Source organism: Mobula hypostoma, chromosome 7 (assembly GCF_963921235.1).
Source record: "Mobula hypostoma chromosome 7, sMobHyp1.1, whole genome shotgun sequence".
In the NCBI taxonomy this organism is placed as follows: domain Eukaryota; kingdom Metazoa; phylum Chordata; class Chondrichthyes; order Myliobatiformes; family Myliobatidae; genus Mobula; species Mobula hypostoma.
The window spans coordinates 20149919-20216864 of NC_086103.1; positions in this window are offsets into that span (position 1 = coordinate 20149919).

The window sequence follows — 66946 nt, forward strand, 5'->3', positions numbered from 1 at the left end:
AGGCGAGGCTGGAGGGTGGAGGTTGGAGACGAAGTGAGGCTGGAGGCTGGAGACTTGAGGTGAGGCTGAAGGCTGGAGACGAGGTGAGGCTGGGGGCTGGAGGCTGGAGACGAGGCAAGGCGAGGCTGGAGGCTGGAGGCTGGAGACCTGAGGCGAGGCTGGAGGCTGGAGACTTGAGGCAAGGTGAGGCTGGAGGGTGGAGGCTGGAGATTTGAGGCGAGGCTGGAGGCTGGCGGCTGGAGGCGAGGCTAGAGGCTGGAGACTTGAGACGAGGCTGGAGGTTGGAGACTTGAAGCGAGGCTGGAGGCTGGAGACTTGAGGTGAGGCTGGAGGCTGGAGACTTGAGGTGAGGCTGGAGGTTGGAGACTTAAGGTGATGCTGGGGGCTGGAGACTTGAGGTGAAGCCGGGGACTGGAGACTGGAGATGAGGCGAGGCAAGGCTGGAGGATGGAGGCTGGGGTCTTGAGGAGAGGCTGGAGTGTGGAGGCTGGAGACTTGAGGCAAGGCTGGAGGCTGGAGACTTGAAGCGAGGCTGGAGGCTGGAGACATGAGGTGAGACTTGAGGTGAGGTTGGAGGCTGGATGCTGGAGACGAGGCTGGAGGCTGGAGACTTGAAGTGAGGCTGGATGCTGGAGACTTGAGGCGAGGCGAGGCTGGAGGCAGGAGACTTGAGGCAAGGCGAGGCTGTAGGCAGGAGACTTGAGGCGAGGCGAGGCTGGAGGCAGGAGACAGGGCGAGGCGAGTCTGGAGGCAGGAGGCTTGAGGCTGGAGGCTGGAGGCCAGAGACTTGAGGCGAGGCTGGAGGCTGGAGATGAGGCGAGGCGAGGCTGGAGGGTGGAGGTTGGAGACGAAGTGAGGCTGGAGGCTGGAGACTTGAGGTGAGGCTGAAGGCTGGAGACGAGGTGAGGCTGGGGGCTGGAGGCTGGAGACGAGGCAAGGCGAGGCTGGAGGCTGGAGGCTGGAGACCTGAGGCGAGGCTGGAGGCTGGAGACTTGAGGCAAGGTGAGGCTGGAGGGTGGAGGCTGGAGATTTGAGGCGAGGCTGGAGGCTGGCGGCTGGAGGCGAGGCGAGGCTGGAGGCTGGAGGCTGGAGACTTGAGACGAGGCTGGAGGTTGGAGACTTGAAGCGAGGCTGGAGGCTGGAGACTTGAGGTGAGGCTGGAGGCTGGAGACTTGAGGTGAGGCTGGAGGTTGGAGACTTAAGGTGATGCTGGGGGCTGGAGACTTGAGGTGAGGCCGGGGGCTGGAGACTGGAGATGAGGCAAGGCGAGGCTGGAGGATGGAGGCTGGAGTCTTGAGGAGAGGCTGGAGTGTGGAGGCTGGAGACTTGAGGCGAGGCTGGAGGCTGGAGACTTGAAGCGAGGCTGGAGGCTGGAGACATGAGGTGAGACTTGAGGTGAGGCTGGAGGCTGGATGCTGGAGACGAGGCTGGAGGCTGGAGACTTGAAGTGAGGCTGGATGCTGGAGACTTGAGGTGAGGCTGGAGGCTGGAGACTTCAGGTGAGGCTGGAGGCTGGAGGCTGGAGACGAGGCGAGGCGAGGCTGGAGGCTGGAGACTTGTGAGGCTAGAGGCTGGAGGCTGGAGACGAGGCAAGGCGAGGCTGGAACTGGAGACTTGAGGCAAAATGAGGCTGGAGGCAGGAGACTTTAGGCGAGGCTGGAGGCTGGAGGGTGGAGGCTGGAAACTTGAGGTGAGGTGAGGCTGGAGGGTGGAGGCTGGAAACTTGAGTCGAGGCTGGAGGCTGGTGGCTGCAGACTTGAAGCGAGGCTGGAGGCTGGAGACTTGAGGCAAGGTGAGGCTGGAGGGTGGAGGCTGGAGATTTGAGGCGAGGCTGGAGGCTGGCGGCTGGAGGCGAGGCGAGGCTGGAGGCTGGAGGTTGGAGACTTGAGACAAGGCTGGAAGTTGGAGACTTGAAGCGAGGCTGGAGGCTGGAGACTTGAGGTGAGGCTGGAGGCTGGAGACTTGAGGTGAGGCTGGAGGTTGGAGACTTAAGGTGATGCTGGGGGCTGGAGACTTGATGTGAGGCCGGGGACTGGAGACTGGAGATGAGGCGAGGCAAGGCTGGAGGATGGAGGCTGGAGTCTTGAGGAGAGGCTGGAGTGTGGAGGCTGGAGACTTGAGGCAAGGCTGGAGGCTGGAGACTTGAAGCGAGGCTGGAGGCTGGAGACATGAGGTGAGACTTGAGGTGAGGCTGGAGGCTGGATGCTGGAGACGAGGCTGGAGGCTGGAGACTTGAAGTGAGGCTGGATGCTGGAGACTTGAGGTGAGGCTGGAGGCTGGAGGCTGGAGACGAGGCGAGGCGAGGCTGGAGGCTGGAGACTTGTGAGGCTAGAGGCTGGAGGCTGGAGACGAGGCAAGGCGAGGCTGGAGGCAGGAGAATTGAGGTGAGGCGAGGCTGGAGGCTGGAGACTTGAGGCGAGGCAAGGCTGGAGACTGGAGACTTGAGGCAAGGCTGGAGGCTGGAGACGAGGCGAGGCGAGGCTGAAGGGTGGAGGTTGGATTCGAGGCGCGCCTGGAGGTTGGAGACTTGAAGCGTGGCTGGAGGCTGGAGACTTGAGGTGAGGCTGAAGGCTGGAGACGAGGTGAGACTGGGGGCTGGAGGCTGGAGACGAGGCGAGGCGAGGCTGGAGGCTGGAGGCTGGAGAATTGAGTCGAGGCTGGAGGTTGGAGGGTGGAGGCTGGAGACTTGAGGCGAGGTGAGGCTGGAGGGTGGAGGCTGGAGACTTGAGGCGAGGCTGGAGGCTGGAGACTTGAAGCGAGGCTGGAGGCTGGAGACTTGAGGAGAGGCTGGAGGTTGGATGCAGGAGACGAGGCTGGAGGCTGGAGGCTGGAGGCTGGAGACTTGAGGCGAGGCTGGAGGCTGGAGACTTGAGGCGAGGCTGGAGGCTGCAGACTTGAAGCGAGGCTGGAGGTTGGAGATTTGAGGTGAGGCTGGAGTCTGGAGACCAGGTGAGGCTGGAGGCTGGAGACTTGAGGCAAGGTGAGGCTGGAGGGTGGAGGCTGGAGATTTGAGACGAGGCTGGAGGCTGGCGGCTGGAGGTGAGGCGAGGCTGGAGGCTGCAGACTTGAAGCGAGGCTGGAGGTTGGAGATTTGAGGTGAGGCTGGAGGCTGGAGACCAGGTGAGGCTGGACGCTGGAGGCTGGAGACGAGGCGAGGTGAGGCTGGAGGCTGGAGACTTGAGGCTGGAAGCTGGAGACTTGAGGCGAGGCAAGGCTGGAGGCAGAAGACTTGAGGCAAGGCGAGGCTGGAGGCAGGAGACGAGGTGAGGCGAGGCTGGAGGCTGGAGGCTGGAGATGAGAATCGAAGCGAGGCTGGAGGCTGGAGATTTGAGGCTGGAGGCTGGAGGCTGGAGACTTGAGGCAATGTGAGGCTGGAGGCTGGAGATTTAAGGTGAGGTGAGGCTGGAGACTTGAGGCAAGACTGGAGGCTGGAGATTTAAGGCGAGGCTGGAGGCAGGAGACTTCAGGCGAGACTGGAGGCTGGAGGGTGGAGACTTGAGGCGAGGCGAGGCTGGAGGCTGGAGGGTGGAGACTTGAGGTGAGGCGAGGCTGGAGGCAGGAGACTTGAGGCGAGGTGAGGCTGGAGGCTGGAGTGTGGAGACTTGACGCGAGGTGAGGCTGAAGGCTGGAACTTGCAGCGAGACTGGAGGCTGGAGGGTGGAGGCAGGAGACGAGGCGAGGCTGGAGGCTGGAGGCAGGAGACGAGGCAAGGCTGGAGGCTGGAGTCTGGAGAATTGAGGCGAGGCTGGAGACATGAAGCGAAGCTGGAGGCTAGAGACGGGGTGAGGCTGGGGGCTGGAGGCTGGAGACGAGGCAAGGCGAGGCTGGAGGTTGGAGACTTGAGGCAAGGTGAGGCTGGAGGCTGAAGACTTGAGGTGAGGTGAGGCTGGAGGCTGGAGACGAAGCAAGGCTGGAGGCTGGAGACTTGAGGCTGGAGGATGGAGACTTGAGGCGAGGCGAGGCTGGAGGCTGGAGACCTGAAGCGAGGCTGGAGGCTGGAGACTTGAGGCTGGAGGTTGGAGACTTGAGGCGACGCTGGAGGCTGGAGACTTGAGGTGAGGCGAGGCTGGAGGCAGGAGTCTTGAGGCAAGGCGAGGCTGTAGGCAGGAGACTTGAGGCGAGGCGAGGCTGGAGGCAGGAGACAGGGCGAGGCGAGGCTGGAGGCAGGAGGCTTGAGGCTGGAGGCTGGAGGCCGGAGACTTGAGGCGAGGCTGGAGGCTGGAGATGAGGCGAGGCGAGGCTGGAGGGTGGAGGTTGGAGACGAAGTGAGGCTGGAGGCTGGAGACTTGAGGTGAGGCTGAAGGCTGGAGACGAGGTGAGGCTGGGGGCTGGAGGCTGGAGACGAGGCAAGGCGAGGCTGGAGGCTGGAGGCTGGAGACCTGAGGCGAGGCTGGAGGCTGGAGACTTGAGGCAAGGTGAGGCTGGAGGGTGGAGGCTGGAGATTTGAGACGAGGCTGGAGGCTGGCGGCTGGAGGTGAGGCGAGGCTGGAGGCTGGAGACTTGAGACGAGGCTGGAGGTTGGAGACTTGAAGCGAGGCTGGAGGCTGGAGACTTGAGGTGAGGCTGGAGGCTGGAGACTTGAGGTGAGGCTGGAGGTTGGAGACTTAAGGTGATGCTGGGGGCTGGAGACTTGAGGTGAGGCCGGGGGCTGGAGACTGGAGATGAGGCGAGGCGAGGCTGGAGGATGGAGGCTGGAGTCTTGAGGAGAGGCTGGAGTGTGGAGGCTGGAGACTTGAGGCGAGGCTGGAGGCTGGAGACTTGAAGCGAGGCTGGAGGCTGGAGACATGAGGTGAGACTTGAGGTGAGGCTGGAGGCTGGATGCTGGAGACGAGGCTGGAGGCTGGAGACTTGAAGTGAGGCTGGATGCTGGAGACTTGAGGTGAGGCTGGAGGCTGGAGACTTCAGGTGAGGCTGGAGGCTGGAGGCTGGAGACGAGGCGAGGCGAGGCTGGAGGCTGGAGACTTGTGAGGCTGGAGGCTGGAGACGAGGTAAGGCGAGGCTGGAGGCAGGAGACTTGAGGTGAGGCGAGGCTGGAGGCTGGAGACTTGAGGCGAGGCAAGGCTGGAGACTGGAGACTTGAGGCAAGGCTGGAGGCTGGAGACGAGGCGAGGCGAGGCTGAAGGGTGGAGGTTGGAGTCGAGGCGAGCCTGGAGGTTGGAGACTTGAAGCGTGGCTGGAGGCTGGAGACTTGAGGTGAGGCTGAAGGCTGGAGACGAGGTGAGGCTGGGGGCTGGAGGCTGGAGACGAGGCGAGGTGAGGCTGGAGGCTGGAGGCTGGAGAATTGAGTCGAGGCTGGAGGTTGGAGGGTGGAGGCTGGAGACTTGAGGCGAGGTGAGGCTGGAGGGTGGAGGCTGGAGACTTGAGGCAGGGCTGGAGGCTGGAGACGAAGCGAGGCTGGAGGCTGGAGACTTGAGGAGAGGCTGGAGGTTGGATGCAGGAGACGAGGCTGGAGGCTGGAGGCTGGAGACTTGAGGCGAGGCTGGAGGCTGGAGACTTGAGGCGAGGCTGGAGGCTGCAGACTTGAAGCGAGGCTGGAGGTTGGAGATTTGAGGTGAGGCTGGAGGCTGGAGACCAGGTGAGGCTGGACGCTGGAGGCTGGAGACGAGGCGAGGTGAGGCTGGAGGCTGGAGACTTGAGGCTGGAGGCTGGAGACTGGAGACTTGAGGCGAGGCAAGGCTGGAGGCAGAAGACTTGAGGCGAGGCAAGGCTGGAGGCAGAAGACTTGAGGCAAGGCGAGGCTGGAGGCAGGAGACGAGGTGAGGCGAGGCTGGAGGCTGGAGACGAGAATCGAAGCGAGGCTGGAGGCTGGAGACTTGAGGCTGGAGGCTGGAGGCTGGAGACTTGAGGCAATGTGAGGCTGGAGGCTGGAGATTTAAGGTGAGGTGAGGCTGGAGACTTGAGGCAAGACTGGAGGCTGGAGATTTAAGGCGAGGCTGGAGGCAGGAGCCTTCAGGCGAGACTGGAGGCTGGAGGGTGGAGACTTGAGGCGAGGCGAGGCTGGAGGCTGGAGGGTGGAGACTTGAGGTGAGGTGAGGCTGGAGGCAGGAGACTTGAGGCGAGGCAAGGCTGGAGGCTGGAGACTTGAGGCGAGGTGAGGCTGGAGGCAGGAGACTTGAGGCGAGGTGAGGCTGAAGGCTGGAACTTGATGCGAGACTGGAGGCTGGAGATGTGACGAGGCAAGGCTGGAGGCTGGAGACGGGGTGAGGCTGGGGGCTGGAGGCTGGAGACGAGGCAAGGCGAGGCTGGAACTGGAGACTTGAGGCAAGGTGAGGCTGGAGGCAGGAGACTTTAGGCGAGGCTGGAGGCTGGAGGGTGGAGGCTGGAAACTTGAGGTGAGGTGAGGCTGGAGGGTGGAGGCTGGAAACTTGAGTCGAGGCTGGAGGCTGGTGGCTGCAGACTTGAAGCGAGGCTGGAGGCTGGAGACTTGAGGCAAGGTGAGGCTGGAGGGTGGAGGCTGGAGTCTTGAGGCAAGGTGAGGCTGGAGGGTGGAGGCTGGAGATTTGATGCGAGGCTGGAGGCTGGCGGCTGGAGGTGAGGCGAGGCTGGAGGCTGGAGACCTGAAGCGAGGCTGGAGGCTGGAGACTTGAGGCTGGAGGTTGGAGACTTGAGGCGACGCTGGAGGCTGGAGACTTGAGGTGAGGCGAGGCTGGAAGCAGGAGACTTGAGGCAAGGCGAGGCTGTAGGCAGGAGACTTAAGGCGAGGCGAGGCTGGAGGCAGGAGACAGGGCGAGGCGAGGCTGGAGGCAGGAGGCTTGAGGCTGGAAGCTGGAGGCCGGAGACTTGAGGCGAGGCTGGAGGCTGGAGATGAGGCGAGGCGAGGCTGGAGGGTGGAGGTTGGAGACGAAGTGAGGCTGGAGGCTGGAGACTTGAGGTGAGGCTGAAGGCTGGAGACGAGGTGAGGCTGGGGGCTGGAGGCTGGAGACGAGGCAAGGCGAGGCTGGAGGCTGGAGGCTGGAGACCTGAGGCGAGGCTGGAGGCTGGAGACTTGAGGCAAGGTGAGGCTGGAGGGTGGAGGCTGGAGATTTGAGGCGAGGCTGGAGGCTGGCGGCTGGAGATGAGGCGAGGCTGGAGGCTGGAGACTTGAGACGATGCTGGAGGTTGGAGACTTGAAGCGAGGCTGGAGGCTGGAGACTTGAGGTGAGGCTGGAGGCTGGAGACTTGAGGTGAGGCTGGAGGTTGGAGACTTAAGGTGATGCTGGGGGCTGGAGACTTGAGGTGAGGCCGGGGGCTGGAGACTGGAGATGAGGCGAGGCGAGGCTGGAGGATGGAGGCTGGAGTCTTGAGGAGAGGCTGGAGTGTGGAGGCTGGAGACTTGAGGCGAGGCTGGAGGCTGGAGACTTGAAGCGAGGCTGGAGGCTGGAGACATGAGGTGAGACTTGAGGTGAGGCTGGAGGCTGGATGCTGGAGACGAGGCTGGAGGCTGGAGACTTGAAGTGAGGCTGGATGCTGGAGACTTGAGGTGAGGCTGGAGGCTGGAGACTTCAGGTGAGGCTGGAGGCTGGAGGCTGGAGACGAGGCGAGGCGAGGCTGGAGGCTGGAGACTTGTGAGGCTAGAGGCTGGAGGCTGGAGACGAGGTAAGGCGAGGCTGGAGGCAGGAGACTTGAGGTGAGGCGAGGCTGGAGGCTGGAGACTTGAGGCGAGGCAAGGCTGGAGACTGGAGACTTGAGGCAAGGCTGGAGGCTGGAGACGAGGCGAGGCGAGGCTGAAGGGTGGAGGTTGGAGTCGAGGTGAGCCTGGAGGTTGGAGACTTGAAGCGTGGCTGGAGGCTGGAGACTTGAGGTGAGGCTGAAGGCTGGAGACGAGGTGAGGCTGGGGGCTGGAGGCTGGAGACGAGGCGAGGTGAGGCTGGAGGTTGGAGGGTGGAGGCTGGAGTCTTGAGGCGAGGTGAGGCTGGAGGGTGGAGGCTGGAGACTTGAGGCAGGGCTGGAGGCTGGAGACGAAGCGAGGCTGGAGGCTGGAGACTTGAGGAGAGGCTGGAGGTTGGATGTAGGAGACGAGGCTGGAGGCTGGAGGCTGGAGACTTGAGGCGAGGCTGGAGGCTGGAGACTTGAGGCGAGGCTGGAGGCTGCAGACTTGAAGCGAGGCTGGAGGTTGGAGATTTGAGGTGAGGCTGGAGGCTGGAGACCAGGTGAGGCTGGACGCTGGAGGCTGGAGACGAGGCGAGGTGAGGCTGGAGGCTGGAGACTTGAGGCTGGAGGCTGGAGACTGGAGACTTGAGGCGAGGCAAGGCTGGAAGCAGAAGACTTGAGGCGAGGCAAGGCTGGAGGCAGAAGACTTTAGGCAAGGCGAGGCTGGAGGCAGGAGACGAGGTGAGGCGAGGCTGGAGGCTGGAGACGAGAATCGAAGCGAGGCTGGAGGCTGGAGACTTGAGGCTGGAGGCTGGAGGCTGGAGACTTGAGGCAATGTGAGGCTGGAGGCTGGAGATTTAAGGTGAGGTGAGGCTGGAGACTTGAGGCAAGACTGGAGGCTGGAGATTTAAGGCGAGGCTGGAGGCAGGAGCCTTCAGGCGAGACTGGAGGCTGGAGGGTGGAGGCTTGAGGCGAGGCGAGGCTGGAGGCTGGAGGGTGGAGACTTGAGGTGAGGTGAGGCTGGAGGCAGGAGACTTGAGGCGAGGCAAGGCTGGAGGCTGGAGACTTGAGGCGAGGTGAGGCTGGAGGCAGGAGACTTGAGGCGAGGTGAGGCTGAAGGCTGGAACTTGATGCGAGACTGGAGGCTGGAGATGAGACGAGGCAAGGCTGGAGGCTGGAGACGGGGTGAGGCTGGGGGCTGGAGGCTGGAGACGAGGCAAGGCGAGGCTGGAACTGGAGACTTGAGGCAAGGTGAGGCTGGAGGCAGGAGACTTTAGGCGAGGCTGGAGGCTGGAGGGTGGAGGCTGGAAACTTGAGGTGAGGTGAGGCTGGAGGGTGGAGGCTGGAAACTTGAGTCGAGGCTGGAGGCTGGTGGCTGCAGACTTGAAGCGAGGCTGGAGGCTGGAGACTTGAGGTGAGGCTGGAGGCTGGATGCTGGAGACGAGGCTGGAAGCTGGAGGCTGGAGGATGGAGACTTGAGGCGAGGCTGGAGGCTGGAGACTTGAAGCGAGGCAGGAGGCTGGAGACTTGAGGTGAGGCTGGAGGTTGGAGACTTGAGGTGAGGCTGGAGGTTGGAGACTTCAGGCGAGGCTGGAGGCAGGAGACTTGAGGCGAGGCAAGGCTGGAGGCAGGAGGCTGGAGACGAGAATCGAGGCAAGGCTGGAGGCCGGAGACTTGAGGCGAGGCAAGGCTGGAGGCTGGAGATTTAAGGCAAGCTGAGGCTGGAGGCTTGAGGTGAGGCAAGGCTGGAGGCAGGAGACTTGAGGCGAGGTGAGGCTGGAGGCAGGAGATGAGGCAAGGCGAGGCTGGAGCCAGGAGACTTGAGGCGAGGCGAGGCTGGAGCCAGGAGACTTGAGGCGAGGCGAGGCTGGAGGGTGGAGGCTGCAGACTTGAGGTGAGGCTGGAGGCTGGAGACTTGAGGAGAGGCTGGAGGCTGGAGACTTCAGGTGAGGCTGGAGGCTGGAGGCTGGAGACTTGAGGCGAGGTGAGGCTGGAGGCAGGACACTTGAGGCGAGGTGAGGCTGGAGGCTGGAGACTCGAGGCGAGGCAAGGCTGGAGGCTGGAGACTCGAGGCGAGGCAAGGCTGGAGGCTGGAGACTCGAGGCGAGGCAAGGCTGGAGGCTGGAGACTTGAGGCGAGGCAAAGCTGGAGGCTGGAGATGAGGCGAGGCTGGAGGCTGGAGGGTGGAGACTTGAGGTGAGGCTGGAGGCAGGAGACTTGAGGCAAGGTGAGGCTGGAGGCAGGAGACTTGAGGCGAGGTGAGGCTGGAGGCTGGAGTGTGGAGACTTGACGCGAGGTGAGGCTGAAGGCTGGAACTTGATGCGAGACTGGAGGCTGGAGATGAGGCGAGGCTGGAGGGTGGAGGCAGGAGACGAGGCGAGGCTGGAGGCTGGAGGCAGGAGACGAGGCAAGGCTGGAGGCTGGAGTCTGGAGAATTGAGGCGAGGCTGGAGACATGAAGCGAAGCTGGAGGTTAGAGACGGGGTGAGGCTGGGGGCTGGAGGCTGGAGACGAGGCAAGGTGAGGCTGGAGGCTGAAGACTTGAGGTGAGGTGAGGCTGGAGGGTGGAGGCTGGAGACTTGAAGCGAGGCTGGAGACTGGAGACTTGAGGTGAGGCTGGAGGCTGGATGCTGGAGACGAGGCTGGAGGCTGGAGGCTGGAGACTTGAGTCGAGGCAGGAGGCTGGAGACTTGAGGTGAGGCTGGAGGTTGGAGACTTCAGGTGAGGCTGGAGGCTGGATACGAGGTGAGGCGAGGCTGGAGGATGGAGACTTGTGAGGCTGGAGGCTGGAGGGTGGAGGCTGGAGACTTGAGGCGAGGTGAGGCTGGAGGGTGGAGGCTGGAGCCGTGAGGCGAGGCTGAAGGCTGGCGGCTGGAAATTTAAGGCGAGGCTGGAGGCTGGAGACTTGAAGCGAGGCTGGAGGCTGGAGACGAGGTGAGGCTGGAGGCTGGATGTTGGAGACTTGAGGCTGGAGGCTGGAGGCTGGAGACTTGAGGCGAGGCAAGGCTGGAGGCTGGAGACTTGAGGCGAGGCAAGGCTGGAGGCTCGAGACGGGAGACTTGAGGCGAGGCAGGAGGCTGGAGACTTGAAGCAAGGCTGGAGGCTGGAGACGAGGCGAGGAGAGGCTGGAGGGTGGCTGGAGACGAGGCGAGGCTGGAGGTTGCAGACTTGAAGCGAGGCTGGAGGGTGGAGGCTGGAGACTTGAGGCGAGGTGAGGCTGGAGGCTGGAGACTTGAGGTGAGGCTGGAGGCTGGAGACTTCAGCTGAGGCTGGAGGCTGGAGGCTGGAGACTTGAGGCGAGGTGAGGCTGGAGGCAGGAGACGAGGCGAGGCGAGGCTGGAGACTCAAGGCGAGGCAAGGCTGGAGGCTGGAGACTTGAGGCGAGGCAAGGCTGGAGACTGGAGACTCTAGGCAAGGCTGGAGGCTGGAGACGAGGCGAGGCGAGGCTGAAGGGTGGAGGTTGGAGTCGAGGCGAGGCTGGAGGCTGGAGGATGGAGACTTGAGGCGAGGCTGGAGGTTGGAGACTTGAAGCGAGGCTGGAGGCTGGAGACTTGAGGTGAGGCTGAAGGCTGGAGACTTGAGGTGAGGCTGAAGGCTGGAGACGAGCTGAGGCTCGGGGCTGGAGGCTGGAGACAAGGCTAGGCTGGAGGCTGGAGGCTGGAGACTTGAGTCGAGGCTGGAGGCTGGAGGGTGGAGGCTGGAGACTTGAGGCGAGGTGAGACTGGAGGGTGGGGCTGGAGACTTGAGGCGAGGCTGGAGACTGGAGGGTGGAGGCTGGAGACATGAGCTGAGGCTGGGGGCTGGAGGCTGGCTGGAGACTTGAGCTGAGGCTGGGGGCTGGAGGCTGGCTGGAGACTTGAGGTGAGGCTGGAGGGTGGAGGCTGGAGACTTGAGGTGAAGCTGGAGGCTGGAGACTTGAGGTGAGGCTGGAGGCTGGAGACTTCACGTGAGGCTGGAGATTTCAGGTGAGGCTGGAGGCTGGATACCAGGTGAGGCGAGGCTGGAGGCTGGAGACTTGTGAGGCTGGAGGCTGGAGGCTGGAGACTTGAGGTGAGGTGAGGCTGGAGGCAGGAGACTTGAGGCGAGGCAAGGCTGGAGGCAGGAGATGAGGTGAGGCGAGGCTGGAGGCAGGAGGGTGGAGACGAGAATCGAGGCAAGGCTGGAGGCCGGAGACTTGAGACGAGGCAAGGCTGGAGGCTGGAGATTTAAGGCGAGGTGAGGCTGGAGGCAGGAGATGAGGCAAGGCGAGGCTGGAGCCAAGAGACTTGAGGCGAGGCGAGGTTGGAGCCAGGAGACTTGAGGCGAGGCGAGGCTGGAGGCAGGAGACTTAAGGCGAAGCTGGAGGCTGGAGGCTGGAGGCTGGAGACTTGAGGCGAAGCTGGAGGCTGGAGACTTGAGGCGAGGCAAGGCTGGAGGCTGGAGGCTGGAGACGAAGCGAAGCTGGAGGCCGGAGACGAGGCGAGGCGAGGCTGGAGGGTGGAGGCTGGACATGAGGCGAGGCTGGAGGTTGGATACTTGAAGCAACGCTGGAGGCTGGAGACGAGGTGAGGCAAGGCTGGAGGGTGGAGGCTGGAGATGAGGTGAGGCTGGGGGCTGGAGGGTGGAGGCTGGAGACGAGGTGAGGCTGGGGGCTGGAGGCTGGAGACAAGGCAAGGCGAGGTTGGAGGCTGGAGACTTGAGGCGAGGCTGGAGGCTGGAGGTTGGAGGCTGGAGACTTGATGCGAGGTGAGACTGCAGGGTGGGGCTGGAGACGAGGCGAGGCTAGAGGCTGGAGACTTGAGGAGAGGCTGGAGGCTGGAGACTTCACGTGAGGCTGGAGACTTCAGGTGAGGCTGGAGACTCGAGGCGAGGCAAGGCTGGAGGCTGGAGACTTGAGGCGAGGCAAGGCTGGAGACTGGAGACTTGAGGCAAAGCTGGAGGCTGGAGACAAGGCGAGGCGAGGCTGAAGGGTGGAGGTTGGAGTCGAGGCGAGGCTGGAGGCTGGAGGATGGAGACTTGAGGCGAGGCTGGAGGTTGGAGACTTGAAGCGAGGCTGGAGGCTGGAGACTTGAGGTGAGGCTGAAGGCTGGAGACTTGAGGTGAGGCTGAAGGCTGGAGACGAGCTGAGGCTCGGGGCTGGAGGCTGGAGACAAGGCTAGGCTGGAGGCTGGAGGCTGGAGACTTGAGTCGAGGCTGGAGGCTGGAGGGTGGAGGCTGGAGACTTGAGGCGAGGTGAGACTGGAGGGTGGGGCTGGAGACTTGAGGCGAGGCTGGAGACTGGAGGGTGGAGGCTGGAGACATGAGCTGAGGCTGGGGGCTGGAGGCTGGCTGGAGACTTGAGCTGAGGCTGGGGGCTGGAGGCTGGCTGGAGACTTGAGGTGAGGCTGGAGGGTGGAGGCTGCAGACTTGAGGTGAAGCTGGAGGCTGGAGACTTGAGGTGAGGCTGGAGGCTGGAGACTTCACGTGAGGCTGGAGACTTCAGGTGAGGCTGGAGGCTGGATACCAGGTGAGGCGAGGCTGGAGGCTGGAGACTTGTGAGGCTGCAGGCTGGAGGCTGGAGACTTGAGGTGAGGCGAGGCTGGAGGCAGGAGACTTGAGGCGAGGCAAGGCTGGAGGCAGGAGATGAGGTGAGGCGAGGCTGGAGGCAGGAGGGTGGAGACGAGAATCGAGGCAAGGCTGGAGGCCGGAGACTTGAGACGAGGCAAGGCTGGAGGCTGGAGATTTAAGGCGAGGTGAGGCTGGAGGCAGGAGATGAGGCAAGGCGAGGCTGGAGCCAAGAGACTTGAGGCGAGGCGAGGTTGGAGCCAGGAGACTTGAGGCGAGGCGAGGCTGGAGGCAGGAGACTTAAGGCGAAACTGGAGGCTGGAGGCTGGAGGCTGGAGACTTGAGGCGAAGCTGGAGGCTGGAGACTTGAGGCGAGGCAAGGCTGGAGGCTGGAGGCTGGAGACGAAGCGAAGCTGGAGGCCGGAGACGAGGCGAGGCGAGGCTGGAGGGTGGAGGCTGGACATGAGGCGAGGCTGGAGGTTGGATACTTGAAGCAACGCTGGAGGCTGGAGACGAGGTGAGGCAAGGCTGGAGGGTGGAGGCTGGAGATGAGGTGAGGCTGGGGGCTGGAGGGTGGAGGCTGGAGACGAGGTGAGGCTGGGGGCTGGAGGCTGGAGACAAGGCAAGGCGAGGTTGGAGGCTGGAGACTTGAGGCGAGGCTGGAGGCTGGAGGTTGGAGGGTGGAGACTTGAGGTGAGGCGAGGCTGGAGGCAGGAGACTTGAGGCGAGGTGAGGCTGGAGGCTGGAGTGTGGAGACTTGACGCGAGGTGAGGCTGAAGGCTGGAACTTGATGCGAGACTGGAGGCTGGAGATGAGGCGAGGCTGGAGGGTGGAGGCAGGAGACGAGGCGAGGCTGGAGGCTGGAGGCAGGAGACGAGGCAAGGCTGGAGGCTGGAGTCTGGAGAATTGAGGCGAGGCTGGAGACATGAAGCGAAGCTGGAGGTTAGAGACGGGGTGAGGCTGGGGGCTGGAGGCTGGAGACGAGGCAAGGCGAGGCTGGAGGCTGGAGACTTGAGGCAAGGTGAGGCTGGAGGCTGAAGACTTGAGGTGAGGTGAGGCTGGAGGGTGAAGGCTGGAGACTTGAAGCGAGGCTGGAGACTGGAGACTTGAGGTGAGGCTGGAGGCTGGATGCTGGAGACGAGGCTGGAGGCTGGAGGCTGGAGACTTGAGTCGAGGCAGGAGGCTGGAGACTTGAGGTGAGGCTGGAGGTTGGAGACTTCAGGTGAGGCTGGAGGCTGGATACGAGGTGAGGCGAGGCTGGAGGCTGGAGACTTGTGAGGCTGGAGGCTGGAGGGTGGAGGCTGGAGACTTGAGGCGAGGTGAGGCTGGAGGGTGGAGGCTGGAGCCTTGAGGCGAGGCTGAAGGCTGGCGGCTGGAAATTTAAGGCGAGGCTGGAGGCTGGAGACTTGAAGCGAGGCTGGAGGCTGGATACGAGGTGAGGCTGGAGGCTGGATGTTGGAGACTTGAGGCTGGAGGCTGGAGGCTGGAGACTTGAGGCGAGGCAAGGCTGGAGGCTGGAGACTTGAGGCGAGGCAAGGCTGGAGGCTCGAGACGGTAGACTTGAGGCGAGGCTGGAGGCTGGAGACTTGAAGCGAGGCTGGAGGCTGGAGACGAGGCGAGGAGAGGCTGGAGGGTGGCTGGAGACGAGGCGAGGCTGGAGGTTGCAGACTTGAAGCGAGGCTGGAGGGTGGAGGCTGGAGACTTGAGGCGAGGTGAGGCTGGAGGGTGGAGGCTGGAGACTTGACGTGAGGCTGGAGACTTGAGGTGAGGCTGGAGGCTGGAGACTTCAGGTGAGGCTGGAGGCTGGAGGCTGGAGACTTGAGGCGAGGTGAGGCTGGAGGCAGGAGACGAGGCGAGGCAAGGCTGGAGGCTGGAGACTTGAGGCGAGGCAAGGCTGGAGACTGGAGACTCTAGGCAAGGCTGGAGGCTGGAGACGAGGCGAGGCGAGGCTGAAGGGTGGAGGTTGGAGTCGAGGCGAGGCTGGAGGCTGGAGGATGGAGACTTGAGGCGAGGCTGGAGGTTGGAGACTTGAAGCGAGGCTGGAGGCTGGAGACTTGAGGTGAGGCTGAAGGCTGGAGACTTGAGGTGAGGCTGAAGGCTGGAGACGAGCTGAGGCTCGGGGCTGGAGGCTGGAGACAAGGCTAGGCTGGAGGCTGGAGGCTGGAGACTTGAGTCGAGGCTGGAGGCTGGAGGGTGGAGGCTGGAGACTTGAGGCGAGGTGAGACTGGAGGGTGGGGCTGGAGACTTGAGGCGAGGCTGGAGACTGGAGGGTGGAGGCTGGAGACATGAGCTGAGGCTGGGGGCTGGAGGCTGGCTGGAGACTTGAGCTGAGGCTGGGGGCTGGAGGCTGGCTGGAGACTTGAGGTGAGGCTGGAGGGTGGAGGCTGGAGACTTGAGGTGAAGCTGGAGGCTGGAGACTTGAGGTGAGGCTGGAGGCTGGAGACTTCACGTGAGGCTGGAGACTTCAGGTGAGGCTGGAGGCTGGATACGAGGTGAGGCGAGGCTGGAGGCTGGAGACTTGTGAGGCTGGAGGCTGGAGGCTGGAGACTTGAGGTGAGGTGAGGCTGGAGGCAGGAGACTTGAGGCGAGGCAAGGCTGGAGGCAGGAGATGAGGTGAGGCGAGGCTGGAGGCAGGAGGGTGGAGACGAGAATCGAGGCAAGGCTGGAGGCCGGAGACTTGAGACGAGGCAAGGCTGGAGGCTGGAGATTTAAGGCGAGGTGAGGCTGGAGGCAGGAGATGAGGCAAGGCGAGGCTGGAGCCAAGAGACTTGAGGCGAGGCGAGGTTGGAGCCAGGAGACTTGAGGCGAGGCGAGGCTGGAGGCAGGAGACTTAAGGCGAAGCTGGAGGCTGGAGGCTGGAGGCTGGAGACTTGAGGCGAAGCTGGAGGCTGGAGACTTGAGGCGAGGCAAGGCTGGAGGCTGGAGGCTGGAGACGAAGCGAAGCTGGAGGCCGGAGACGAGGCGAGGCGAGGCTGGAGGGTGGAGGCTGGACATGAGGCGAGGCTGGAGGTTGGATACTTGAAGCAACGCTGGAGGCTGGAGCGAGGTGAGGCAAGGCTGGAGGGTGGAGGCTGGAGATGAGGTGAGGCTGGGGGCTGGAGGGTGGAGGCTGGAGACGAGGTGAGGCTAGGGGCTGGAGGCTGGAGACAAGGCAAGGCGAGGTTGGAGGCTGGAGACTTGAGGCGAGGCTGGAGGCTGGAGGTTGGAGGCTGGAGACTTGATGCGAGGTGAGACTGCAGGGTGGGGCTGGAGACGAGGCGAGGCTAGAGGCTGGAGACTTGAGGTGAGGCTGGGGTCTGGAGGCTGGCTGGAGAATTGAGGCGAGGCTGGAGGGTGGAGGCTGGAGAATTGAGGCGAGGTGAGGCAGGAGGGTGGAGGCTGCTGACTTGAGGTGAGGCTGGAGGCTGGAGACTTGAGGAGAGGCTGGAGGCTGGAGACTTCACGTGAGGCTGGAGACTTCAGGTGAGGCTGGAGACTTGAGGCGAGGTGAGGCTGGAGGCAGGACACTTGAGGCGAGGCGAGGCTGGAGGCTGGAGACTCGAGGCGAGGCAAGGCTGGAGGCTGGAGACTTGAGGCGAGGCAAGGCTGGAGACTGGAGACTTGAGGCAAAGCTGGAGGCTGGAGACAAGGCGAGGCGAGGCTGAAGGGTGGAGGTTGGAGTCGAGGCGAGGCTGGAGGCTGGAGACGGGGTGAGGCTGGGGGCTGGAGGCTGGAGACGAGGCAAGGCGAGGCTGGAACTGGAGACTTGAGGCAAGGTGAGGCTGGAGGCAGGAGACTTTAGGCGAGGCTGGAGGCTGGAGGGTGGAGGCTGGAAACTTGAGGTGAGGTGAGGCTGGAGGGTGGAGGCTGGAAACTTGAGTCGAGGCTGGAGGCTGGTGGCTGCAGACTTGAAGCGAGGCTGGAGGCTGGAGACTTGAGGTGAGGCTGGAGGCTGGATGCTGGAGACGAGGCTGGAAGCTGGAGGCTGGAGGATGGAGACTTGAGGCGAGGCTGGAGGCTGGAGACTTGAAGCGAGGCAGGAGGCTGGAGACTTGAGGTGAGGCTGGAGGTTGGAGACTTGAGGTGAGGTGAGGCTGGAGGCTGGAGACTCGAGGCGAGGCAAGGCTGGAGGCTGGAGACTTGAGGCGAGGCAAAGCTGGAGGCTGGAGATGAGGCGAGGCTGGAGGCTGGAGGGTGGAGACTTGAGGTGAGGCTGGAGGCAGGAGACTTGAGGCAAGGTGAGGCTGGAGGCAGGAGACTTGAGGCGAGGTGAGGCTGGAGGCTGGAGTGTGGAGACTTGACGCGAGGTGAGGCTGAAGGCTGGAACTTGATGCGAGACTGGAGGCTGGAGATGAGGCGAGGCTGGAGGGTGGAGGCAGGAGACGAGGCGAGGCTGGAGGCTGGAGGCAGGAGACGAGGCAAGGCTGGAGGCTGGAGTCTGGAGAATTGAGGCGAGGCTGGAGACATGAAGCGAAGCTGGAGGTTAGAGACGGGGTGAGGCTGGGGGCTGGAGGCTGGAGACGAGGCAAGGCGAGGCTGGAGGCTGGAGACTTGAGGCAAGGTGAGGCTGGAGGCTGAAGACTTGAGGTGAGGTGAGGCTGGAGGGTGGAGGCTGGAGACTTGAAGCGAGGCTGGAGACTGGAGACTTGAGGTGAGGCTGGAGGCTGGATACGAGGTGAGGCGAGGCTGGAGGATGGAGACTTGTGAGGCTGGAGGCTGGAGGGTGGAGGCTGGAGACTTGAGGCGAGGTGAGGCTGGAGGGTGGAGGCTGGAGCCTTGAGGCGAGGCTGAAGGCTGGCGGCTGGAAATTTAAGGCGAGGCTGGAGGCTGGAGACTTGAAGCGAGGCTGGAGGCTGGAGACGAGGTGAGGCGAGGCTGGAGGATGGAGACTTGTGAGGCTGGAGGCTGGAGGGTGGAGGCTGGAGACTTGAGGCGAGGTGAGGCTGGAGGGTGGAGGCTGGAGCCTTGAGGCGAGGCTGAAGGCTGGCGGCTGGAAATTTAAGGCGAGGCTGGAGGCTGGAGACTTGAAGCGAGGCTGGAGGCTGGAGACGAGGTGAGGCTGGAGGCTGGATGTTGGAGACTTGAGCCTGGAGGCTGGCGGCTGGAGACTTGAGGCGAGGCAAGGCTGGAGGCTGGAGACTTGAGGCTGGCAAGGCTGGAGGCTCGAGACGGGAGACTTGAGGCGAGGCTGGAAGCTGGAGACTTGAAGCGAGGCTGGAGGCTGGAGACGAGGCGAGGAGAGGCTGGAGGGTGGCTGGAGACGAGGGGAGGCTGGAGGTTGCAGACTTGAAGCGAGGCTGGAGGCTGGAGACTTGAAGCGAGGCTGGAGGCTGGAGACGAGGCGAGGAGAGGCTGGAGGGTGGCTGGAGACGAGGCGAGGCTGGAGGTTGCAGACTTGAAGCGAGGCTTGAGGCTGGAGACGAGGTGAGGTGAGGCTGGACGATGGAGGCTGGAGACGAGGTGAGGCTGGGGGCTGGAGGCTGGAGACAAGGCGAGGCGAGGCTGGAGGATGGAGGCTGGAGACTTGAGGCGAGGCTGGAGGCTGGAGGGTGGAGGCTGGAGACTTGAGGCGAGGTGAGACTGGAGGGTGGGGCTGGAGACTTGAGGCGAGGCTGGAGGCTGGAGGGGAGACGAGCCGAGGTGAGGCTGGAGGCTGGAGACTTGAGGCGAGGCTGGAGGGTGGAGGCTGGAGACTTGAGGCGAGGTGAGGCTGGAGGGTGGAGGCTGGAGACTTGACGTGAGGCTGGAGACTTGAGGTGAGGCTGGAGGCTGGAGACTTCAGGTGAGGCTGGAGGCTGGAGGCTGGAGACTTGAGGCGAGGTGAGGCTGGAGGCAGGAGACGAGGCGAGGCAAGGCTGGAGGCTGGAGACTTGAGGCGAGGCAAGGCTGGAGACTGGAGACTCTAGGCAAGGCTGGAGGCTGGAGACGAGGCGAGGCGAGGCTGAAGGGTGGAGGTTGGAGTCGAGGCGAGGCTGGAGGCTGGAGGATGGAGACTTGAGGCGAGGCTGGAGGTTGGAGACTTGAAGCGAGGCTGGAGGCTGGAGACTTGAGGTGAGGCTGAAGGCTGGAGACTTGAGGTGAGGCTGAAGGCTGGAGACGAGCTGAGGCTCGGGGCTGGAGGCTGGAGACAAGGCTAGGCTGGAGGCTGGAGGCTGGAGACTTGAGTCGAGGCTGGAGGCTGGAGGGTGGAGGCTGGACATGAGGCGAGGCTGGAGGTTGGATACTTGAAGCAACGCTGGAGGCTGGAGACGAGGTGAGGCAAGGCTGGAGGGTGGAGGCTGGAGATGAGGTGAGGCTGGGGGCTGGAGGGTGGAGGCTGGAGACGAGGTGAGGCTGGGGGCTGGAGGCTGGAGACAAGGCAAGGCGAGGTTGGAGGCTGGAGACTTGAGGCGAGGCTGGAGGCTGGAGGTTGGAGGCTGGAGACTTGATGCGAGGTGAGACTGCAGGGTGGGGCTGGAGACGAGGCGAGGCTAGAGGCTGGAGACTTGAGGTGAGGCTGGGGTCTGGAGGCTGGCTGGAGAATTGAGGCGAGGCTGGAGGGTGGAGGCTGGAGAATTGAGGCGAGGTGAGGCAGGAGGGTGGAGGCTGCTGACTTGAGGTGAGGCTGGAGGCTGGAGACTTGAGGAGAGGCTGGAGGCTGGAGACTTCACGTGAGGCTGGAGACTTCAGGTGAGGCTGGAGACTTGAGGCGAGGTGAGGCTGGAGGCAGGACACTTGAGGCGAGGCGAGGCTGGAGGCTGGAGACTCGAGGCGAGGCAAGGCTGGAGGCTGGAGACTTGAGGCGAGGCAAGGCTGGAGACTGGAGACTTGAGGCAAAGCTGGAGGCTGGAGACAAGGCGAGGCGAGGCTGAAGGGTGGAGGTTGGAGTCGAGGCGAGGCTGGAGGCTGGAGGATGGAGACTTGAGGCGAGGCTGGAGGTTGGAGACTTGAAGCGAGGCTGGAGGCTGGAGACTTGAGGTGAGGCTGAAGGCTGCAGACTTGAGGTGAGGCTGAAGGCTGGAGACGAGCTGAGGCTCGGGGCTGGAGGCTGGAGACAAGGCTAGGCTGGAGGCTGGAGGCTGGAGACTTGAGTCGAGGCTGGAGGCTGGAGGGTGGAGGCTGGAGACTTGAGGCGAGGTGAGACTGGAGGGTGGGGCTGGAGACTTGAGGCGAGGCTGGAGACTGGAGGGTGGAGGCTGGAGACATGAGCTGAGGCTGGGGGCCTGAGGCTGGCTGGAGACTTGAGCTGAGGCTGGGGGCTGGAGGCTGGCTGGAGACTTGAGGTGAGGCTGGAGGGTGGAGGCTGGAGACTTGAGGTGAAGCTGGAGGCTGGAGACTTGAGGTGAGGCTGGAGGCTGGAGACTTCACGTGAGGCTGGAGACTTCAGGTGAGGCTGGAGGCTGGATACGAGGTGAGGCGAGGCTGGAGGCTGGAGACTTGTGAGGCTGGAGGCTGGAGGCTGGAGACTTGAGGTGAGGCGAGGCTGGAGGCAGGAGACTTGAGGCGAGGCAAGGCTGGAGGCAGGAGATGAGGTGAGGCGAGGCTGGAGGCAGGAGGGTGGAGACGAGATTCGAGGCAAGGCTGGAGGCCGGAGACTTGAGGCGAGGCAAGGCTGGAGGCTGGAGATTTAAGGCGAGGTGAGGCTGGAGGCAGGAGATGAGGCAAGGCGAGGCTGGAGCCAAGAGACTTGAGGCGAGGCGAGGTTGGAGCCAGGAGACTTGAGGCGAGGCGAGGCTGGAGGCAGGAGACTTAAGGCGAAGCTGGAGGCTGGAGGCTGGAGGCTGGAGACTTGAGGCGAAGCTGGAGGCTGGAGACTTGAGGCGAGGCAAGGCTGGAGGCTGGAGGCTGGAGACGAAGCGAAGCTGGAGGCCGGAGACGAGGCGAGGCGAGGCTGGAGGGTGGAGGCTGGACATGAGGCGAGGCTGGAGGTTGGATACTTGAAGCAACGCTGGAGGCTGGAGACGAGGTGAGGCAAGGCTGGAGGGTGGAGGCTGGAGATGAGGTGAGGCTGGGGGCTGGAGGGTGGAGGCTGGAGACGAGGTGAGGCTGGGGGCTGGAGGCTGGAGACAAGGCAAGGCGAGGTTGGAGGCTGGAGACTTGAGGCGAGGCTGGAGGCTGGAGGTTGGAGGCTGGAGACTTGATGCGAGGTGAGACTGCAGGGTGGGGCTGGAGACGAGGCGAGGCTAGAGGCTGGAGACTTGAGGTGAGGCTGGGGTCTGGAGGCTGGCTGGAGAATTGAGGCGAGGCTGGAGGGTGGAGGCTGGAGACTTGAGGCGAGGTGAGGCTGGAGGGTGGAGGCTGCAGACTTGAGGTGAGGCTGGAGGCTGGAGACTTGAAGAGAGGCTGGAGGCTGGAGACTTCACGTGAGGCTGGAGACTTCAGGTGAGGCTGGAGACTTGAGGCGAGGTGAGGCTGGAGGCAGGACACTTGAGGCGAGGCGAGGCTGGAGGCTGGAGACTCGAGGCGAGGCAAGGCTGGAGGCTGGAGACTTGAGGCGAGGCAAGGCTGGAGACTGGAGACTTGAGGCAAAGCTGGAGGCTGGAGACAAGGCGAGGCGAGGCTGAAGGGTGGAGGTTGGAGTCGAGGCGAGGCTGGAGGCTGGAGGATGGAGACTTGAGGCGAGGCTGGAGGTTGGAGACATGAAGCGAGGCTGGAGGCTGGAGACTTGAGGTGAGGCTGAAGGCTGGAGACTTGAGGTGAGGCTGGAGGCTGGAGACGAGTCGAGGCTGGAGGCTGGAGGGTGGAGGCTGGAGACTTGAGGCGAGGTGAGGCTGGAGGGTGGAGGCTGGAGCCTTGAGGCGAGGCTGAAGGCTGGCGGCTGGAAATTTAAGGCGAGGCTGGAGGCTGGAGACCTGAAGCGAGGCTGGAGGCTGGAGACGAGGTGAGGCTGGAGGCTGGATGTTGGAGACTTGAGGCTGGAGGCTGGAGGCTGGAGACTTGAGGCGAGGCAAGGCTGGAGGCTGGAGACTTGAGGCGAGGCAAGGCTGGAGGCTCGAGACGGGAGACTTGAGGCGAGGCTGGAGGCTGGAGACTTGAAGCGAGGCTGGAGGCTGGAGACGAGGCGAGGAGAGGCTGGAGGGTGGCTGGAGACGAGGCGAGGCTGGAGGTTGCAGACTTGAAGCGAGGCTTGAGGCTGGAGACGAGGTGAGGTGAGGCTGGACGATGGAGGCTGGAGACGAGGTGAGGCTGGGGGCTGGAGGCTGGAGACAAGGCGAGGCGAGGCTGGAGGATGGAGGCTGGAGACTTGAGGCGAGGCTGGAGGCTGGAGGGTGGAGGCTGGAGACTTGAGGCGAGGTGAGACTGGAGGGTGGGGCTGGAGACTTGAGGCGAGGCTGGAGGCTGGAGGGGAGACGAGCCGAGGTGAGGCTGGAGGCTGGAGACTTGAGGCGAGGCTGGAGGGTGGAGGCTGGAGACTTGAGGCGAGGTGAGGCTGGAGGGTGGAGGCTGGAGACTTGACGTGAGGCTGGAGACTTGAGGTGAGGCTGGAGGCTGGAGACTTCAGGTGAGGCTGGAGGCTGGAGGCTGGAGACTTGAGGCGAGGTGAGGCTGGAGGCAGGAGACGAGGCGAGGCAAGGCTGGAGGCTGGAGACTTGAGGCGAGGCAAGGCTGGAGACTGGAGACTCTAGGCAAGGCTGGAGGCTGGAGACGAGGCGAGGCGAGGCTGAAGGGTGGAGGTTGGAGTCGAGGCGAGGCTGGAGGCTGGAGGATGGAGACTTGAAGCGAGGCTGGAGGCTGGAGACTTGAGGTGAGGCTGAAGGCTGGAGACTTGAGGTGAGGCTGAAGGCTGGAGACGAGCTGAGGCTCGGGGCTGGAGGCTGGAGACAAGGCTAGGCTGGAGGCTGGAGGCTGGAGACTTGAGTCGAGGCTGGAGGCTGGAGGGTGGAGGCTGGAGACTTGAGGCGAGGTGAGACTGGAGGGTGGGGCTGGAGACTTGAGGCGAGGCTGGAGACTGGAGGGTGGAGGCTGGAGACATGAGCTGAGGCTGGGGGCTGGAGGCTGGCTGGAGACTTGAGCTGAGGCTGGGGGCTGGAGGCTGGCTGGAGACTTGAGGTGAGGCTGGAGGGTGGAGGCTGGAGACTTGAGGTGAGGCTGGAGGCTGGAGACTTCACGTGAGGCTGGAGACTTCAGGTGAGGCTGGAGGCTGGAGGCTGGAGACGTGAGGCTAGAGGCTGGAGGCTGGAGACTTGAGGCAAGGTTTCTGTGGAGGCAGGAGACTTGAGGCGAGGCAAGGCTGGAGGCTGGAGACTTAAGGCGAGGCAAGGCTGGAGGCTGGAGACTTGAGGCGAGGCAAGGCTGAAGACTGGAGACTTGAGGCAAGGCTGGAGGATGGAGACGAGGCGAGGCGAGGCTGAAGGGTGGAGGTTGGAGTCGAGGCGAGGCTGGAGGCTGGTGGATGAAGACGAGGCGAGGCTGGAGGTTGGAGACTTGAAGCGAGGCTGGAGGCTGGAGACTTGAGGTGAGGCTGAAGGCTGGAGACTTGAGGTGAGGCTGAAGGCTGGAGACGAGCTGAGGCTCGGGGCTGGAGGCTGGAGGCTGGAGACTTGAGTCGAGACTGGAGGCTGGAGGGTGGAGGCTGGAGACTTGAGGCGAGGTGAGGCTAGAGGGTGGAGGCTGGAGCCTTGAGGCGAGGCTGAAGGCTGGCGGCTGGAGATTTGAGGCGAGGCTGGAGGCTGGAGACGAAGCGAGGCTGGAGGCTGGATGCTGGAGACTTGAGGCTGGAGGCTGGAGGCTGGAGACTTGAGGCGAGGCAAGGCTGGAGGCTGGAGACTTGAGGCGAGGCAAGTCTGGAGGCTCGAGACTGGAGACTTGAGGCGAGGCTGGAGGCTGGAGACTTGAAGCGAGGCTGGAGGCTGGAGACGAGGCGAGGCGAGGCTGGAGGGTGGCTGGAGACGAGTCGAGGCTGGAGGTTGGAGACTTGAAGCGAGGCTGGAGGCTGGAGACGAGGTGAGGTGAGGCTGGAGACGAGGTGAGGCTGGGGGCTGGAGGCTGGAGACTTGAGGCGAGGCTGGAGGCTGGAGGCTGGAGACTTGAGGCAAGTTGAGACTGGAGGGTGGGGCTGGAGACTTGAGGCGAGGCTGGAGGCTGGATGGGAGACGAGCCGAGGCGAGGCTGGAGGCTGGAGACTTGAGGCGACGCTGGAGGGTGGAGGCTGGAGACTTGAGGTGAGGTGAGGCTGGAGGGTGGAGGCTGGAGACTTGAGGTGAGGCTGGAGGCTAGAGACTTGCGGTGAGGCTGGAGGCTGGAGATGAGGCGAGGCGAGGCTGGAGGCTGGAGACTTGTGAGGCTAGAGGCTGGAGGCTGGAGACTTGAGGCGAGGCGAGGCTGGAGGCAGGAGAATTGAGGCGAGGCGAGGCTGGAGGCTGGAGACTTGAGGCGAGGCAAGGCTGGAGGCTGGAGACTTGAGGCGAGGCAAGGCTGGAGACTGGAGACTTGAGGCAAGGCTGGAGGCTGGAGACGAGGCGAGGCTGAAGGGTGGAGGTTGGAGTTGAGGCGAGGCTGGAGGGTGGAGGCTGGAGGCGAGGCTGGAGGTTGGAGACTTGAAGCGAGGCTGGAGGCTGGAGACGAGGTGAGGCAAGGCTGGAGGGTGGAGGCTGGAGACGAGGTGAGACTGGGGGCTGGAGACAAGGCGAGGCGAGGCTTAAGGGTGGAGGTTGGAGTCTTGAGGCGAGGTGAGACTGGAGGGTGGGGCTGGAGACTTGAGGCGAGGCTGGAGACTGGAGGGTGGAGGCTGGAGACATGAGCTGAGGCTGGGGGCTGGAGGCTGGCTGGAGACTTGAGCTGAGGCTGGGGGCTGGAGGCTGGCTGGAGACTTGAGGTGAGGCTGGAGGGTGGAGGCTGGAGACTTGAGGTGAGGCTGGAGGCTGGAGACTTCACGTGAGGCTGGAGACTTCAGGTGAGGCTGGAGGCTGGAGGCTGGAGACTTGTGAGGCTAGAGGCTGGAGGCTGGAGACTTGAGGCAAGGTTTCTCTGGAGGCAGGAGACTTGAGGCGAGGCAAGGCTGGAGGCTGGAGACTTAAGGCGAGGCAAGGCTGGAGGCTGGAGACTTGAGGCGAGGCAAGGCTGAAGACTGGAGACTTGAGGCAAGGCTGGAGGATGGAGACGAGGCGAGGCGAGGCTGAAGGGTGGAGGTTGGAGTCGAGGCGAGGCTGGAGGCTGGTGGATGGAGACGAGGCGAGGCTGGAGGTTGGAGACTTGAAGCGAGGCTGGAGGCTGGAGACTTGAGGTGAGGCTGAAGGCTGGAGACTTGAGGTGAGGCTGAAGGCTGGAGACGAGCTGAGGCTCGGGGCTGGAGGCTGGAGGCTGGAGACTTGAGTCGAGACTGGAGGCTGGAGGGTGGAGGCTGGAGACTTGAGGCGAGGTGAGGCTAGAGGGTGGAGGCTGGAGCCTTGAGGCGAGGCTGAAGGCTGGCGGCTAGAGATTTGAGGCGAGGCTGGAGGCTGGAGACGAAGCGAGGCTGGAGGCTGGAGACGAGGTGAGGCTGGAGGCTGGATGCTGGAGACTTGAGGCTGGAGGCTGGAGGCTGGAGACTTGAGGCGAGGCAAGGCTGGAGGCTGGAGACTTGAGGCGAGGCAAGTCTGGAGGCTCGAGACTGGAGACTTGAGGCGAGGCTGGAGGCTGGAGACTTGAAGCGAGGCTGGAGGCTGGAGACGAGGCGAGGCGAGGCTGGAGGGTGGCTGGAGACGAGTCGAGGCTGGAGGTTGGAGACTTGAAGCGAGGCTGGAGGCTGGAGACGAGGTGAGGTGAGGCTGGAGACGAGGTGAGGCTGGGGGCTGGAGGCTGGAGACTTGAGGCGAGGCTGGAGGCTGGAGGCTGGAGACGAGGCAAGTTGAGACTGGAGGGTGGGGCTGGAGACTTGAGGCGAGGCTGGAGGCTGGATGGGAGACGAGCCGAGGCGAGGCTGGAGGCTGGAGACTTGAGGCGACGCTGGAGGGTGGAGGCTGGAGACTTGAGGTGAGGTGAGGCTGGAGGGTGGAGGCTGGAGACTTGAGGTGAGGCTGGAGGCTGGAGACTTGCGGTGAGGCTGGAGGCTGGAGATGAGGCGAGGCGAGGCTGGAGGCTGGAGACTTGTGAGGCTAGAGGCTGGAGGCTGGAGACTTGAGGCGAGGCGAGGCTGGAGGCAGGAGAATTGAGGCGAGGCGAGGCTGGAGGCTGGAGACTTGAGGCGAGGCAAGGCTGGAGACTTGAGGCGAGGCAAGGCTGGAGACTGGAGACTTGAGGCAAGGCTGGAGGCTGGAGACGAGGCGAGGCTGAAGGGTGGAGGTTGGAGTTGAGGCGAGGCTGGAGGGTGGAGGCTGGAGGCGAGGCTGGAGGTTGGAGACTTGAAGCGAGGCTGGAGGCTGGAGACGAGGTGAGGCAAGGCTGGAGGGTGGAGGCTGGAGACGAGGTGAGACTGGGGGCTGGAGACAAGGCGAGGCGAGGCTTAAGGGTGGAGGTTGGAGTCGAGGCAAGGCTGGAGGCTGGAGTATGGATACTTGAGGCGAGGCTGGAGGCTGGAGACTTGAGGTGAGGCTGAAGGCTGGAGACGAGGTGAGGCTCGGGGCTGGAGGCTTGAGATGAGGCGAGGCGAGGCTGGAGGCTGGAGACTTGAGGCAAATTGAGACTGGAGGGTGGGGCTGGAGACTTGAGGCGAGGCTGGAGGCTGGAGGGGAGACGAGCCGAGGCGAGGCTGGAGGCTGGAGACTTGAGGTGACGCTGGAGGGTTGAGGCTGCAGACTTGAGGTGAGGTGAGACTGGAGGCTGGAGGCTGGAGACTTGAGGTGAGGCTGGAGGCTGGAGACGAGGCGAGGCGAGGCTGGAGGCTGGAGACTTGTGAGGCTAGAGGCTGGAGGCTGGAGACTTGAGGCGAGGCGAGGCTGGAGGCAGGAGAATTGAGGCGAGGCGAGGCTGGAGGCTGGAGACTTGAGGCGAGGCAAGGCTGGAGGCTGGAGACTTGAGGCGAGGCAAGGCTGGAGACTGGAGACTTGAGGCAAGGCTGGAGGCTGGAGACGAGGCGAGGCGAGGCTGAAGGGTGGAGGTTGGAGTTGAGGCGAGGCTGGAGGGTGGAGGCTGGAGGCGAGGCTGGAGGTTGGAAACTTGAAGCGAGGCTGGAGGCTGGAGACGAGGTGAGGCAAGGCTGGAGGGTGGAGGCTGGAGACGAGGTGAGGCTGGGGGCTGGAGGCTGGAGACAAGGCGAGGCGAGGCTTAAGGGTGGAGGTTGGAGTCGAGGCAAGGCTGGAGGCTGGAGTATGGATACTTGAGGCGAGGCTGGAGGCTGGAGACTTGAGGTGAGGCTGAAGGCTGGAGACGAGGTGAGGCTCGGGGCTGGAGGCTTGAGATGAGGTGAGGCGAGGCTGGAGGCTGGAGACTTGAGGCAAGTTGAGACTGGAGGGTGGGGCTGGAGACTTGAGGCGAGGCTGGAGGCTGGAGGGGAGACGAGCCGAGGCGAGGCTGGAGGCTGGAGACTTGAGGCGACGCTGGAGGGTTGAGGCTGCAGACTTGAGGTGAGGTGAGACTGGAGGCTGGAGGCTGGAGACTTGAGGTGAGGCTGGAGGCTGGAGACGAGGCGAGGCGAGGCTGGAGGCTGTAGACTTGTGAGGCTAGAGGCTGGAGGCTGGAGACTTGAGGCGAGGCGAGGCTGGAGGCAGGAGAATTGAGGCGAGGCGAGGCTGGAGGCTGGAGACTTGAGGCGAGGCAGGCTGGAGGCTGGAGACTTGAGGCGAGGCAAGGCTGGAGACTGGAGACTTGAGGCAAGGCTGGAGGCTGGAGACGAGGCGAGGCGAGGCTGAAAGGTGGAGGTTGGAGTTGAGGCGAGGCTGGAGGGTGGAGGCTGGAGGCGAGGCTGGAGGTTGGAGACTTGAAGCGAGGCTGGAGGCTGGAGACGAGGTGAGGCAAGGCTAGACGGTGGAGGCTGGAGACGAGGTGAGGCTGGGGGCTGGAGGCTGGAGACAAGGCGAGGCGAGGCTTAAGGGTGGAGGTTGGAGTCGAGGCAAGGCTGGAGGCTGGAGTATGGATACTTGAGGCGAGGCTGGAGGCTGGAGACTTGAGGTGAGGCTGAAGGCTGGAGACGAGGTGAGGCTCGGGGCTGGAGGCTTGAGATGAGGCGAGGCGAGGCTAGAGGCTGGAGGGTGGAGGCTGGAGACTTGAGGCGAGGTGAGGCTGGAGGGTGGAGGCTGGAGACTTGGGGCGAGGCTGGAGGCTGGCGGCTGGAGACTTGAGGCGAGGCTGGGGGCTGGAGGCTGGAGACGAGCCGAGGCGAGGCTGGAGGCTGGAGGTTGGAGACTTGAGGCGAGGCTAGAGGCTGGAGGCTGGAGACTTGAGGCGAGGCGAGGCTGGAGGCAGGAGAATTGAGGCGAGGCGAGGCTGGAGGCTGGAGACTTGAGGCGAGGCAAGGCTGGAGGCTGGAGACTTGAGGCGAGGCAAGGCTGGAGACTGGAGACTTGAGGCAAGGCTGGAGGCTGGAGACGAGGCGAGGCGAGGCTGAAGGGTGGAGGTTGGAGTTGAGGCGAGGCTGGAGGGTGGAGGCTGGAGGCGAGGCTGGAGGTTGGAGACTTGAAGCGAGGCTGGAGGCTGGAGACGAGGTGAGGCAAGGCTGGAGGGTGGAGGCTGGAGACGAGGTGAGGCTGGGGGCTGGAGGCTGGAGACAAGGCGAGGCGAGGCTTAAGTGTGGAGGTTGGAGTCGAGGCAAGGCTGGAGGCTGGAGTATGGATACTTGAGGCGAGGCTGGAGGCTGGAGACTTGAGGTGAGGCTGAAGGCTGGAGACGAGGTGAGGCTCGGGGCTGGAGGCTGGAGACGAGGCGAGGCGAGGCTGGAGGCTGGAGACTTGTGAGGCTAGAGGCTGGAGGCTGGAGACTTGAGGCGAGGCGAGGCTGGAGGCAGGAGAATTGAGGCGAGGCGAGGCTGGAGGCTGGAGACTTGAGGCGAGGCAAGGCTGGAGGCTGGAGACTTGAGGCGAGGCAAGGCTGGAGACTGGAGACTTGAGGCAAGGCTGGAGGCTGGAGACGAGGCGAGGCGAGGCTGAAGGGTGGAGGTTGGAGTTGAGGCGAGGCTGGAGGGTGGAGGCTGGAGGCGAGGCTGGAGGTTGGAAACTTGAAGCGAGGCTGGAGGCTGGAGACGAGGTGAGGCAAGGCTGGAGGGTGGAGGCTGGAGACGAGGTGAGGCTGGGGGCTGGAGGCTGGAGACAAGGCGAGGCGAGGCTTAAGGGTGGAGGTTGGAGTCGAGGCAAGGCTGGAGGCTGGAGTATGGATACTTGAGGCGAGGCTGGAGGCTGGAGACTTGAGGTGAGGCTGAAGGCTGGAGACGAGGTGAGGCTCGGGGCTGGAGGCTTGAGATGAGGTGAGGCGAGGCTGGAGGCTGGAGACTTGAGGCAAGTTGAGACTGGAGGGTGGGGCTGGAGACTTGAGGCGAGGCTGGAGGCTGGAGGGGAGACGAGCCGAGGCGAGGCTGGAGGCTGGAGACTTGAGGCGACGCTGGAGGGTTGAGGCTGCAGACTTGAGGTGAGGTGAGACTGGAGGCTGGAGGCTGGAGACTTGAGGTGAGGCTGGAGGCTGGAGACGAGGCGAGGCGAGGCTGGAGGCTGTAGACTTGTGAGGCTAGAGGCTGGAGGCTGGAGACTTGAGGCGAGGCGAGGCTGGAGGCAGGAGAATTGAGGCGAGGCGAGGCTGGAGGCTGGAGACTTGAGGCGAGGCAGGCTGGAGGCTGGAGACTTGAGGCGAGGCAAGGCTGGAGACTGGAGACTTGAGGCAAGGCTGGAGGCTGGAGACGAGGCGAGGCGAGGCTGAAAGGTGGAGGTTGGAGTTGAGGCGAGGCTGGAGGGTGGAGGCTGGAGGCGAGGCTGGAGGTTGGAGACTTGAAGCGAGGCTGGAGGCTGGAGACGAGGTGAGGCAAGGCTAGACGGTGGAGGCTGGAGACGAGGTGAGGCTGGGGGCTGGAGGCTGGAGACAAGGCGAGGCGAGGCTTAAGGGTGGAGGTTGGAGTCGAGGCAAGGCTGGAGGCTGGAGTATGGATACTTGAGGCGAGGCTGGAGGCTGGAGACTTGAGGTGAGGCTGAAGGCTGGAGACGAGGTGAGGCTCGGGGCTGGAGGCTTGAGATGAGGCGAGGCGAGGCTAGAGGCTGGAGGGTGGAGGCTGGAGACTTGAGGCGAGGTGAGGCTGGAGGGTGGAGGCTGGAGACTTGGGGCGAGGCTGGAGGCTGGCGGCTGGAGACTTGAGGCGAGGCTGGGGGCTGGAGGCTGGAGACGAGCCGAGGCGAGGCTGGAGGCTGGAGGTTGGAGACTTGAGGCGAGGCTAGAGGCTGGAGGCTGGAGACTTGAGGCGAGGCGAGGCTGGAGGCAGGAGAATTGAGGCGAGGCGAGGCTGGAGGCTGGAGACTTGAGGCGAGGCAAGGCTGGAGGCTGGAGACTTGAGGCGAGGCAAGGCTGGAGACTGGAGACTTGAGGCAAGGCTGGAGGCTGGAGACGAGGCGAGGCGAGGCTGAAGGGTGGAGGTTGGAGTTGAGGCGAGGCTGGAGGGTGGAGGCTGGAGGCGAGGCTGGAGGTTGGAGACTTGAAGCGAGGCTGGAGGCTGGAGACGAGGTGAGGCAAGGCTGGAGGGTGGAGGCTGGAGACGAGGTGAGGCTGGGGGCTGGAGGCTGGAGACAAGGCGAGGCGAGGCTTAAGTGTGGAGGTTGGAGTCGAGGCAAGGCTGGAGGCTGGAGTATGGATACTTGAGGCGAGGCTGGAGGCTGGAGACTTGAGGTGAGGCTGAAGGCTGGAGACGAGGTGAGGCTCGGGGCTGGAGGCTGGAGACGAGGCGAGGCGAGGCTGGAGGCTGGAGACTTGTGAGGCTAGAGGCTGGAGGCTGGAGACTTGAGGCGAGGCGAGGCTGGAGGCAGGAGAATTGAGGCGAGGCGAGGCTGGAGGCTGGAGACTTGAGGCGAGGCAAGGCTGGAGGCTGGAGACTTGAGGCGAGGCAAGGCTGGAGACTGGAGACTTGAGGCAAGGCTGGAGGCTGGAGACGAGGCGAGGCGAGGCTGAAGGGTGGAGGTTGGAGTTGAGGCGAGGCTGGAGGGTGGAGGCTGGAGGCGAGGCTGGAGGTTGGAGACTTGAAGCGAGGCTGGAGGCTGGAGACGAGGTGAGGCAAGGCTGGAGGGTGGAGGCTGGAGACGAGGTGAGGCTGGGGGCTGGAGGCTGGAGACAAGGCGAGGCGAGGCTTAAGGGTGGAGGTTGGAGTCGAGGCAAGGCTGGAAGCTGGAGTATGGATACTTGAGGCGAGGCTGGAGGCTGGAGACTTGAGGTGAGGCTGAAGGCTGGAGACGAGGTGAGGCTCGGGGCTGGAGGCTTGAGATGAGGTGAGGCGAGGCTGGAGGCTGGAGACTTGAGGCAAGTTGAGACTGGAGGGTTGGGCTGGAGACTTGAGGCGAGGCTGGAGGCTGGAGGGGAGACGAGCCGAGGCGAGGCTGGAGGCTGGAGACTTGAGGCGACGCTGGAGGGTTGAGGCTGCAGACTTGAGGTGAGGTGAGACTGGAGGGTGGAGGCTGGAGACTTGAGGTGAGGCTGGAGGCTGGAGACGAGGCGAGGCGAGGCTGGAGGCTGGAGACTTGTGAGGCTAGAGGCTGGAGGCTGGAGACTTGAGGCGAGGCGAGGCTGGAGGCAGGAGAATTGAGGCGAGGCGAGGCTGGAGGCTGGAGACTTGAGGCGAGGCAAGGCTGGAGACTGGAGACTTGAGGCAAGGCTGGAGGCTGGAGACGAGGCGAGGCGAGGCTGAAAGGTGGAGGTTGGAGTTGAGGCGAGGCTGGAGGGTGGAGGCTGGAGGCGAGGCTGGAGGTTGGAGACTTGAAGCGAGGCTGGAGGCTGGAGACGAGGTGAGGCAAGGCTGGAGGGTGGAGGCTGGAGACGAGGTGAGGCTGGGGGCTGGAGGCTGGAGACAAGGCGAGGCGAGGCTTAAGGGTGGAGGTTGGAGTCGAGGCAAGGCTGGAGGCTGGAGTATGGATACTTGAGGCGAGGCTGGAGGCTGGAGACTTGAGGTGAGGCTGAAGGCTGGAGACGAGGTGAGGCTCGGGGCTGGAGGCTTGAGATGAGGCGAGGCGAGGCTAGAGGCTGGAGGGTGGAGGCTGGAGACTTGAGGCGAGGTGAGGCTGGAGGGTGGAGGCTGGAGACTTGGGGCGAGGCTGGAGGCTGGCGGCTGGAGACTTGAGGCGAGGCTGGGGGCTGGAGGCTGGAGACGAGCCGAGGCGAGGCTGGAGGCTGGAGGTTGGAGACTTGAGGCGAGGCTGGAGGGTGGAGGCTGGAGACTTGAGGCGAGGTGAGGCTGGAGGGTGGAGGGTGGAGACTTGAGGTGAGGCTGGAGGCTGGAGACTTCAGGTGAGGCTGGAGGCTGGAGACTTGAGGCGAGGCAAGGCTGGAGACTGGAGACGAGGCAAGGCTGGAGGCTGGAGACGAGGCGAGGTGAGGCTGAAGGGTGGAGGTTGGAGTCGAAGCGAGGCTGGAGGCTGGAGGATGGAGACTTGAGGCGAGGCTGGAGGTTGGAGACTTGAAGCGAGGCTGGAGGCTGGAGACTTGAGGTGAGGATGAAGGCTGGAGACGAGGTGAGGCTCGGGGCTGGAGGCTGGAGACTAGGCGAGGCGAGGCTGGAGGCTGGAGGCTGGAGACTTGAGTCGAGGCTGGAGGCTGGAGGGTGGAGGCTGGAGACTTGAGGCAAGGTGAGGCTGGAGGGTGGAGGCTGGAGACTTGAGGCGAGGCTGGAGGCTGGAGATGAGGTGAGGCAAGGCTGGAGGGTGGAGGCTGGAGACGAGGTGAGGCTGGGGGCTGGAGGCTGGAGACAAGGCGAGGCGAGGCTGAAGGATGGAGGTTGGAGTCGAGGCGAGGCTGGAGGCTGGAGGATGGATAATTGAGGCGAGGCTGGAGGTTGGAGACTTGAACCGAGGCTGGAGGTTGGAGACGAGGTGAGGCTCGGGGCTGGAGGCTTGAGATGAGGCGAGGCGAGGCTGGAGGCTGGAGGGTGGAGGCTGGTGACTTGAGGCGAGGCTGAAGGCTGGCGGCTGGAGATTTGAGGCGAGGCTGGAGGCTGGAGACGAAGCGAGGCTGGAGGCTGGAGACGAGGTGAGGCTGGAGGCTGGATGCTGGAGACTTGAGGCTGGAGGCTGGAGGCTGGAGACTTGAGGCGAGGCAAGGCTGGAGGCTGGAGACTTGAGGCGAGGCAAGGCTGGAGGCTCGAGACTGGAGACTTGAGGCGAGGCTGGAGGCTGGAGACTTGAAGCGAGGCTGGAGGCTGGAGACGAGGCGAGGCGAGGCTGGAGGGTGGCTGGAGATGAGTCGAGGCTGGAGGTTGGAGACTTGAAGCGAGGCTGGAGGCTGGAGACGAGGTGAGGTGAGGCTGGAGACGAGGTGAGGCTGGGGGCTGGAGGCTGGAGACTTGAGGCGAGGCTGGAGGCTGGAGACTGGAGACTTGAGGCAAGTTGAGACTGGAGGGTGGGGCTGGAGACTTGAGGCGAGGCTGGAGGCTGGATGGGAGACGAGCCGAGGCGAGGCTGGAGGCTGGAGACTTGAGGCGACGCTGGAGGGTGGAGGCTGGAGACTTGAGGTGATGCTGAAGGCTGGAGACTTGAGGTGAGGCTGGAGGCTGGAGATGAGGCGAGGCGAGGCTGGAGGCTGTAGACTTGTGAGGCTGGAGGCTGGAGACTTGAGGCGAGGCGAGGCTGGAGGCAGGAGAATTGAGGCGAGGCGAGGCTGGAGGCTGGGACTTGAGGCGAGGCAAGGCTGGAGGCTGGAGACTTGAGGCGAGGCAAGGCTGGAGACTGGAGACTTGAGGCAAGGCTGGAGGCTGGAGACGAGGCGAGGCGAGGCTGAAGGGTGGAGGTTGGAGTTGAGGCGAGGCTGGAGGGTGGAGGCTGGAGGCGAGACTGGAGGTTGGAGACTTGAAGCGAGGCTGGAGGCTGGAGACGAGGTGAGGCAAGGCTGGAGGGTGGAGGCTGGAGACGAGGTGAGGCTGGGGGCTGGAGGCTGGAGACAAGGCGAGGCGAGGCTTAAGGGTGGAGGTTGGAGTCGAGGCAAGGCTGGAGGCTGGAGTATGGATACTTGAGGCGAGGCTGGAGGCTGGAGACTTGAGGTGAGGCTGAAGGCTGGAGACGAGGTGAGGCTCGGGGCTGGAGGCTTGAGATGAGGCGAGGCGAGGCTGGAGGCTGGAGGGTGGAGGCTGGAGACTTGAGGCAAGTTGAGACTGGAGGGTGGGGCTGGAGACTTGAGGCGAGGCTGGAGGCTGGAGGGGAGACGAGCCGAGGCGAGGCTGGAGGCTGGAGACTTGAGGCGACGCTGGAGGCTGGAGGCTGCAGACTTGAGGTGAGGTGAGACTGGAGGGTGGAGGCTGGAGACTTGAGGTGAGGCTGGAGGCTGGAGACTTGAGGTGAGGCTGGAGGCTGGAGATGAGGCGAGGCGAGGCTGGAGGCTGGAGACTTGTGAGGCTAGAGGCTGGAGGCTGGAGACTTGAGGCGAGGCGAGGCTGGAGGCAGGAGAATTGAGGCGAGGCGAGGCTGGAGGCTGGAGACTTGAGGCGAGGCGAGGCTGGAGGCTGGAGACTTCAGGCGAGGCAAGGCTGGAGACTGGAGACTTGAGGCAAGGCTGGAGGCTGGAGACGAGGCGAGGCTGAAGGCTGGAGACGAGCTGAGGCGAGGCTGGAGGCTGGAGGCTGGAGACTTGAGGCGAGGCTGGAGGGTGGAGGCTGGAGACTTGAGGCGAGGTGAGGCTGGAGGGTGGAGGGTGGAGACTTGAGATGAGGCTGGAGGCTGGAGACTTCAGGTGAGGCTGGATGCTGGAGACTTGAGGCGAGGCAAGGCTGGAGACTGGAGACGAGGCAAGGCTGGAGGCTGGAGACGAGGCGAGGTGAGGCTGAAGGGTGGAGGTTGGAGTCGAAGCGAGGCTGGAGGCTGGAGGATGGAGACTTGAGGCGAGGCTGGAGGTTGGAGACTTGAAGCGAGGCTGGAGGCTGGAGACTTGAGGTGAGGCTGAAGGCTGGAGACAAGGTGAGGCTCGGGGCTGGAGGCTGGAGGCTGGAGACTTGAGTCGAGACTGGAGGCTGGAGGGTGGAGGCTGGAGACTTGAGGCGAGGTGAGGCTGGAGGGTGGAGGCTGGAGCCTTGAGGCGAGGCTGAAGGCTGGCGGCTGGAGATTTGAGGCGAGGCTGGAGGCTGGAGACGAAGCGAGGCTGGAGGCTGGAGACGAGGTGAGGCTGGAGGCTGGCTGCTGGAGACTTGAGGCTGGAGGCTGGAGGCTGGAGACTTGAGGCGAGGCAAGGCTGGAGGCTGGAGACTTGAGGCGAGGCAAGGCTGGAGGCTCGAGACTGGAGACTTGAGTCGAGGCTGGAGGCTGGAGACTTGAAGCGAGGCTGGAGGCTGGAGACGAGGCGAGGCGAGGCTGGAGGGTGGCTGGAGACGAGTCGAGGCTGGAGGTTGGAGACTTGAAGCGAGGCTGGAGGCTGGAGACGAGGTGAGGTGAGGCTGGAGACGAGGTGAGGCTGGGGGATGGAGGCTGGAGACTTGAGGCGAGGCTGGAGGCTGGAGGCTGGAGACTTGAGGCAAGTTGAGACTGGAGGGTAGGGCTGGAGACTTGAGGCGAGGCTGGAGGGTTGAGGCTGCAGACTTGAGGTGAGGTGAGACTGGAGGCTGGAGGCTGGAGACTTGAGGTGAGGCTGGAGGCTGGAGACGAGGCGAGGCGAGGCTGGAGGCTGGAGACTTGTGAGGCTAGAGGCTGGAGGCTGGAGACTTGAGGCGAGGCGAGGCTGGAGGCAGGAGAATTGAGGCGAGGCTGGAGGCTGGAGGCTGGAGACTTGAGGCGAGGCAAGGCTGGAGGCTGGAGACTTGAGGCGAGGCAAGGCTGGAGACTGGAGACTTGAGGCAAGGCTGGAGGCTGGAGACGAGGCGAGGCGAGGCTGAAGGGTGGAGGTTGGAGTTGAGGCGAGGCTGGAGGGTGGAGGCTGGAGGCGAGGCTGGAGGTTGGAGACTTGAAGCGAGGCTGGAGGCTGGAGACGAGGTGAGGCAAGGCTGGAGGGTGGAGGCTGGAGACGAGGTGAGGCTGGGGGCTGGAGGCTGGAGACAAGGCGAGGCGAGGCTTAAGGGTGGAGGTTGGAGTCGAGGCAAGGCTGGAGGCTGGAGTATGGATACTTGAGGCGAGGCTGGAGGCTGGAGACTTGAGGTGAGGCTGAAGGCTGGAGACGAGGTGAGGCTCGGGGCTGGAGGCTTGAGATGAGGCGAGGCGAGGCTGGAGGCTGGAGGGTGGAGGCTGGAGACTTGAGGCAAGTTGAGACTGGAGGGTGGGGCTGGAGACTTGAGGCGAGGCTGGAGGCTGGAGGGGAGACGAGCCGAGGCGAGGCTGGAGGCTGGAGACTTGAGGCGACGCTGGAGGCTGGAGGCTGCAGACTTGAGGTGAGGTGAGACTGGAGGGTGGAGGCTGGAGACTTGAGGTGAGGCTGGAGGCTGGAGACTTGAGGTGAGGCTGGAGGCTGGAGATGAGGCGAGGCGAGGCTGGAGGCTGAAGACTTGTGAGGCTAGAGGCTGGAGGCTGGAGACTTGAGGCGAGGCGAGGCTGGAGGCAGGAGAATTGAGGCGAGGCGAGGCTGGAGGCTGGAGACTTGAGGCGAGGCGAGGCTGGAGGCTGGAGACTTCAGGCGAGGCAAGGCTGGAGACTGGAGACTTGAGGCAAGGCTGGAGGCTGGAGACGAGGCAAGGCGAGGCTGAAGGGTGGAGGTTGGAGTTGAGGCGAGGCTGGAGGGTGGAGGCTGGAGGCGAGGCTGGAGGTTGGAGACTTGAAGTGAGGCTGGAGGCTGGAGACGAGGTGAGGCAAGACTGGAGGGTGGAGGCTGGAGACGAGGTGAGGCTGCGGGCTGGAGGCTGGAGACAAGGCGACGCGAGGCTTAAGGGTGGAGGTTGGAGTCGAGGCAAGACTGGAGGTTGGAGTATGGATACTTGAGGCGAGGCTGGAGGCTGGAGACTTGAGGTGAGGCTGAAGGCTGGAGACGAGGTGAGGCTCGGGGCTGGAGGCTTGAGATGAGGCGAGGCGAGGCTAGAGGCTGGAGGGTGAAGGCTGGAGACTTGAGGCGAGGTGAGGCTGGAGGGTGGAGGCTGGAGACTTGGGGCGAGGCTGGAGGCTGGCGGCTGGAGACTTGAGGCGAGGCTGGGGGCTGGAGGCTGGAGACGAGCCGAGGCGAGGCTGGAGGCTGGAGGCTGGAGACTTGAGGCGAGGCTGGAGGGTGGAGGCTGGAGACTTGAGGCGAGGTGAGGCTGGAGGGTGGAGGGTGGAGACTTGAGGTGAGGCTGGAGGCTGGAGACTTCAGGTGAGGCTGGAGGCTGGAGACTTGAGGCGAGGCAAGGCTGGAGACTGGAGACGAGGCGAGGTGAGGCTGAAGGGTGGAGGTTGGAGTCGAAGCGTGGCTGGAGGCTGGAGGATGGAGACTTGAGGCGAGGCTGGAGGTTGGAGACTTGAAGCGAGGCTGGAGGCTGGAGACTTGAGGTGAGGCTGAAGGCTGGAGACAAGGTGAGGCTCGGGGCTGGAGGCTGGAGGCTGGAGACTTGAGTCGAGACTGGAGGCTGGAGGGTGGAGGCTGGAGACTTGAGGCGAGGTGAGGCTGGAGGGTGGAGGCTGGAGCCTTGAGGCGAGGCTGAAGGCTGGCGGCTGGAGATTTGAGGCGAGGCTGGAGGCTGGAGACGAAGCGAGGCTGGAGGCTGGAGACGAGGTGAGGCTGGAGGCTGGATGCTGGAGACTTGAGGCTGGAGGCTGGAGGCTGGAGACTTGAGGCGAGGCAAGGCTGGAGGCTGGAGACTTGAGGCGAGGCAAGGCTGGAGGCTCGAGACTGGAGACTTGAGTCGAGGCTGGAGGCTGGAGACTTGAAGCGAGGCTGGAGGCTGGAGACGAGGCGAGGCGAGGCTGGAGGGTGGCTGGAGACGAGTCGAGGCTGGAGGTTGGAGACTTGAAGCGAGGCTGGAGGCTGGAGACGAGGTGAGGTGAGGCTGGAGACGAGGTGAGGCTGGGGGATGGAGGCTGGAGACTTGAGGCGAGGCTGGAGGCTGGAGGCTGGAGACTTGAGGCAAGTTGAGACTGGAGGGTGGGGCTGGAGACTTGAGGCGAGGCTGGAGGGTTGAGGCTGCAGACTTGAGGTGAGGTGAGACTGGAGGCTGGAGGCTGGAGACTTGAGGTGAGGCTGGAGGCTGGAGACGAGGCGAGGCGAGGCTGGAGGCTGGAGACTTGTGAGGCTAGAGGCTGGAGGCTGGAGACTTGAGGCGAGGCGAGGCTGGAGGCAGGAGAATTGAGGCGAGGCGAGGCTGGAGGCTGGAGACTTGAGGCGAGGCAAGGCTGGAGGCTGGAGACTTGAGGCGAGGCAAGGCTGGAGACTGGAGACTTGAGGCAAGGCTGGAGGCTGGAGACGAGGCGAGGCGAGGCTGAAGGGTGGAGGTTGGAGTTGAGGCGAGGCTGGAGGGTGGAGGCTGGAGGCGAGGCTGGAGGTTGGAGACTTGAAGCGAGGCTGGAGGCTGGAGACGAGGTGAGGCAAGGCTGGAGGGTGGAGGCTGGAGACGAGGTGAGGCTGGGGGCTGGAGGCTGGAGACAAGGCGAGGCGAGGCTTAAGGGTGGAGGTTGGAGTCGAGGCAAGGCTGGAGGCTGGAGTATGGATACTTGAGGCGAGGCTGGAGGCTGGAGACTTGAGGTGAGGCTGAAGGCTGGAGACGAGGTGAGGCTCGGGGCTGGAGGCTTGAGATGAGGCGAGGCGAGGCTGGAGGCTGGAGGGTGGAGGCTGGAGACTTGAGGCAAGTTGAGACTGGAGGGTGGGGCTGGAGACTTGAGGCGAGGCTGGAGGCTGGAGGGGAGACGAGCCGAGGCGAGGCTGGAGGCTGGAGACTTGAGGCGACGCTGGAGGCTGGAGGCTGCAGACTTGAGGTGAGGTGAGACTGGAGGGTGGAGGCTGGAGACTTGAGGTGAGGCTGGAGGCTGGAGACTTGAGGTGAGGCTGGAGGCTGGAGATGAGGCGAGGCGAGGCTGGAGGCTGAAGACTTGTGAGGCTAGAGGCTGGAGGCTGGAGACTTGAGGCGAGGCGAGGCTGGAGGCAGGAGAATTGAGGCGAGGCGAGGCTGGAGGCTGGAGACTTGAGGCGAGGCGAGGCTGGAGGCTGGAGACTTCAGGCGAGGCAAGGCTGGAGACTGGAGACTTGAGGCAAGGCTGGAGGCTGGAGACGAGGCAAGGTGAGGCTGAAGGGTGGAGGTTGGAGTTGAGGCGAGGCTGGAGGGTGGAGGCTGGAGGCGAGGCTGGAGGTTGGAGACTTGAAGCGAGGCTGGAGGCTGGAGATGAGGTGAGGCAAGGCTGGAGGGTGGAGGCTGGAGACGAGGTGAGGCTGCGGGCTGGAGGCTGGAGACAAGGCGACGCGAGGCTTAAGGGTGGAGGTTGGAGTCGAGGCAAGGCTGGAGGTTGGAGTATGGATACTTGAGGCGAGGCTGGAGGCTGGAGACTTGAGGTGAGGCTGAAGGCTGGAGACGAGGTGAGGCTCGGGGCTGGAGGCTTGAGATGAGGCGAGGCGAGGCTAGAGGCTGGAGGGTGAAGGCTGGAGACTTGAGGCGAGGTGAGGCTGGAGGGTGGAGGCTGGAGACTTGGGGCGAGGCTGGAGGCTGGCGGCTGGAGACTTGAGGCGAGGCTGGGGGCTGGAGGCTGGAGACGAGCCGAGGCGAGGCTGGAGGCTGGAGGCTGGAGACTTTAGGCGAGGCTGGAGGGTGGAGGCTGGAGACTTGAGGCGAGGTGAGGCTGGAGGGTGGAGGGTGGAGACTTGAGGTGAGGCTGGAGGCTGGAGACTTCAGGTGAGGCTGGAGGCTGGAGACTTGAGGCGAGGCAAGGCTGGAGACTGGAGACGAGGCGAGGTGAGGCTGAAGGGTGGAGGTTGGAGTCGAAGCGTGGCTGGAGGCTGGAGGATGGAGACTTGAGGCGAGGCTGGAGGTTGGAGACTTGAAGCGAGGCTGGAGGCTGGAGACTTGAGGTGAGGCTGAAGGCTGGAGACGAGGTGAGGCTCGGGGCTGGAGGCTGGAGGCTGGAGACTTGAGTCGAGACTGGAGGCTGGAGGGTGGAGGCTGGAGACTTGAGGCGAGGTGAGGCTGGAGGGTGGAGGATGGAGCCTTGAGGCGAGGCTGAAGGCTGGCGGCTGGAGATTTGAGGCGAGGCTGGAGGCTGGAGACGAAGCGAGGCTGGAGGCTGGAGACGAGGTGAGGCTGGAGGCTGGATGCTGGAGACTTGAGGCTGGAGGCTGGAGGCTGGAGACTTGAGGCGAGGCAAGGCTGGAGGCTGGAGACTTGAGGCGAGGCAAGGCTGGAGGCTCGAGACTGGAGACTTGAGGCGAGGCTGGAGGCTGGAGACTTGAAGCGAGGCTGGAGGCTGGAGACGAGGCGAGGCGAGGCTGGAGGGTGGCTGGAGATGAGTTGAGGCTGGAGGTTGGAGACTTGAAGCGAGGCTGGAGGCTGGAGACGAGGTGAGGTGAGGCTGGAGACGAGGTGAGGCTGGGGGCTGGAGGCTGGAGACTTGAGGCGAGGCTGGAGGCTGGAGGCTGGAGACTTGAGGAAAGTTGAGACTGGAGGGTGGGGCTGGAGACTTGAGGCGAGGCTGGAGGCTGGAGGGGAGACGAGCCGAGGCGAGGCTGGAGGCTGGAAACTTGAGGCGACGCTGGAGGGTGGAGGCTGGAGACTTGAGGTGAGGTGAGGCTGGAGGGTGGAGGCTGGAGACTTGAGGTGAGGCTGGAGGCTGGAGACTTGAGGTGAGGCTGGAGGCTGGAGATGAGGCGAGGCGAGGCTGGAGGCTGGAGACTTGTGAGGCTAGAGGCTGGAGGCTGGAGACTTGAGGCGAGGCGAGGCTGGAGGCAGGAGAATTGAGGCGAGGCGAGGCTGGAGGCTGGAGACTTGAGGCGAGGCAAGGCTGGAGGCTGGAGACTTGAGGCGAGGCAAGGCTGGAGACTGGAGACTTGAGGCAAGGCTGGAGGCTGGAGACGAGGCGAGGCGAGGCTGAAGGGTGGAGGTTGGAGTTGAGGCGAGGCTGGAGGGTGGAGGCTGGAGGCGAGGCTGGAGGTTGGAGACTTGAAGCGAGGCTGGAGGCTGGAGACAAGGTGAGGCAAGGCTGGAGGGTGGAGGCTGGAGACGAGGTGAGGCTGGGGGCTGGAGGCTGGAGACAAGGCGAGGCGAGGCTTAAGGGTGGAGGTTGGAGTCGAGGCAAGGCTGGAGGCTGGAGTATGGATACTTGAGGCGAGGCTGGAGGCTGGAGACTTGAGGTGAGGCTGAAGGCTGGAGACGAGGTGAGGCTCGGGGCTGGAGGCTTGAGATGAGGCGAGGCGAGGCTGGAGGCTGGAGACTTGAGGCAAGTTGAGACTGGAGGGTGGGGCTGGAGACTTGAGGCGAGGCTGGAGGCTGGAGGGGAGACGAGCCGAGGCGAGGCTGGAGGCTGGAGACTTGAGGCGACGCTGGAGGGTTGAGGCTGCAGACTTGAGGTGAGGTGAGACTGGAGGCTGGAGGCTGGAGACTTGAGGTGAGGCTGGAGGCTGGAGACGAGGCGAGGCGAGGCTGGAGGCTGGAGACTTGTGAGGCTAGAGGCTGGAGGCTGGAGACTTGAGGCGAGGCGAGGCTGGAGGCAGGAGAATTGAGGCGAGGCGAGGCTGGAGGCTGGAGACTTGAGGCGAGGCAAGGCTGGAGGCTGGAGACTTGAGGCGAGGCAAGGCTGGAGACTGGAGACTTGAGGCCAGGCTGGAGGCTGGAGACGAGGCGAGGCGAGGCTGAAGGGTGGAGGTTGGAGTTGAGGCGAGGCTGGAGGGTGGAGGCTGGAGGCGAGGCTGGAGGTTGGAGACTTGAAGCGAGGCTGGAGGCTGGAGACGAGGTGAGGCAAGGCTGGAGGGTGGAGGCTGGAGACGAGGTGAGGCTGGGGGCTGGAGGCTGGAGACAAGGCGAGGCGAGGCTTAAGGGTGGAGGTTGGAGTCGAGGCAAGGCTGGAGGCTGGAGTATGGATACTTGAGGCGAGGCTGGAGGCTGGAGACTTGAGGTGAGGCTGAAGGCTGGAGACGAGGTGAGGCTCGGGGCTGGAGGCTTGAGATGAGGCGAGGCGAGGCTGGAGGCTGGAGACTTGAGGCAAGTTGAGACTGGAGGGTGGGGCTGGAGACTTGAGGCGAGGCTGGAGGCTGGAGGGGAGACGAGCCGAGGCGAGGCTGGAGGCTGGAGACTTGAGGCGACGCTGGAGGGTTGAGGCTGCAGACTTGAGGTGAGGTGAGACTGGAGGCTGGAGGCTGGAGACTTGAGGTGAGGCTGGAGGCTGGAGACGAGGCGAGGCGAGGCTGGAGGCTGGAGACTTGTGAGGCTAGAGGCTGGAGGCTGGAGACTTGAGGCGAGGCGAGGCTGGAGGCAGGAGAATTGAGGCGAGGCGAGGCTGGAGGCTGGAGACTTGAGGCGAGGCAAGGCTGGAGGCTGGAGACTTGAGGCGAGGCAAGGCTGGAGACTGGAGACTTGAGGCAAGGCTGGAGGCTGGAGACGAGGCGAGGCGAGGCTGAAGGGTGGAGGTTGGAGTTGAGGCGAGGCTGGAGGGTGGAGGCTGGAGGCGAGGCTGGAGGTTGGAGACTTGAAGCGAGGCTGGAGGCTGGAGACGAGGTGAGGCAAGGCTGGAGGGTGGAGGCTGGAGACGAGGTGAGGCTGCGGGCTGGAGGCTGGAGACAAGGCGAGGCGAGGCTTAAGGGTGGAGGTTGGAGTCGAGGCAAGGCTGGAAGCTGGAGTATGGATACTTGAGGCGAGGCTGGAGGCTGGAGACTTGAGGTGAGGCTGAAGGCTGGAGACAAGGTGAGGCTCGGGGCTGGAGGCTGGAGGCTGGAGACTTGAGTCGAGACTGGAGGCTGGAGGGTGGAGGCTGGAGACTTGAGGCGAGGTGAGGCTGGAGGGTGGAGGCTGGAGCCTTGAGGCGAGGCTGAAGGCTGGCGGCTGGAGACGAAGCGAGGCTGGAGGCTGGAGACGAGGTGAGGCTGGAGGCTGGATGCTGGAGACTTGAGGCTGGAGGCTGGAGGCTGGAGACTTGAGGCGAGGCAAGGCTGGAGGCTGGAGACTTGAGGCGAGGCAAGGCTGGAGGCTCGAGACTGGAGACTTGAGTCGAGGCTGGAGGCTGGAGACTTGAAGCGAGGCTGGAGGCTGGAGATGAGGCGAGGCGAGGCTGGAGGGTGGCTGGAGACGAGTCGAGGCTGGAGGTTGGAGACTTGAAGCGAGGCTGGAGGCTGGAGACGAGGTGAGGCTGGAGGCTGGATGCTGGAGACTTGAGGCTGGAGGCTGGAGGCTGGAGACTTGAGGCAAGTTGAGACTGGAGGGTGGGGCTGGAGACTTGAGGCGAGGCTGGAGGGTTGAGGCTGCAGACTTGAGGTGAGGTGAGACTGGAGGCTGGAGGCTGGAGACTTGAGGTGAGGCTGGAGGCTGGAGACGAGGCGAGGCGAGGCTGGAGGCTGGAGACTTGTGAGGCTAGAGGCTGGAGGCTGGAGACTTGAGGCGAGGCGAGGCTGGAGGCAGGAGAATTGAGGCGAGGCGAGGCTGGAGGCTGGAAACTTGAGGCGAGGCAAGGCTGGAGGCTGGAGACTTGAGGCGAGGCAAGGCTGGAGACTGGAGACTTGAGGCAAGGCTGGAGGCTGGAGACGAGGCGAGGCGAGGCTGAAGGGTGGAGGTTGGAGTTGAGGCGAGGCTGGAGGTTGGAGACTTGAAGCGAGGCTGGAGGCTGGAGACGAGGTGAGGCACGGCTGGAGGGTGGAGGCTGGAGACGAGGTGAGGCTGGGGGCTGGAGGCTGGAGACAAGGCGAGGCGAGGCTTAAGGGTGGAGGTTGGAGTCGAGGCAAGGCTGGAGGCTGGAGTATGGATACTTGAGGCGAGGCTGGAGGCTGGAGACTTGAGGTGAGGCTGAAGGCTGGAGACGAGGTGAGGCTCGGGGCTGGAGGCTTGAGATGAGGCGAGGCGAGGCTGGAGGCTGGAGGGTGGAGGCTGGAGACTTGAGGCAAGTTGAGACTGGAGGGTGGGGCTGGAGACTTGAGGCGAGGCTGGAGGCTGGAGGGGAGACGAGCCGAGGCGAGGCTGGAGGCTGGAGACTTGAGGCGACGCTGGAGGCTGGAGGCTGCAGACTTGAGGTGAGGTGAGACTGGAGGGTGGAGGCTGGAGACTTGAGGTGAGGCTGGAGGCTGGAGACTTGAGGTGAGGCTGGAGGCTGGAGATGAGGCGAGGCTGGAGGCTGGAGACTTGAGGTGAGGCTGAAGGCTGGAGACAAGGTGAGGCTCGGGGCTGGAGGCTGGAGGCTGGAGACTTGAGTCGAGACTGGAGGCTGGAGGGTGGAGGCTGGAGACTTGAGGCGAGGTGAGGCTGGAGGGTGGAGGCTGGAGCCTTGAGGCGAGGCTGAAGGCTGGCGGCTGGAGATTTGAGGCGAGGCTGGAGGCTGGAGACGAAGCGAGGCTGGAGGCTGGAGACGAGGTGAGGCTGGAGGCTGGATGCTGGAGACTTGAGGCTGGAGGCTGGAGGCTGGAGACTTGAGGCGAGGCAAGGCTGGAGGCTGGAGACTTGAGGCGAGGCAAGGCTGGAGGCTCGAGACTGGAGACTTGAGTCGAGGCTGGAGGCTGGAGACGAGGCGAGGCGAGGCTGGAGGGTGGCTGGAGACGAGTCGAGGCTGGAGGTTGGAGACTTGAAGCGAGGCTGGAGGCTGGAGACGAGGTGAGGTGAGGCTGGAGACGAGGTGAGGCTGGGGGATGGAGGCTGGAGACTTGAGGCGAGGCTGGAGGCTGGAGGCTGGAGACTTGAGGCAAGTTGAGACTGGAGGGTGGGGCTGGAGACTTGAGGCGAGGCTGGAGGGTTGAGGCTGCAGACTTGAGGTGAGGTGAGACTGGAGGCTGGAGGCTGGAGACTTGAGGTGAGGCTGGAGGCTGGAGACGAGGCGAGGCGAGGCTGGAGGCTGGAGACTTGTGAGGCTAGAGGCTGGAGGCTGGAGACTTGAGGCGAGGCGAGGCTGGAGGCAGGAGAATTGAGGCGAGGCGAGGCTGGAGGCTGGAGACTTGAGGCGAGGCGAGGCTGGAGGCTGGAGACTTCAGGCGAGGCAAGGCTGGAGACTGGAGACTTGAGGCAAGGCTGGAGGCTGGAGACGAGGCGAGGCTGAAGGCTGGAGACGAGCTGAGGCGAGGCTGGAGGCTGGAGGCTGGAGACTTGAGGCGAGGCTGGAGGCTGGAGGCTGGAGACTTGAGGCGAGGCAAGGCTGGAGACTGGAGACTTGAGGCAAGGCTGGAGGCTGGAGACGAGGCGAGGCGAGGCTGAAGGGTGGAGGTTGGAGTTGAGGCGAGGCTGGAGGGTGGAGGCTGGAGGCGAGGCTGGAGGTTGGAGACTTGAAGCGAGGCTGGAGGCTGGAGACGAGGTGAGGCAAGGCTGGAGGGTGGAGGCTGGAGACGAGGTGAGGCTGGGGGCTGGAGGCTGGAGACAAGGCGAGGCGAGGCTTAAGGGTGGAGGTTGGAGTCGAGGCAAGGCTGGAGGCTGGAGTATGGATACTTGAGGCGAGGCTGGAGGCTGGAGACTTGAGGTGAGGCTGAAGGCTGGAGACGAGGTGAGGCTCGGGGCTGGAGGCTTGAGATGAGGCGAGGCGAGGCTGGAGGCTGGAGGGTGGAGGCTGGAGACTTGAGGCAAGTTGAGACTGGAGGGTGGGGCTGGAGACTTGAGGCGAGGCTGGAGGCTGGAGGGGAGACGAGCCGAGGCGAGGCTGGAGGCTGGAGACTTGAGGCGACGCTGGAGGCTGGAGGCTGCAGACTTGAGGTGAGGTGAGACTGGAGGGTGGAGGCTGGAGACTTGAGGTGAGGCTGGAGGCTGGAGACTTGAGGTGAGGCTGGAGGCTGGAGATGAGGCGAGGCGAGGCTGGAGGCTGGAGACTTGTGAGGCTAGAGGCTGGAGGCTGGAGACTTGAGGCGAGGCGAGGCTGGAGGCAGGAGAATTGAGGTGAGGCGAGGCTGGAGGCTGGAGACTTGAGGTGAGGCGAGGCTGGAGGCTGGAGACTTCAGGCGAGGCAAGGCTGGAGACTGGAGACTTGAGGCAAGGCTGGAGGCTGGAGACGAGGCGAGGCTGAAGGCTGGAGACGAGCTGAGGCGAGGCTGGAGGCTGGAGGCTGGAGACTTGAGGCGAGGCTGGAGGGTGGAGGCTGGAGACTTGAGGCGAGGTGAGGCTGGAGGGTGGAGGGTGGAGACTTGAGATGAGGCTGGAGGCTGGAGACTTCAGGTGAGGCTGGAGGCTGGAGACTTGAGGCGAGGCAAGGCTGGAGACTGGAGACGAGGCAAGGCTGGAGGCTGGAGACGAGGCGAGGTGAGGCTGAAGGGTGGAGGTTGGAGTCGAAGCGAGGCTGGAGGCTGGAGGATGGAGACTTGAGGCGAGGCTGGAGGTTGGAGACTTGAAGCGAGGCTGGAGGCTGGAGACTTGAGGTGAGGCTGAAGGCTGGAGACAAGGTGAGGCTCGGGGCTGGAGGCTGGAGGCTGGAGACTTGAGTCGAGACTGGAGGCTGGAGGGTGGAGGCTGGAGACTTGAGGCGAGGTGAGGCTGGAGGGTGGAGGCTGGAGCCTTGAGGCGAGGCTGAAGGCTGGCGGCTGGAGACGAAGCGAGGCTGGAGGCTGGAGACGAGGTGAGGCTGGAGGCTGGATGCTGGAGACTTGAGGCTGGAGGCTGGAGGCTGGAGACTTGAGGCGAGGCAAGGCTGGAGGCTGGAGACTTGAGGCGAGGCAAGGCTGGAGGCTCGAGACTGGAGACTTGAGTCGAGGCTGGAGGCTGGAGACTTGAAGCGAGGCTGGAGGCTGGAGATGAGGCGAGGCGAGGCTGGAGGGTGGCTGGAGACGAGTCGAGGCTGGAGGTTGGAGACTTGAAGCGAGGCTGGAGGCTGGAGACGAGGTGAGGCTGGAGGCTGGATGCTGGAGACTTGAGGCTGGAGGCTGGAGGCTGGAGACTTGAGGCAAGTTGAGACTGGAGGGTGGTGCTGGAGACTTGAGGCGAGGCTGGAGGGTTGAGGCTGCAGACTTGAGGTGAGGTGAGACTGGAGGCTGGAGGCTGGAGACTTGAGGTGAGGCTGGAGGCTGGAGACGAGGCGAGGCGAGGCTGGAGGCTGGAGACTTGTGAGGCTAGAGGCTGGAGGCTGGAGACTTGAGGCGAGGCGAGGCTGGAGGCAGGAGAATTGAGGCGAGGCGAGGCTGGAGGCTGGAAACTTGAGGCGAGGCAAGGCTGGAGGCTGGAGACTTGAGGCGAGGCAAGGCTGGAGACTGGAGACTTGAGGCAAGGCTGGAGGCTGGAGACGAGGCGAGGCGAGGCTGAAGGGTGGAGGTTGGAGTTGAGGCGAGGCTGGAGGTTGGAGACTTGAAGCGAGGCTGGAGGCTGGAGACGAGGTGAGGCAAGGCTGGAGGGTGGAGGCTGGAGACGAGGTGAGGCTGGGGGCTGGAGGCTGGAGACAAGGCGAGGCGAGGCTTAAGGGTGGAGGTTGGAGTCGAGGCAAGGCTGGAGGCTGGAGTATGGATACTTGAGGCGAGGCTGGAGGCTGGAGACTTGAGGTGAGTCTGAAGGCTGGAGACGAGGTGAGGCTCGGGGCTGGAGGCTTGAGATGAGGCGAGGCGAGGCTGGAGGCTGGAGGGTGGAGGCTGGAGACTTGAGGCAAGTTGAGACTGGAGGGTGGGGCTGGAGACTTGAGGCGAGGCTGGAGGCTGGAGGGGAGACGAGCCGAGGCGAGGCTGGAGGCTGGAGACTTGAGGCGACGCTGGAGGCTGGAGGCTGCAGACTTGAGGTGAGGTGAGACTGGAGGGTGGAGGCTGGAGACTTGAGGTGAGGCTGGAGGCTGGAGACTTGAGGTGAGGCTGGAGGCTGGAGATGAGGCGAGGCTGGAGGCTGGAGACTTGAGGTGAGGCTGAAGGCTGGAGACAAGGTGAGGCTCGGGGCTGGAGGCTGGAGGCTGGAGACTTGAGTCGAGACTGGAGGCTGGAGGGTGGAGGCTGGAGACTTGAGGCGAGGTGAGGCTGGAGGGTGGAGGCTGGAGCCTTGAGGCGAGGCTGAAGGCTGGCGGCTGGAGATTTGAGGCGAGGCTGGAGGCTGGAGACGAAGCGAGGCTGGAGGCTGGAGACGAGGTGAGGCTGGAGGCTGGATGCTGGAGACTTGAGGCTGGAGGCTGGAGGCTGGAGACTTGAGGCGAGGCAAGGCTGGAGGCTGGAGACTTGAGGCGAGGCAAGGCTGGAGGCTCGAGACTGGAGACTTGAGTCGAGGCTGGAGGCTGGAGACGAGGCGAGGCGAGGCTGGAGGGTGGCTGGAGACGAGTCGAGGCTGGAGGTTGGAGACTTGAAGCGAGGCTGGAGGCTGGAGACGAGGTGAGGTGAGGCTGGAGACGAGGTGAGGCTGGGGGATGGAGGCTGGAGACTTGAGGCGAGGCTGGAGGCTGGAGGCTGGAGACTTGAGGCAAGTTGAGACTGGAGGGTGGGGCTGGAGACTTGAGGCGAGGCTGGAGGGTTGAGGCTGCAGACTTGAGGTGAGGTGAGACTGGAGGCTGGAGGCTGGAGACTTGAGGTGAGGCTGGAGGCTGGAGACGAGGCGAGGCGAGGCTGGAGGCTGGAGACTTGTGAGGCTAGAGGCTGGAGGCTGGAGACTTGAGGCGAGGCGAGGCTGGAGGCAGGAGAATTGAGGCGAGGCGAGGCTGGAGGCTGGAGACTTGAGGCGAGGCGAGGCTGGAGGCTGGAGACTTCAGGCGAGGCAAGGCTGGAGACTGGAGACTTGAGGCAAGGCTGGAGGCTGGAGACGAGGCGAGGCTGAAGGCTGGAGACGAGCTGAGGCGAGGCTGGAGGCTGGAGGCTGGAGACTTGAGGCGAGGCTGGAGGCTGGAGGCTGGAGACTTGAGGCGAGGCAAGGCTGGAGACTGGAGACTTGAGGCAAGGCTGGAGGCTGGAGACGAGGCGAGGCGAGGCTGAAGGGTGGAGGTTGGAGTTGAGGCGAGGCTGGAGGGTGGAGGCTGGAGGCGAGGCTGGAGGTTGGAGACTTGAAGCGAGGCTGGAGGCTGGAGACGAGGTGAGGCAAGGCTGGAGGGTGGAGGCTGGAGACGAGGTGAGGCTGGGGGCTGGAGGCTGGAGACAAGGCGAGGCGAGGCTTAAGGGTGGAGGTTGGAGTCGAGGCAAGGCTGGAGGCTGGAGTATGGATACTTGAGGCGAGGCTGGAGGCTGGAGACTTGAGGTGAGGCTGAAGGCTGGAGACGAGGTGAGGCTCGGGGCTGGAGGCTTGAGATGAGGCGAGGCGAGGCTGGAGGCTGGAGGGTGGAGGCTGGAGACTTGAGGCAAGTTGAGACTGGAGGGTGGGGCTGGAGACTTGAGGCGAGGCTGGAGGCTGGAGGGGAGACGAGCCGAGGCGAGGCTGGAGGCTGGAGACTTGAGGCGACGCTGGAGGCTGGAGGCTGCAGACTTGAGGTGAGGTGAGACTGGAGGGTGGAGGCTGGAGACTTGAGGTGAGGCTGGAGGCTGGAGACTTGAGGTGAGGCTGGAGGCTGGAGATGAGGCGAGGCGAGGCTGGAGGCTGGAGACTTGTGAGGCTAGAGGCTGGAGGCTGGAGACTTGAGGCGAGGCGAGGCTGGAGGCAGGAGAATTGAGGTGAGGCGAGGCTGGAGGCTGGAGACTTGAGGTGAGGCGAGGCTGGAGGCTGGAGACTTCAGGCGAGGCAAGGCTGGAGACTGGAGACTTGAGGCAAGGCTGGAGGCTGGAGACGAGGCGAGGCTGAAGGCTGGAGACGAGCTGAGGCGAGGCTGGAGGCTGGAGGCTGGAGACTTGAGGCGAGGCTGGAGGGTGGAGGCTGGAGACTTGAGGCGAGGTGAGGCTGGAGGGTGGAGGGTGGAGACTTGAGATGAGGCTGGAGGCTGGAGACTTCAGGTGAGGCTGGAGGCTGGAGACTTGAGGCGAGGCAAGGCTGGAGACTGGAGACGAGGCAAGGCTGGAGGCTGGAGACGAGGCGAGGTGAGGCTGAAGGGTGGAGGTTGGAGTCGAAGCGAGGCTGGAGGCTGGAGGATGGAGACTTGAGGCGAGGCTGGAGGTTGGAGACTTGAAGCGAGGCTGGAGGCTGGAGACTTGAGGTGAGGCTGAAGGCTGGAGACAAGGTGAGGCTCGGGGCTGGAGGCTGGAGGCTGGAGACTTGAGTCGAGACTGGAGGCTGGAGGGTGGAGGCTGGAGACTTGAGGCGAGGTGAGGCTGGAGGGTGGAGGCTGGAGCCTTGAGGCGAGGCTGAAGGCTGGTGGCTGGAGACGAAGCGAGGCTGGAGGCTGGAGACGAGGTGAGGCTGGAGGCTGGATGCTGGAGACTTGAGGCTGGAGGCTGGAGGCTGGAGACTTGAGGCGAGGCAAGGCTGGAGGCTGGAGACTTGAGGCGAGGCAAGGCTGGAGGCTCGAGACTGGAGACTTGAGTCGAGGCTGGAGGCTGGAGACTTGAAGCGAGGCTGGAGGCTGGAGATGAGGCGAGGCGAGGCTGGAGGGTGGCTGGAGACGAGTCGAGGCTGGAGGTTGGAGACTTGAAGCGAGGCTGGAGGCTGGAGACGAGGTGAGGCTGGAGGCTGGATGCTGGAGACTTGAGGCTGGAGGCTGGAGGCTGGAGACTTGAGGCAAGTTGAGACTGGAGGGTGGGGCTGGAGACTTGAGGCGAGGCTGGAGGGTTGAGGCTGCAGACTTGAGGTGAGGTGAGACTGGAGGCTGGAGGCTGGAGACTTGAGGTGAGGCTGGAGGCTGGAGACGAGGCGAGGCGAGGCTGGAGGCTGGAGACTTGTGAGGCTAGAGGCTGGAGGCTGGAGACTTGAGGCGAGGCGAGGCTGGAGGCAGGAGAATTGAGGCGAGGCGAGGCTGGAGGCTGGAAACTTGAGGCGAGGCAAGGCTGGAGGCTGGAGACTTGAGGCGAGGCAAGGCTGGAGACTGGAGACTTGAGGCAAGGCTGGAGGCTGGAGACGAGGCGAGGCGAGGCTGAAGGGTGGAGGTTGGAGTTGAGGTGAGGCTGGAGGTTGGAGACTTGAAGCGAGGCTGGAGGCTGGAGACGAGGTGAGGCAAGGCTGGAGGGTGGAGGCTGGAGACGAGGTGAGGCTGGGGGCTGGAGGCTGGAGACAAGGCGAGGCGAGGCTTAAGGGTGGAGGTTGGAGTCGAGGCAAGGCTGGAGGCTGGAGTATGGATACTTGAGGCGAGGCTGGAGGCTGGAGACTTGAGGTGAGGCTGAAGGCTGGAGACGAGGTGAGGCTCGGGGCTGGAGGCTTGAGATGAGGCGAGGCGAGGCTGGAGGCTGGAGGGTGGAGGCTGGAGACTTGATGCAAGTTGAGACTGGAGGGTGGGGCTGGAGACTTGAGGCGAGGCTGGAGGCTGGAGGGGAGACGAGCCGAGGCGAGGCTGGAGGCTGGAGACTTGAGGCGACGCTGGAGGCTGGAGGCTGCAGACTTGAGGTGAGGTGAGACTGGAGGGTGGAGGCTGGAGACTTGAGGTGAGGCTGGAGGCTGGAGACTTGAGGTGAGGCTGGAGGCTGGAGATGAGGCGAGGCGAGGCTGGAGGCTGAAGACTTGTGAGGCTAGAGGCTGGAGGCTGGAGACTTGAGGCGAGGCGAGGCTGGAGGCAGGAGAATTGAGGCGAGGCGAGGCTGGAGGCTGGAGACTTGAGGCGAGGCGAGGCTGGAGGCTGGAGACTTCAGGCGAGGCAAGGCTGGAGACTGGAGACTTGAGGCAAGGCTGGAGGCTGGAGACGAGGCAAGGCGAGGCTGAAGGGTGGAGGTTGGAGTTGAGGCGAGGCTGGAGGGTGGAGGCTGGAGGCGAGGCTGGAGGCTGGAGACGAGGTGAGGCAAGGCTGGAGGGTGGAGGCTGGAGACGAGGTGAGGCTGCGGGCTGGAGGCTGGAGACAAGGCGACGCGAGGCTTAAGGGTGGAGGTTGGAGTCGAGGCAAGGCTGGAGGTTGGAGTATGGATACTTGAGGCGAGGCTGGAGGCTGGAGACTTGAGGTGAGGCTGAAGGCTGGAGACGAGGTGAGGCTCGGGGCTGGAGGCTTGAGATGAGGCGAGGCGAGGCTAGAGGCTGGAGGGTGAAGGCTGGAGACTTGAGGCGAGGTGAGGCTGGAGGGTGGAGGCTGGAGACTTGGGGCGAGGCTGGAGGCTGGCGGCTGGAGACTTGAGGCGAGGCTGGGGGCTGGAGGCTGGAGACGAGCCGAGGCGAGGCTGGAGGCTGGAGGCTGGAGACTTGAGGCGAGGCTGGAGGGTGGAGGCTGGAGACTTGAGGCGAGGTGAGGCTGGAGGGTGGAGGGTGGAGACTTGAGGTGAGGCTGGAGGCTGGAGACTTCAGGTGAGGCTGGAGGCTGGAGCCTTGAGGCGAGGCAAGGCTGGAGACTGGAGACGAGGCGAGGTGAGGCTGAAGGGTGGAGGTTGGAGTCGAAGCGTGGCTGGAGGCTGGAGGATGGAGACTTGAGGCGAGGCTGGAGGTTGGAGACTTGAAGCGATGCTGGAGGCTGGAGACTTGAGGTGAGGCTGAAGGCTGGAGACGAGGTGAGGCTCGGGGCTGGAGGCTGGAGGCTGGAGACTTGAGTCGAGACTGGAGGCTGTAGGGTGGAGGCTGGAGACTTGAGGCGAGGTGAGGCTGGAGGGTGGAGGATGGAGCCTTGAGGCGAGGCTGAAGGCTGGCGGCTGGAGATTTGAGGCGAGGCTGGAGGCTGGAGACGAAGCGAGGCTGGAGGCTGGAGACGAGGTGAGGCTGGAGGCTGGATGCTGGAGACTTGAGGCTGGAGGCTGGAGGCTGGAGACTTGAGGCGAGGCAAGGCTGGAGGCTGGAGACTTGAGGCGAGGCAAGGCTGGAGGCTCGAGACTGGAGACTTGAGGCGAGGCTGGAGGCTGGAGACTTGAAGCGAGGCTGGAGGCTGGAGACGAGGCGAGGCGAGGCTGGAGGGTGGCTGGAGATGAGTTGAGGCTGGAGGTTGGAGACTTGAAGCGAGGCTGGATGCTGGAGACGAGGTGAGGTGAGGCTGGAGACGAGGTGAGGCTGGAGGCTGGAGGCTGGAGACTTGAGGCGAGGCTGGAGGCTGGAGGCTGGAGACTTGAGGAAAGTTGAGACTGGAGGGTGGGGCTGGAGACTTGAGGCGAGGCTGGAGGCTGGAGGGGAGACGAGCCGAGGCGAGGCTGGAGGCTGGAGACTTGAGGCGACGCTGGAGGGTGGAGGCTGGAGACTTGAGGTGAGGTGAGGCTGGAGGGTGGAGGCTGGAGACTTGAGGTGAGGCTGGAGGCTGGAGACTTGAGGTGAGGCTGGAGGCTGGAGATGAGGCGAGGCGAGGCTGGAGGCTGGAGACTTGTGAGGCTAGAGGCTGGAGGCTGGAGACTTGAGGCGAGGCGAGGCTGGAGGCAGGAGAATTGAGGCGAGGCGAGGCTGGAGGCTGGAGACTTGAGGCGAGGCAAGGCTGGAGGCTGGAGACTTGAGGCGAGGCAAGGCTGGAGACTGGAGACTTGAGGCAAGGCTGGAGGCTGGAGACGAGGCGAGGCGAGGCTGAAGGGTGGAGGTTGGAGTTGAGGCGAGGCTGGAGGGTGGAGGCTGGAGGCGAGGCTGGAGGTTGGAGACTTGAAGCGAGGCTGGAGGCTGGAGACGAGGTGAGGCAAGGCTGGAGGGTGGAGGCTGGAGACGAGGTGAGGTGAGGCTTAAGGGTGGAGGTTGGAGTCGAGGCAAGGCTGGAGGCTGGAGTATGGATACTTGAGGCGAGGCTGGAGGCTGGAGACTTGAGGTGAGGCTGAAGGCTGGAGACTAGGTGAGGCTCGGGGCTGGAGGCTTGAGATGAGGCGAGGCGAGGCTGGAGGCTGGAGGGTGGAGGCTGGAGACTTGAGGCAAGTTGAGACTGGAGGGTGGGGCTGGAGACTTGAGGCGAGGCTGGAGGCTGGAGGGGAGACGAGCCGAGGCGAGGCTGGAGGCTGGAGACTTGAGGCGACGCTGGAGGGTGGAGGCTGCAGACTTGAGGTGAGGTGAGACTGGAGGGTGGAGGCTGGAGACTTGAGGTGAGGCTGGAGGCTGGAGACTTGAGGTGAGGCTGGAGGCTGGAGATGAGGCGAGGCGAGGCTGGAGGCTGGAGACTTGTGAGGCTAGAGGCTGGAGGCTGGAGACTTGAGGCGAGGCGAGGCTGGAGGCAGGAGAATTGAGGCGAGGCGAGGCTGGAGGCTGGAGAATTGAGGCGAGGCGAGGCTGGAGGCTGGAGACTTCAGGCGAGGCAAGGCTGGAGACTGGAGACTTGAGGCGAGGCTGGAGGCTGGAGACTTGAGTCGAGACTGGAGGCTGGAGGGTGGAGGCTGGAGACTTGAGGCGAGGTGAGGCTGGAGGGTGGAGGCTGGAGCCTTGAGGCGAGGCTGAAGGCTGGCGGCTGGAGATTTGAGGCGAGGCTGGAGGCTGGAGACGAAGCGAGGCTGGAGGCTGGAGACGAGGTGAGGCTGGAGGCTGGATGCTGGAGACTTGAGGCTGGAGGCTGGAGGCTGGAGACTTGAGGCGAGGCAAGTCTGGAGGCTGGAGACTTGAGGCGAGGCAAGGCTGGAGGCTCGAGACTGGAGACTTGAGGCGAGGCTGGAGGCTTGGGACTTGAAGCGAGGCTGGAGGCTGGAGACGAGGCGAGGCGAGGCTGGAGGGTGGCTGGAGATGAGTCGAGGCTGGAGGTTGGAGACTTGAAGCGAGGCTGGAGGCTGGAGACGAGGTGAGGTGAGGCTGGAGACGAGGTGAGGCTGGGGGCTGGAGGCTGGAGACTTGAGGCGAGGCTGGAGGCTGGAGACTGGAGACTTGAGGAAAGTTGAGACTGGAGGGTGGGGCTGGAGACTTGAGGCGGGGCTGGAGGCTGGAGGGGAGACGAGCCGAGGCGAGTCTGGAGGCTGGAGACTTGAGGCGACACTGGAGGGTGGAGGCTGGAGACTTGAGGTGAGGTTAGGCTGGAGGGTGGAGGCTGGAGACTTGAGGTGAGGCTGGAGGCTGGAGATGAGGCGAGGCGAGGCTGGAGGCTGGAGACTTGTGAGGCTAGAGGCTGGAGGCTGGAGACTTGAGGCGAGGCGAGGCTGGAGGCAGGAGAATTGAGGCGAGGTGAGGCTGGAGGCTGGAGACTTGAGGCGAGGCGAGGCTGGAGGCTGGATACTTCAGGCGAGGCAAGGCTGGAGACTGGAGACTTGAGGCAAGGCTGGAGGCTGGAGACGAGGCGAGGCGAGGCTGAAGGGTGGAGGTTGGAGTTGAGGCGAGGCTGGAGGGTGGAGGCTGGAGGTTGGAGACTTGAAGCGAGGCTGGAGGCTGGAGACGAGGTGAGGCAAGGCTGGAGGGTGGAGGCTGGAGACGAGGTGAGGCTGGGGGCTGGAGGCTGGAGACAAGGCGAGGCGAGGCTTAAGGGTGGAGGTTGGAGTCGAGGCAAGGCTGGAGTTTGGAGTATGGATACTTGAGGCGAGGCTGGTGGCTGGAGACTTGAGGTGAGGCTGAAGGCTGGAGACGAGGTGAGGCTCGGGGCTGGAGGCTTGAGATGAGGCGAGGCGAGGCTAGAGGCTGGAGGGTGGAGGCTGGAGACTTGAGGCGAGGTGAGGCTGGAGGGTGGAGGCTAGAGACTTGGGGCGAGGCTGGAGGCTGGCGGCTGGAGACTTGAGGCGAGGCTGGGGGCTGGAGGCTGGAGACGAGCCGAGGCGAGGTTGGAGGCTGGAGGCTGGAGACTTGAGGCGAGGCTGGAGGGTGGAGGCTGGAGACTTGAGGCGAGGTGAGGCTGGAGGGTGGAGGGTGGAGACTTGAGGTGAGGCTGGAGGCTGGAGACTTCAGGTGAGGCTGGAGGCTGGAGACTTGAGGCGAGGCAAGGCTGGAGACTGGAGACGAGGCAAGGCTGGAGGCTGGAGACGAGGCGAGGTGAGGCTGAAGGGTGGAGGTTGGAGTCGAAGCGAGGCTGGAGGCTGGAGGATGGAGACTTGAGGCGAGGCTGGAGGTTGGAGACTTGAAGCGAGGCTGGAGGCTGGAGACTTGAGGTGAGGCTGAAGGCTGGAGACGAGGTGAGGCTCGGGGCTGGAGGCTGGAGACGAGGCGAGGCGAGGCTGGAGGCTGGAGGCTGGAGACTTGAGTCGAGGCTGGAGGCTGGAGGGTGGAGGCTGGAGACTTGAGGCAAGGTGAGGCTGGAGGGTGGAGGCTGGAGACTTGAGGCGAGGCTGGAGGCTGGAGACGAGGTGAGGCAAGGCTGGAGGGTGGAGGCTGGAGACGAGGTGAGGCTGGGGGCTGGAGGCTGGAGACAAGGCGAGGCGAGGCTGAAGGATGGAGGTTGGAGTCGAGGCGAGGCTGGAGGCTGGAGGATGGATACTTGAGGCGAGGCTGGAGGTTGGAGACTTGAACCGAGGCTGGAGGCTGGAGACGAGGTGAGGCTGAAGGCTGGAGACGAGGTGAGGCTCGGGGCTGGAGGCTTGAGATGAGGCGAGGCGAGGCTGGAGGCTGGAGGGTGGAGGCTGGAGACTTGAGGCGAGGCTGGAGGCTGGCGGCTGGAGACTTGAGGCGAGGCTGGAGGCTGGAGACGAGCCGAGGCGAGGCTGGAGGCTGGAGGCTGGAGACTTGAGGCGAGGCTGGAGGGTGGAGGCTGGAGACTTGAGGCGAGGTGAGGCTGGAGGGTGGAGGGTGGAGACTTGAGGTGAGGCTGGAGGCTGGAGACTTCAGGTGAGGCAAGGCTGGAGACTGGAGACGAGGCAAGGCTGGAGGCTGGAGACGAGGCGAGGTGAGGCTGAAGGGTGGAGGTTGGAGTCGAGGCGAGGCTAGAGGCTGGAGGATGGACACTTGAGGCGAGGCTGGAGGTTGGAGACTTGAAGTGAGGCTGGAGGCTGGAGACTTGAGGTGAGGCTGAAGGCTGGAGACGAGGTGAGGCTCGGGGCTGGAGGCTGGAGACGAGGCGAGGCGAGGCTGGAGGCTGGAGACTTGAGTTGAGGCTGGAGGCTGGAGGGTGGAGGTTGGAGTCGAGGCGAGGCTGGAGGCTGGAGGCTGGAGACTTGAGGCGAGGCTGGAGGCTGGAGACTTGAGTCGAGGCTGGAGGCTGGAGGGTGGAGGCTGGAGACTTGAGGCAAGGTGAGGCTGGAGGGTGGCTGGAGACTTGAGGCAAGGCTGGAGGCTGGCGGCTGGAGACTTGAGGCGAGGCTGGAGGCTGGAGACGAAGCGAGGCTGGAGGCTGGAGACGAGGTGAGGCTGGAGGCTGGAGACAAGGCGAGGTGAGGCTGAAGGGTGGAGGTTGGAGTCGAGGCGAGGCTGGAGGCTGGAGGATGGAGACTTGAGGCGAGGCTGGAGGTTGGAGACTTGAAGTGAGGCTGGAGGCTGGAGACTTGAGGTGAGGCTGAAGGCTGGAGACAAGGTGAGGCTCAGGGCTGGAGGCTGGAGACGAGGCGAGGCGAGGCTGGAGGCTGGAGGCTGGAGACTTGAGGCGAGGCTGGAGGCTGGAGGCTGGAGACTTGAGTCGAGGCTGGAGGCTGGAGGGTGGAGGCTGGAGACTTGAGGCAAGGTGAGGCTGGAGGGTGGCTGGAGACTTGAGGCAAGGCTGGAGGCTGGCGGCTGGAGACTTGAGGCGAGGCTGGAGGCTGGAGATTTGAGGAGAGGCTGGAGGCTGGAGACTTGAAGCGAGGCTGGAGGCTGGAGACGAGGTGAGGCTGGAGGCTGGATGCTGGAGATGAGGCTGGAGGCTGGAGGCTGGGGGCTGGAGGATGGAGACTTGAGGCGAGGCTGGGGGCTGGAGACTTGAGGCGAGGCTGGAGACGAAGCGAGGCTGGAAGTTGGAGACTTGAGGTGAGGCTGGAGGCTGGAGACAAGGCGAGGTGAGGCTGGAGACTGGACACTTCAGGCTGGAGGTTGGAGGCTGGAGACTTGAGATGAGGCAAGGCTGGAGGCAGGAGACTTGAGGCGAGGTGAGGCTGGAGGCAGGAGATGAGGTGAGGCGAGGCTGGAGGCAGGAGGCTGGAGACGAGAATCGAAGCGAGGCTGGAGGTTGGAGACTGGAGGCTGCAGGCTGGAGACTTGAGGCGAGGTGAGGCTGGAGACTTGAGGCAATGTGAGGCTGGAGGCTGGAGACTCGAGGTGAGGCGAGGCTGGGAGCCGGAGACTCAAGGCGAGGTGTGACTGGAGGCTGAAGACGAAGCGAGGTGAGGCTGGAGGCTGGAGACTTGAGGCGAGGCAAGGCTGGAGGCTGGAGGCTGGAGACTTGAGGCGAGGCAAGGCTGGAGGCTGGAGACTTGAAGCGAGGCTGGAGGCTGGAGACGAGGCGAGGCGAGGCTGGAGGGTGGAGGTTGGAGACGAGGCGAGGCTGGAGGTTGGAGACTTGAAGCGAGGCTGGAGGCTGGAGACGAGGTGAGGTGAGGCTGGAGGGTAGAGGCTGGAGACGAGGCGAGGTGAGGCTGGAGGCTGGAGACTTCAGGCTGGAGGCTGGAGACTTGAGGCGAGGCAAGGCTGGAGGCTGGAGTCTCGAGGTGAGGCGAGGCTGGGGGCCGGAGACTCAAGGCGAGGTGTGGCTGGAGGCTGGAGACTGAAGACAAGGCGAGGTGAGGCTGGAGGCTGGAGACTTGAGGCTGGAGGCTGGAGGCTGGAGACTTGAGGCGAGGCAAGGCTGGAGGCTGGAGGCTGGAGAATTGAGACGAGGCAAGGCTGGAGGCTGGAGGCTGGAGACTTGAAGCGAGGCTGGAGGCTGGAGACGAGGCGAGGCGAGGCTGGAGGGTGGAGGCTGGAGACAAGGCGAGGCTGGAGGTTGGAGACTTGAAGAAAGGCTGGAAGCTGGAGACAAGGTGAGGCGAGGCTGGAGGGTGGAGGCTGGAGACTTGAGGCGAGGCAAGGCTGGAGGCTGGAGGCTGGAGACTTGAAGCGAGGCTGGAGGCTGGAGACGAGGCGAGGCGAGGCTGGAGGCTGGAGACGAAGCGAGGCTGGAGGTTGGAGACTTGAAGCGAAGCTGGAGGCTGGAGACGAGGTGAGGTGAGGCTGGAGGGTGGAGGCTGGAGACGAGGTGAGGCTGGAGGCTGGAGTCTGGAGACGAGGCGAGGTGAGGCTGGAGGCTGGAGGCTGGAGACTTGAGGCGATGCTGGAGGTTGGAGGGTGGAGGCTGGAGACTTGAGGCGAGGTGAGACTGGAGGGTGGGGCTGGAGACTTGAGGCGAGGCTGGAGGCTGGAGGCTGGAGACGAGCCGAGGCGAGGCTGGAGGCTGGAGGCTGGAGACTTGAGGCGAGGCTGGAGGGTGGAGTCTGGAGACTTGAGGCAAGGTGAGGCTGAAGGGTGGAGGCTGGAAACTTGAGGTGAGGCTGGAGGCTGGAGACCTGAGGTGAGGCTGGAGGCTGGAGACTTGAGGCTGGAGACTTGAGGCGAAGCAAGGCTGGAGGCTGGAGACTTGAGGCGGGGCGAGGCTGGAGGCAGGAGATGAGGTGAGGTGAGGCTGGAGGCAGGAGGCTGGAGACGAGAATCGAAGCGAGGCTAGAGGCTGGAGGCTGGAGACTTGAGGCGAGGTGAGGCTGGAGATTTGAGGCAATGTGAGGCTGGAGGCTGGAGACTCGAGGTGAGGCGAGGCTGTGGGCTGGAGACAAGGCGAGGTGTGGCTGGAGGCTGGAGACTGAAGACGAGGCGAGGTGAGGCTGGAGGCTGGAGACTTCAGGCTGGAGGCTGGAGACTTGAGGCGAGGCTGGAGGCTGGAGACTTGAAGCGAGGCTGGAGGCTGGAGACGAGGCGAGGCGAGGCTGGAGGTTGGAGGCTGGAGACGAGGCGAGGCTGGAGGTTGGGGACTTGAAGCGAGGCTGGAGGCTGGAGACGAGGTGAGGCGAGGCTGGAGGGTGGAGGCTGGAGACGAGGTGAGGCTGGAGACTGAAGACGAGGCGAGGTGAGGCTGGAGGCTGGAGACTTGAGGCGAGGCAAGGCTGAAGGCTGGAGGCTGGAGACTTGAGGCGAGGCAAGGCTGGAGGCTGGAGACTTGAAGCGAGGCTGGAGGCTGGAGACGAGGCGAGGCGAGGCTGGAGGGTGGAGGTTGGAGACGAGGCGAGGCTGGAGGTTGGAGACTTGAAGCGAGGCTGGAGGCTGGAGACGAGGTGAGGTGAGGCTGGAGGGTGGAGGCTGGAGACGAGGCGAGGTGAGGCTGGAGGCTGGAGACTTCAGGCTGGAGGCTGGAGACAAGGCGAGGCGAGGCTGAAGGATGGAGGTTGGAGTCGAGGCGAGGCTGGAGGCTGGAGGATGGATACTTGAGGCGAGGCTGGAGGTTGGAGACTTGAACCGAGGCTGGAGGCTGGAGACGAGGTGAGGCTGAAGGCTGGAGACGAGGTGAGGCTCGGGGCTGGAGGCTTGAGATGAGGCGAGGCGAGGCTGGAGGCTGGAGGGTGGAGGCTGGAGACTTGAGGCGAGGCTGGAGGCTGGCGGCTGGAGACTTGAGGCGAGGCTGGAGGCTGGAGACGAGCCGAGGCGAGGCTGGAGGCTGGAGACTTGAGGCGAGGCTGGAGGGTGGAGGCTGGAGACTTGAGGCGAGGTGAGGCTGGAGGGTGGAGGGTGGAGACTTGATGTGAGGCTGGAGGCTGGAGACTTCAGGTGAGGCAAGGCTGGAGACTGGAGACGAGGCAAGGCTGGAGGCTGGAGACGAGGCGAGGTGAGGCTGAAGGGTGGAGGTTGGAGTCGAGGCGAGGCTAGAGGCTGGAGGATGGAGACTTGAGGCGAGGCTGGAGGTTGGAGACTTGAAGTGAGGCTGGAGGCTGGAGACTTGAGGTGAGGCTGAAGGCTGGAGACGAGGTGAGGCTCGGGGCTGGAGGCTGGAGACGAGGCGAGGCGAGGCTGGAGGCTGGAGACTTGAGTTGAGGCTGGAGGCTGGAGGGTGGAGGTTGGAGTCGAGTCGAGGCTGGAGGCTGGAGGGTGGAGGCTGGAGACTTGAGGCAAGGTGAGGCTGGAGGGTGGCTGGAGACTTGAGGCAAGGCTGGAGGCTGGCGGCTGGAGACTTGAGGCGAGGCTGGAGGCTGGAGACGAAGCGAGGCTGGAGGCTGGAGACGAAGCGAGGCTGGAGGCTGGAGACGAGGTGAGGCTGGAGGCTGGAGACGAGGCGAGGTGAGGCTGAAGGGTGTAGGTTGGAGTCGAGGCGAGGCTGGAGGCTGGAGGATGGAGACTTGAGGCGAGGCTGGAGGTTGGAGACATGAAGTGAGGCTGGAGGCTGGAGACTTGAGGTGAGGCTGAAGGCTGGAGACAAGGTGAGGCTCAGGGCTGGAGGCTGGAGATGAGGCGAGGCGAGGCTGGAGGCTGGAGACTTGAGGCGAGGCTGGAGGCTGGAGGCTGGAGACGAGTCGAGGCTGGAGGGTGGAGGCTGGAGACTTGAGGCAAGGTGAGGCTGGAGGGTGGCTGGAGACTTGAGGCAAGGCTGGAGGCTGGCGGCTGGAGACTTGAGGCGAGGCTGGAGGCTGGAGATTTGAGGAGAGGCTGGAGGCTGGAGACTTGAAGCGAGGCTGGAGGCTGGAGACGAGGTGAGGCTGGAGGCTGGATGCTGGAGATGAGGCTGGAGGCTGGAGGCTGGGGGCTGGAGGATGGAGACTTGAGGCGAGGCTGGGGGCTGGAGACTTGAGGCGAGGCTGGAGACGAAGCGAGGCTGGAAGTTGGAGACTTGAGGTGAGGCTGGAGGCTGGAGACAAGGCGAGGTGAGGCTGGAGACTGGACACTTCAGGCTGGAGGTTGGAGGCTGGAGACTTGAGATGAGGCAAGGCTGGAGGCAGGAGACTTGAGGCGAGGTGAGGCTGGAGGCAGGAGATGAGGTGAGGCGAGGCTGGAGGCAGGAGGCTGGAGACGAGAATCGAAGCGAGGCTGGAGGTTGGAGACTGGAGGCTGCAGGCTGGAGACTTGAGGCGAGGTGAGGCTGGAGACTTGAGGCAATGTGAGGCTGGAGGCTGGAGACTCGAGGTGAGGCGAGGCTGGGAGCCGGAGACTCAAGGCGAGGTGTGGCTGGAGGCTGGAGACTGAAGACGAGGCGAGGTGAGGCTGGAGGCTGGAGACTTGAGGCGAGGCAAGGCTGGAGGCTGGAGGCTGGAGACTTGAGGCGAGGCAAGGCTGGAGGCTGGAGACTTGAAGCGAGGCTGGAGGCTGGAGACGAGGCGAGGCGAGGCTGGAGGGTGGAGGTTGGAGACGAGGCGAGGCTGGAGGTTGGAGACTTGAAGCGAGGCTGGAGGCTGGAGACGAGGTGAGGTGAGGCTGGAGGGTAGAGGCTGGAGACGAGGCGAGGTGAGGCTGGAGGCTGGAGACTTCAGGCTGGAGGCTGGAGACTTGAGGCGAGGCAAGGCGGGAGGCAGGAGACTTGAGGCGAGGCGAGGCTGGAGGCAGGAGATGAGGTGAGGCGAGGCTGGAGGCAGGAGGCTGGAGACGAGAATCGAAGCGAGGCTGGAGGCTGGAGGCTGGAGACTTGAGGCGAGGTGAGGCAGGAGACTTGAGGCAATGTGAGGCTGGAGGCTGGAGTCTCGAGGTGAGGCGAGGCTGGGGGCCGGAGACTCAAGGCGAGGTGTGGCTGGAGGCTGGAGACTGAAGACAAGGCGAGGTGAGGCTGGAGGCTGGAGACTTGAGGCTGGAGGCTGGAGGCTGGAGACTTGAGGCGAGGCAAGGCTGGAGGCTGGAGGCTGGAGAATTGAGACGAGGCAAGGCTGGAGGCTGGAGGCTGGAGACTTGAAGCGAGGCTGGAGGCTGGAGACGAGGCGAGGCGAGGCTGGAGGGTGGAGGCTGGAGACAAGGCGAGGCTGGAGGTTGGAGACTTGAAGCAAGGCTGGAAGCTGGAGACAAGGTGAGGCGAGGCTGGAGGGTGGAGGCTGGAGACTTGAGGCGAGGCAAGGTTGGAGGCTGGAGGCTGGAGACTTGAAGCGAGGCTGGAGGCTGGAGACGAGGCGAGGCGAGGCTGGAGGCTGGAGACGAGGCGAGGCTGGAGGTTGGAGACTTGAAGCGAGGCTGGAGGCTGGAGACGAGGTGAGGCAAGGCTGGAGGGTGGAGGCTGGAGACGAGGTGAGGCTGGAGGCTGGAGGCTGGAGACGAGGGGAGGTGAGGCAGGAGGCTGGAGGCTGGAGACTTGAGGCGATGCTGGAGGTTGGAGGGTGGAGGCTGGAGACTTGAGGCGAGGTGAGACTGGAGGGTGGGGCTGGAGACTTGAGGCGAGGCTGGAGGCTGGAGGCTGGAGACGAGCCGAGGCGAGGCTGGAGGCTGGAGGCTGGAGACTTGAGGCGAGGCTGGAGGGTGGAGTCTGGAGACTTGAGGCAAGGTGAGGCTGAAGGGTGGAGGCTGGAAACTTGAGGTGAGGCTGGAGGCTGGAGACCTGAGGTGAGGCTGGAGGCTGGAGACTTGAGGCGAAGCAAGGCTGGAGGCTGGAGACTTGAGGTGGGGCGAGGCTGGAGGCAGGAGATGAGGTGAGGTGAGGCTGGAGGCAGGAGGCTGGAGACGAGAATCGAAGCGAGGCTGGAGGCTGGAGACTGGAGGCTAGAGGCTGGAGGCTGGAGACTTGAGGCGAGGTGAGGCTGGAGATTTGAGGCAATGTGAGGCTGGAGGCTGGAGACTCGAGGTGAGGCGAGGCTGTGGGCCGGAGACAAGGCGAGGTGTGGCTGGAGGCTGGAGACTGAAGACGAGGCGAGGTGAGGCTGGAGGCTGGAGACTTGAAGCGAGGCTGGAGGCTGGAGACGAGGCGAGGCGAGGCTGGAGGCTGGAGGCTGGAGACGAGGCGAGGCGAGGCTGGAGGCTGGAGGCTGGAGACGAGGCGAGGCTGCAGGTTGGAGACTTGAAGCGAGGCTGGAGGCTGGAGACAAGGTGAGGTGAGGCTGGAGGGTGGAGGCTGGAGACGAGGTGAGGCTGGAGGCTGGAGACGAGGCGAGGTGAGGCTGGAGGCTGGAGATTTGAGGCGATGCTGGAGGTTGGAGGGTGGAGGCTGGAGACTTGAGGCGAGGTGAGACTGGAGGGTGGGGCTGGAGACTTGAGGCGAGGCTGGAGGCTGGAGGCTGGAGACGAGCCGAGGTGAGGCTGGAGGCTGGAGGCTGGAGACTTGAGGCGAGGCTGGAGGGTGGAGTCTGGAGACTTGAGGCAAGGTGAGGCTGAAGGGTGGAGGCTGGAAACTTGAGGTGAGGCTGGAGGCTGGAGACCTGAGGTGAGGCTGGAGGCTGGAGACTTGAGGCTGGAGACTTGAGGCGAAGCAAGGCTGGAGGCTGGAGACTTGAGGCGGGGCGAGGCTGGAGGCAGGAGATGAGGTGAGGTGAGGCTGGAGGCAGGAGGCTGGAGACAAGAATCGAAGCGAGGCTAGAGGCTGGAGGCTGGAGACTTGAGGCGAGGTGAGGCTGGAGATTTGAGGCAATGTCAGGCTGGAGGCTGGAGACTCGAGGTGAGGCGAGGCTGTGGGCCGGAGACAAGGCGAGGTGTGGCTGGAGGCTGGAGACTGAAGACGAGGCGAGGTGAGGCTGGAGGCTGGAGACTTCAGGCTGGAGGCTGGAGACTTGAGGCGAGGCTGGAGGCTGGAGACTTGAAGCGAGGCTGGAGGCTGGAGATGAGGCGAGGCGAGGCTGGAGGGTGGAGGCTGGAGACGAGGCGAGGCTGGAGGTTGGGGACTTGAAGCGAGGCTGGAGGCTGGAGACGAGGTGAGGCGAGGCTGGAGGGTGGAGGCTGGAGACGAGGTGAGGCTGGAGACTGAAGACGAGGCGAGGTGAGGCTGGAGGCTGGAGACTTGAGGCGAGGCAAGGCTGGAGGCTGGAGGCTGGAGACTTGAGGCGAGGCAAGGCTGGAGGCTGGAGACTTGAAGCGAGGCTGGAGGCTGGAGACGAGGCGAGGCGAGGCTTGAGGGTGGAGGTTGGAGACGAGGCGAGGCTGGAGGTTGGAGACTTGAAGCGAGGCTGGAGGCTGGAGACGAGGTGAGGTGAGGCTGGAGGGTGGAGGCTGGAGACGAGGCGAGGTGAGGCTGGAGGCTGGAGACTTCAGGCTGGAGACTGGAGACTTGAGGCGAGGCAAGGCGGGAGGCAGGAGACTTGAGGCGAGGCGAGGCTGGAGGCAGGAGATGAGGTGAGGCGAGGCTGGAGGCAGGAGGCTGGAGACAAGAATCGAAGCGAGGCTGGAGGCTGGAGACTGGAGGCTGGAGGCTGGAGACTTGAGGCGAGGTGAGGCAGGAGACTTGAGGCAATGTGAGGCTGGAGGCTGGAGTCTCGAGGTGAGGCGAGGTTGGGGGCCGGAGACTCAAGGCGAGGTGTGGCTGGAGGCTGGAGACTGAAGACAAGGCGAGGTGAGGCTGGAGGCTGGAGACTTGAGGCTGGAGGCTGGAGGCTGGAGACTTGAGGCGAGGCAAGGCTGGAGGCTGGAGGCTGGAGAATTGAGACGAGGCAAGGCTGGAGGCTGGAGGCTGGAGACTTGAAGCGAGGCTGGAGGCTGGAGACGAGGCGAGGCGAGGCTGGAGGGTGGAGGCTGGAGACAAGGCGAGGCTGGAGGTTGGATACTTGAAGCAAGGCTGGAAGCTGGAGACAAGGTGAGGCGAGGCTGGAGGGTGGAGGCTGGAGACTTGAGGCGAGGCAAGGCTGGAGGCTGGAGGCTGGAGACTTGAAGCGAGGCTGGAGGCTGGAGACGAGGCGAGGCGAGGCTGGAGGCTGGAGACGAGGCGAGGCTGGAGGTTGGAGACTTGAAGCGAGGCTGGAGGCTGGAGACGAGGTGAGGTGAGGCTGGAGGGTGGAGGCTGGAGACGAGGTGAGGCTGGAGGCTGGAGGCTGGAGACGAGGCGAGGTGAGGCTGGAGGCTGGAGGCTGGAGACTTGAGGCGATGCTGGAGGTTGGAGGGTGGAGGCTGGAGACTTGAGGCGAGGTGAGACTGGAGGGTGGGGCTGGAGACTTGAGGCGAGGCTGGAGGCTGGAGGCTGGAGACGAGCCGAGGCGAGGCTGGAGGCTGGAGGCTGGAGACTTGAGGCGAGGCTGGAGGGTGGAGTCTGGAGACTTGAGGCAAGGTGAGGCTGAAGGGTGGAGGCTGGAAACTTGAGGTGAGGCTGGAGGCTGGAGACCTGAGGTGAGGCTGGAGGCTGGAGACTTGAGGCGAAGCAAGGCTGGAGGCTGGAGACTTGAGGCGGGGCGAGGCTGGAGGCAGGAGATGAGGTGAGGTGAGGCTGGAGGCAGGAGGCTGGAGACGAAAATCGAAGCGAGGCTGGAGGCTGGAGACTGGAGGCTAGAGGCTGGAGGCTGGAGACTTGAGGCGAGGTGAGGCTGGAGATTTGAGGCGAGGTGAGGCTGGAGATTTGAGGCAATGTGAGGCTGGAGGCTGGAGACTCGAGGTGAGGCGAGGCTGTGGGCCGGAGAAAAGGCGAGGTGTGGCTGGAGGCTGAAGACGAGGCGAGGTGAGGCTGGAGGCTGGAGACTTCAGGCTGGAGGCTGGAGACTTGAGGCGAGGCTGGAGGCTGGAGACTTGAAGCGAGGCTGGAGGCTGGAGACGAGGCGAGGCGAGGCTGGAGGGTGGAGGCTGGAGACGAGGCGAGGCTGGAGGTTGGGGACTTGAAGCGAGGCTGGAGGCTGGAGACGAGGTGAGGCGAGGCTGGAGGGTGGAGGCTGGAGACGAGGTGAGGCTGGGGGCTGAAGGCTGGAGACAAAGCGAGGCGAGGCTGGAGGCTGGAGACTTGAGGCGAGGTGAGACTGGAGGGTGGGGCTGGAGACTTGAGGCGAGGCTGGAGGCTGGAGACGAGCCGAGGCGAGGCTGGAGGCTGGAGGCTGGAGACTTGAGGCGAGGCTGGAGGGTGGAGGCTGGAGACTTGAGGCGAGGTGAGGCTGGAGGGTGGAGGCTGGAAACTTGAGGTGAGGCTGGAGGCTGTAGGCTGGAGATGAGCCGAGGCGATGCTGGAGGCTGGAGACTTGTGAGGCTAGAGGTTGGGGGCTGGAGACTTGAGGCAAGTCGAGGCTGGAGGCTGGAGATGAGCCGAGGCGAGGCGAGGCTGGATGCTGAAGACTTGAGGCGAGGCAAGGCTGGAGGCTGGAGACTGGAGACTTGAGTC